The sequence below is a fragment of the Phaethon aethereus genome, assembly GCF_964289735.1.
Source record: "Phaethon aethereus genome assembly, chromosome: 16".
Taxonomy (NCBI): Eukaryota; Metazoa; Chordata; class Aves; order Phaethontiformes; family Phaethontidae; genus Phaethon; species Phaethon aethereus.
The window spans coordinates 1,646,206-1,718,294 of NC_138592.1; the positions used below are offsets into that span (position 1 = coordinate 1,646,206).

At 48.0% G+C, this 72,089-nt stretch overlaps 1 protein-coding gene across 1 annotated transcript; it reads right to left on the minus strand.

Annotated features, from left to right (window-relative positions):
- Window positions 1-2,870: 2,870 nt before the first annotated feature.
- On the minus strand, window positions 2,871-40,011 carry ZBTB46 (zinc finger and BTB domain containing 46; the record flags this gene model as incomplete). The annotated part of the gene is made up of 4 exons (XM_082007443.1): window positions 39,060-40,011; window positions 22,034-22,315; window positions 7,866-8,041; window positions 2,871-3,257 (listed from the first exon to the last, which is right to left on the minus strand). Exons 1-4 carry the CDS (start codon window positions 39,994-39,996, stop codon window positions 2,871-2,873), a joined length of 1,782 nt encoding a protein of 593 aa, XP_081863569.1. The 5' UTR covers window positions 39,997-40,011.
- Window positions 40,012-72,089: the final 32,078 nt, after the last annotated feature.

Sequence of the window (72,089 nt, forward strand, 5' to 3'; positions counted from 1 at the left end):
TGTTAGTAATATAGAAGCATGTGCTGGATTATAAGGGTAATGCCGTAGAAGTTCACTTTTACGTGGATTTTCTGGGTTTCCTCTCCTTTTTTTTGATTTATTTTTTGCATCCTTGGCTCAAAGAGCTTCGAAGTGGCACTTCCGAAAGCCACCTGGCTCGCTGCCCACCCTTAAAAAAAAAAAAAGGGAAAAAAAAGAAAAAAAAAAACCCCAATCTTTCCAAAGGAATCGCACAGTAAAGCTAAGCACCCCGTAACGCCGATTACAAAAAAATCGAGTCACCGGAGGGCGAGGGCAGGGAGAGCGAGGAGGAGGGCTCGCACCAACACCTCCCGCTCCTCCCGGGAAGGTACGGCAGCGGACGCGCGCGCCGCCACGGGCGGGCGAGACGGAATGTCACAGAAACCGGGGGGTTTTGAACGGGTTTGGGGTTTCAATTTTTTTGTTTTTTAAATAGATTTTTACATACAAAAGGCAAAGCTACGGCTCTCTTTTAAGTACTGTATGTATTTGTCTACACGTAACGGGTGAGGCTGCAAGTCCGGGACCTCAGACACCCCTGACCCCCCTCCATATTTACAGGATTAATGACAATAAATACAGAGCCCGCACGCCGAGAGGCCAAGGTCAGGGTGAGGGACGGGCGACCTCGCCCCGGGACCCCCAAACCGCTCCGTCTGCTGGGGAAAAGTACACGACGGTCCAATCGTAAAACACTTTTAAAGTTTAAGTCTTTTTAAACACAGCAGGAGGGCTTCAGGAGCAGCTAAAACAAGAAATCAGATCTTTACAGTTTAAGACAAGTGTTTCTGCATGACCCCGTTCTTTAAGTATTTAAGGAGGGGGCTCATCCGCTCCCGCTGGCCAAAAGCCACGAGTCCCACTCGACATCGCCGCCCCAAGGACCTCGTGGAGCCGCAGGCAGGATTTTAGGAAAGGCCACGGGTCCGCGAAGCCCCGACGTGCGGCCACGCCGCCAGCCCAGCGGCCTGGGAGCCGCGGGAGGCTCCCGGTGGCGTCAAGCGGGGCGATGACGGCGACCGTCTGCAAGGAGCTGAAGAGCAGAGAAAGGAGTCGAACGCCACAAACCCAGGATGCGACCGAAATCGGGGGACGAACGAAGAACCGGCTACGGCAGGTGCCGGGATCAAGGCTCCCACCGCGCTCCACCCAAGCCTGGCACCGAGTGGCTTAAATCCCTCAAGATTATTTGCTTTACTGGGGTTTATTGTACACTCTACTTTTAATTTCCTTTGCTGGGTGGAACCACGCTTTTCGTTAGGGACCACCAGACCTGCAAGAACGCTCTCCACCCCGCAGGGATGGCCCGTCCCGCCACGGCGGGGAAAATAGCACCTTTAGTCGTTTGGCCTTCTGGTAACGGCTTGTCTTTCGTGGCAGGTTGCAAGATACCGTTGTCACAGACATTGTATAAAATTGCTCCATGGCAAGGGAAGAGTGAGGTCTTCAGCTTTTTTTTTCTTTATTTTATTATTTAAAAAAAGCACCAGAAGCAAAGAGGTGAAGGGTAAGACAAGCTGCTTCTCGGGAACAAGACACTTCCAACGCTCTTTGTTGCTGTTGTCAATTTTGGCGTAGCTGGAAGAAGGCAACGGTGGCCGATATGAACAAGGAGAATCCAACTACCCGGAGCAGCCCCACAGCATCTGTTAGGAGACGCTGGGAGAGAAACCTGCTTCTTATTTAAGAAAAAAAAAAAAAAAAAGGTTGATTTGAAGATTTACATGGAACCAGTGCAGCTAACGCTGAAGGTTTCCGCCGTGAATTAGGTAGGTCTTATGCCTACCAGTGATGAATGAAAAGCTGTAGACTGGCAAGGAAGAACAACCAGGTGAAATCCTGGCCCCACCAAAGTCTACGGGATGGGAGCTGCAAGATTTCCACCCAGCTGGGATCTCCTCACCTTGGCTTCCCACGTTTCCCAGTTCATCCTGCACTTTGCTAAATGTCTCCTTTTTGCTACGGTTTGCATATATTCACGAAAAAGGCAGCTGAGCAAAGGGAAAAAAGTGAAGATATTTGCGGAGAAGGATGACAGGTAGAGAATTACCTGTGTCCTTCATGGCAAAGGTGCTTCTGGAAGCACCAACACGCGTTTCAGAGGTCGCGCATAACCAAGGCTGGAAGACGGGATGTGGGTAAGACGCTCGTGAGGTCCAAGAAATGTCATGATCTTTCTTTCTTTCTTTGATGGCAATTCTTTTGGGAGCTAAGAATCTAAGAAAAGAATGCGTAAGGCTGCAATCTGACTCGCCTTTTGATCTATTTGGCTCCATAAAAAATAATAAAAGCTCTCTTTAAAAACTTTGCACAAGTCCGGTATCATCAAGGGAAGCCCTCCAACACATACACCAATTTGCTTTCACAACGTTAGCTGGTAATTCCGCTGCTGCTGGGATTTTAGCGCACAGACAAGGTGTTTAAAAAAAACCCCAAAACCAAAACAACCACCAAAAAAACCCCTGCTTCGGACACAAAAGTCCTCCCGGTGTTCGGTTTGGGGCGGGAAGGGTGCGAGGACTCACGCTTCACCCAGCCTCCCCATCGCGCAGCGCTCGCGCCTGCAGGAACTCTACCTCACGCGCGTGCAACCCGGCCGGCGCGGCCGCGGCCGGGGTTGGTCATGGAGGGAGAAGGGGGAAGGCGAAGTCAGTCGTGTCGCTGGAAGCGACGTTGCTAAGACAGTATCTGAGTGGAACAGAGAAGGACTTGTTTAGAAAACACAAGAGTTATTTTGCACACATGGACGACAACAAGGCTACTTAGTTTTTCCAACACACTCCTTCCTCCCCCACCCTCCCTCCCCCTACAAACAACAGAGCGAAACAGGAACAAACAAAAAAAAATCCCTAAGAAATCCAGGTAAAATCCTTGTCGTTCTCCCCAGAGTTGTCCTGCTCCTGCGGAGAGTCGACATCTTTGTCATCATCTAAAATCACATCATCCTGTGACATTCCCACGTCATCCTTCCACTTGATGTCGTCGTCGTCTCCCATCTCCTCATCTCCTTCCACTTTGATGTCATCGGGGTCTTCCATGTACTGGCCTTCCCCGGGGTAGCACTCGTCTGGAGACCCTTCTCCCCCGTTGTGGTCCAGGTGACCGGCTATGCCTCGGCCGGAGCAATCGGCACAAACTCCGTGGCGGCGAGAGCCGTGCTTAATCCCCACGCTGGCCGCAGACATGAACACGCGGTTGCACACTTTGCAGACGTATTTTTTATCTTTGCTGTGGACCTGGAAAAGGAGGACGATCAGAAAAGTTAATGCCAACGGAGACGGATCGGGAGCTGCAGGGAAAGACACGCTCCCCCGTCCTCTGCGAAGGCAAAGCCACCGCAGCCCGCGAGCGCGGCCCGGGACCGCCACGGGCTTTCATCGTGAACGCGGACCCCCCGCCATTAATTCAACCCTGCAATCGTGTCACACAATGGAAAATCCTCCTGAGACAGCCTTTCGATGACCGAACTAGTAGTTCTGAGAGCAACTTTCATCACTTTGGGTTTTTTCCTCCCCTTTTCTTTTTGCACCCCAGAAAACCAACAGTTGCATCACACCATCCCCCCGAGGAAAATCTTAAAAAGGAAAAAAAACCACCAGCCCCAAAGCCCCAGTTCTCCCAGAGCGGAACGACCCACCGTCAAACCGGCGTTAACGTCGCGTTAATTTAACGGTCTCCCTCCTCATCCCACTGCTGCCAAGAACCAAAGAGCAGAAGCACTGCGAACGCATCCTGCATCTCTCAAAAAAACGCAGCTGACTGCACTTCTAACCTTATTTCTGACTACTTTGGTGCCTGAAAAATGGTTTGGCACAAATGTTTTGTTCTGGGAATCACGCTGCAGTCTCTGTCCGCGAATAACGGGCACACGAGCTACCACCCTACAGAATAAGCGGTACGTGGGAAAATGCTCAGCAGGATACCAGCAACCACTTCCAAGATTCAAACTTCACTACGCAAGGAGCAAAATTACATCCTTTGAGAAGCACAAAAAGACCTCATCAAAGGTGAAGTCTGGCGCTGGCTACCTTTGCCACGGGTGGGAGGTAAGGAGCTTGCGCAAAGCGTTCACCTGCTCCTCTCCCACGGGAAGCGGCCAACCAGCGCAGCGCGACCTCCTGAATTCCACCACGAGGAGCCTCGTCGGGTACTTTCATTTATATAGATATAATAACAATAATAAAAATATTAAAATACACATCTATTTTATTGATATATAGCGCAGTTCAGTTGGAAGGGACCTACAGCAATCATCTAGTCCAACCACCCGACTACTTCAGGGATGACCAATATATATTTTCTTTTTTTATACATATATATATTCCTTTTTTTTTTTTTAATATATTAACACCACAGCGGGACGGCCCAGGAGCTCGTCCCGGCCAGCGCCCTGTCGCTTTGGGGAGTGGAGGAGGATCCACTTGCACTACCCCGGTCAGTGAGCCGGGGTGGCCCCGAGCAAGCCGTTCCCCGCAGACCACCGGCCACCAGCGCCTCTGGGCACGTATCACCAGCGCCTAGTCCTTTTCGGCACTCATTTGTCTTTTCGTGCTCACAACGGCCCGTAGGAAAGGTTTTGTTGGTTAAACATGCCCCGTGCGGAGAAGTCCTTCCTTTTGTTTTAAACGAGCCGCCTTCTTCAAGAAAAATCATTGTGGGGTTTTTGGGGTTTTTTTTGTTTGTTTGTTTGTTTGGGGGGGTTTTTGTGTGTTTTTTTTTTTTTAAACTACACGCAAGGGTTTTTTGAAAGCAGTTGGACAGGGCTGGTCGAAGCCACTTAACAGGCTCAATCGGTGTCGCTCGCTTTTCACTGTTGGCAGAACGGTTTTCAGGAATGAGGAGCTGAATGCGATTACAGAAGGTGGTCAAGGGCGCAGAATAAGGGCTGAAAGAGCCGTAAGAAAAAGTATAAAACAGGTACCAAAATGATGCATGATTGAACTGTCTCTTAGAAAACGGATCGTCCGCCTCCTTTCACTGACAGTTTCGTCAGCGTATTCAAAGTGAACTGTATTACCGGACGCAGCTGAGCAGAAATTAATCCTATTTCCTTATTGCCAAATTAGTAAGTATTAAACACAAACAGCGTTTGGCCCTCAGGATTTGCAAGTGTCATTAGAAAGACCATACTCTAACTGCCTAAATACCAATATTCCAAAGGAGAGGGGGCAAAATGTGCTGACAACACCCTAAATTTCCCCCCCCGCACTCCCCCAAAAAAAGTAAAAAAGGGGAAAGCTCTCAGAAATAAGACGATGGAGGCATCCCGCTGGCACAAGGAGGTGTTCCCCGCTGCAAAAGCTGTTAGCAGAGCTTGAAATCCGTGTGCTTGCAGCAGGACTAAGCTCACTGCTTGGATCTGCCCCCCGGACAGCAGCACCCCAACACCCCAGGGAGGCAGCGAAGGGCCGCGCCGGGGCGCGGGCAGTCCCCGGGCAGTCCCCGGGCACCCCTCCCGCGGCCGCAGCGGTAGCAGACGGCGGGGTTTTGACCACCGTAGCAACCCATCACGCCAGCCCCTCGGCCATCCCGGGGCAAGGGGCCGGGGCGAAGCACCCGCCCGGCGCGGGCGCCGCCGATCGGCAAGCCGTGCCACGCCGCCGGCGTCCGCCGCGAGCGGACAACCGGCTTCCAGCCGTGAGCGGGCAGCAGCTCTTCCCAGGAAAAGGCACAGGCTTTTGCAATAGCGGCGGGGATGCAGCAAGCCGGGCAGGCGGTGCAATGCCTGCCGTAACCACCCCAGTCACAAATAAAATAAAAAAAAAATTAAAAAAAGACAAAGCTACTGTGCGGAAATAGAAGCTCAGTCCTCAAAACAAAATTGCTCTTTCCCATCTACATTTATCCTGCCAGTTTTAAGCAGTTTGCAGTCACTCGCGATGCTGCCACAGGCCAGGTACGAAAGTTCAGTATATACAGAATCATACGGAGACGAGTCACGTCAGACTAGAACCAAGAAGCCTTTGGTAAAGCTTTTTTTTAAGCCGCAAACTGTGAGGGCATCACAGGGGTAGCGCTTCCTCCTGGACACAGCCTGTTCGCTGCAGCGGGGTGAGAAAGCTCGGCTCAGAAACCTCTGCCACCACACAGAAGTATCACTTGAGATGCAAAGATTTCGGAAAGAAAAAACTTGGTTTTACTTTAATGTTCCGATTCAGAGAAAACAAGCGTTTCTATTCAAGTTTTATATAAAAGACCATCAAAACATGCTTTTTAATTTGAGTTAAACAAAAACAGTCCCTTTGGTTCCTCCTCAGCTGAGGAACCAAGAGAAACGCGGGTTTTGGTGTGTTAAACCTACTTCCTTTTCCTACACATTATTTTTATAGCACATTATTTTTATTTGATGCTCAACAGCACTCACCTTTACAGATTTACCCGAGAGTTGATAATTAAGCCCCAAAACATCACAGGCACCGGAAACGAGACAAGCAAAGCGTAGAAATCCAGCAGCTAACCTTGCCACAAGCATTTCCGACAGCCTGCACCGTAAACGCCGATCCCGGCGGCGTTTGCATATAAGAAAATACCCGTTTGTAGCTTCATTTCAAAAGAAGCTTCAGATAAATAATGAAACTGGAATTTTTCTGAGGCTTTACAACAGTACCAAAAAAACCCCAAGCCAACCCCAAATCCCTGTCCTTTTTTCTTTAGTGCATCCATTCCAAGGTGGCTCAGAGTCAGTTTATGGCTCTTTGGAAAGGAAAACAAATGGGTATTGTCAGGGTTGCTCTTTTTTTTCAGGAATTGGCACTAAAGATTTGTAATCCAGCTGGTATTTTCTAAACTAGCTTAATTCCCGACATAAAGTCACACAGAGTCAGACAGACATCCATCCTCTCACGTGCGTGTTCACAAACAGCTGATTTCATCTCCCCGGGTGTGTAACAGAACTTGAACCTGAGACTCAACACAACCAACTCAAGTCACCTGGAATGATTTCAGCAGCAAAAAAAAAAAAAAAAAAAAAAGAACTAAAATTAATTTGCAGATCACCTCAATGCCACTCCTGGAGGGTTTAGCACGTTCTCCTGCCTTCCTCGCGGTACGTAAATATCTGCGGATTCCCGTTCGTGTGGGAAGTTGCAGAGCAAGGAAAGGAACTGGAAGGTTTGTTAGACTGGACCCAAGCTGCATCGCTGCTGCTGAACGGCCTTTGCAGGAAGGGCTGCACGGGGGTGCGCATGCTGGCAGGACTGGGATGAGGAATTAAAGCTCTTTGTGGCTTTTTGAGGCTGACAACCAGGAAAACATTAATTACTCTAAGCACACCTCCTCCGGTAAGGTATTCTTCACCTTCAAGTTTTAATAGATAATATGATATATAGACAACATAAACACGGAAAAAGTTATTTAAATGACCTCAACAAATCAATTCTTAGTCACTGAAACTGTCAACACTCTTGTGATTTTTTTTTTTTTTTTTAATATCTCACTGTATTAGGACCCCACAGCTACTGTCCCCAGTATTTAAAAAAAATTCAAGTTTTCTCTACAAGCTTAGAGGGGCAATAGACATTGCTGGCAGATAATAATAATAATAATAATAATAATAATAATAATAATAATAATAATAATAATAATAATAATAATAGCAGCAGCAGCTGGAGGTTAAGCTCTGGATAAAGGTCTTTTCCAACCTTAGTGATTCCGTGACTCTGTGATTCTGTAACAGGCAGCAAAACAGGGGAAAGTTTGAAAGGTGGGGGGAAAAAGATGCTGAGGAAGCTTCCAGAGGGGAAAACAAAACACAAACCTAAATCAGACGAAGCTCCTGTTATCTTTACCCCGAACAACTGGGCCGTTTCCACCCGACACCCGCGCTAGCTGCCGGGCACTCTTACCAAGGTGTGCCGCTTCATGTGCTCCCGGCGGGTGAACTTCTTCCCACAGATCTCACAGGGATAAGGTCTTTCTCCCGTGTGGGATCGCATGTGCCTCTTCAGGATGCACTGATGCATGGCTGAAAAGCTGCAGTACGGGCACTTGAATTTCTTCCTGATGACTGTGAACTCGTTGACTGTAAGAGAGCAAGGAACACAGGCAGGTTACTTTCGGGTTGTCTCAAAACGGTCAGTCTTCTCGTCTGCTGCTTCGCTGTTAAGTTAGTTCACTGCAGAATCACGCTCTCGCCTCTCAGCCATCTACACTTTTTTTAACCCCTACACTGTATTATTGCACTTGTACCATTAAAGCGAAGAACTTCAAGTACATGCATCAGAGAAGCTTCTGAAGAAGCCAGTACACAAACATTTAGCGAGCGCGTAACACACGTTGCCCAACGCTTGAATATGAGGGTTGACAACCTGCTGTAGTTCTGACTTAATATAATGAAAATATCCGAAGCATGTAGCATTCTAACGCCGTCCTTCGTGGAAGAAGCCGCGCAAGACCACAGACGTAAGACCCCGACAGCGCCACGCGCTTCAGCTCTGCCTACGGGGCGATGCGAGAACGTCGTCACACACTCCAGGGGTGTTTCCATGAAGGGGCAGAGACCAAGGAAGACCCAGAAGAAAGACGACAGTCACAACACACACGCGCCACGTCCTCCAACTCTCAACCAGTGTTACCGTTGCAGCACAGATACAGAAATCCAAACGGATGCATAATGTCGAGTTACAGCACGACCTTACAAGACAACTGTATATAGCCCTTGATGGGCTTTTTCTTTGCCTCCCCCCCGGTATTTTGCTGAACTAGAAAAGAGATGAGCTCTTTGAAGTCATTCTGACACGGTTGATTCTTTTCTTCTTGTGATCTCCTTAGAAGCACGCTGAAAGCGGACCCGGGGGACGCGCGCAGTATCGGCAGCCCACGGGTCTAATTTGCCAGAAGGCGGCACACGGCAGCTGCCTTGGTATTTCCTCCTCCGAACGCAGCGAAAGCGCAACGTGCAAAATACAGCCGGTGAAAACGGAGCATTTGCCATTCCCTGCGGACGGACAGCCTCCCGCTCTAAGTTCGGAAGCGGCAGTCCACGTGGATAGGATCTTAAATCTCCACCTTCCAATAATTCTATTGCTTTCCGTTAGTATGTTAATTTTCACCTACTTTTCTCCTAGTTACTGTAATTTCTCGAAGCAATATATTGTTTACATAACAAGGGAAAAAAAGAACGCAAGTTGTAGTTAATCACCTTAAGTACTATCGTTGATGTAAATGGCTCTTGGTAAATGAAAACAGCCTGTGCGGGAGAGCTAAGGGAGTAAGGGAAACGCCAGACCTACTACCCGGCTCCTAATATTCTGCAATATTATTAGCTGCTTATTGCGACGTTGTCTCCTACAAATGCCCCGCACGCTCTCAGTGTACCACAGACCCTGCCCTGGGAGTGACAGCGTACACTGAAGAACAGCTACCCAAAAATGGCCTTTTTTTTTTCAAGAAAGTCAGCTGGTCCCAGAACTCAGTGGTGTTTAATGCCCAATCTGTGGGCTGCTTTTTTTCCTTGTTTTTAAAATTTACTTTGTCTCGTATTTGCAATGCTGATAACACAACGTGAAAAGTAACTACCTTTGTCACTCGTGTAAACAACATCCTGATGCTGTTAAGAGACATATTTAAACAGGGCACCACCAGCCTTCATAACCACAACAAACATTTCAACACAAGCTCATCTCAGGACACTTTTTTAGGAAGTTTTTATCGTTCTAGTGCAGACTAAAAGCATGGATCAGGATTGCCGCAATAGGAATGTTGTCTTCATGTTTGTTTTGACTATTTGGAATTAAACACATCCTCCACACAGGTAACTTTGGGGAAAAATCAATACTCCCTTTTATTAGCAGTTTGAATTGGATCTAATAGCCTTGTATTCTTTCTCGTGCTCCTAACTTGCTGTTTTGGGCTGCTCAGTAACTGCAGCCGTCCATCCCACAGGTGTATTTTTTTTGATGGTTTGCTGGCGGTTTTTCAGTACATTTGTAAAGCTGTCAGGAGAATTGTCTAGCTTAAGGAAAAAGTGAAAAAAAAAACCAAACCAAAAAAAGGCACCTACTCACCTGGGCCACGGCTGCAATATTGGCGACAGGGCAAGCGAACACTACGGGTCTCTCACTCACCCGGCAGTAAAGACTAGGGACTGCGACGGGCGGAATTTTGAAGGGCTGGTCGCAAGAGGCTGCGCACGCTGGCACTGCCCTGGGGACCTCTGGGCGCAGCTCCTGCGGCACGGCACGATGCCCAGAGCCCTGGGCGCAGCTCCTGCGGCACGGCACGATGCCCAGAGCCCTGGGCAAGCTCTCGTTGGTAACCGAAGAGCCCAGCCCTTCGCCTACCCCATGCCTGCTTCTCTTTTACAATAATATATATTTTTAAACGACTAGAATATGAAAACTCCTTCTCTTTCATATTGCAGGAAAAGTATTTTTTGCTTTATTTGCTCCTTTGGATTTGACATCCCCTTGTCTATACAGCCAGAGGCAAGGAGCCCACTTTCTTCTACAGGAAGTATAGATTTTGTGATACAAAGCTACTTATAAGAAATGCGTTTCCGGTTCGATCTCATAACCGCTCGAGCATTAGCGATAGGCTGCAGAAACACTCGTGTTCCGCAGGATCGCTATAAACCTATTACTGTGGAGTCTAGACAAGGTAAGCGAGCTATAAGCTGATCAAGGGAAGTCAAGAGGGGACACGCAGCCCTCCTTCCTCCAGTCCACGCCACGGCCAGCGCTACTCGACAAGACAGACACGCTACACGCGTAGACCACGGCTCGCACAGCTCAGCAGGTCAGGTTTATCCACCTCGCTTTGGAAAAAAATGACATGGAAACGCTCAGAGCAACCATATCCCAAGATTACAAAGCAAAAGGGCTTTAAGAGCAGAGAATACCACACCCCCCCGTATCTCCTACATCGCCGGATTGTACCCGATCCCATCGCTTCCCGACTGACCGGATGCCTCCTCTCACTTGCTGGCCGTACCCATCCCTTCGCTTCGTGGCTGCACTCCCGCAGAAGCTGAAAAGGCAACGCCAAACCTTCGGTGGGCAACCTGCACCCCGGGCACGCCGCTTTCACACACAAATAGCCAAGTGTTTCTGACACATAAATGTACTTTCAGCAACGTATTCGTAACACTTTCTGATTTCAAGATCCCTCACGCTTACTTTGGCCTCTATTCAGCTTAAATCGCTGGAGAGTAACATTTTCAGCTTCTAGTACGCTACTATTTAAAAATAGTCAGAAAGCACTTTTTGCAGCTATAGTTTTATTGAGAGCTATTTTTTCAACAAATAGCCATATATTTAGTTTTTCTATCTACAAAAGTAAACATCTGAAAAATAACAACATTGTTAGAAAAATAACCGTATCGCAGAGTTAACATTTTCACAGTACTCTTAAATATATGCACCCACAAGCACATATATTTAATGAACAACATACCGACTTTGGTATAGGTATAAACTTCTGTCTAAATGACAATATTTTATAGAGCTTACATATAGCAGCATTAAGGTCCTAAGAAATAATCTTTAAGACCACCATCAAGACCCTTAAGAGTAGTGCCATCGATGACCAGCTACTGGACACAACTATAGGAAGAACAGCACCAAGAAAGGAAGAACGTAACACAAACAGTGCCAGAGTAAAAATCTACGTACTTAACTTCACTGAAGTATTTACAGAAGATGTGCGTTTTTAGAACCAACACAATCACGTTTGGGGAAAAAAGCTTTTGGTGTTGTTATCTCCAAGTAACTTTACTTACTCCCCTGAGGCTGTTAAATGAAACGGGCTCCTCCGTCCCTGACGCGAGAGAAGGAAAAGCACTAGTGATACACCACCGGACAGAGCCAGCATTAACTCTGTAAACCGATGGGTAGCTGTTAATCACTGAAATGCTACACCCATTTGGTTCTTACAAAGAATTCCAAACTTTGTAAGAATTCTTATCCCCTTAATCCTCATTCTATTTAAGGTTATGAATAGCAAGGTGCTATTTAACTGTCAAACTTACACTTCCCATCATCTGCCCATGCCATTTTCTAACACAAAAATCGGGCTTTTACAAAGTTTTCTACACAAACTCTGTAAGCCTCTGCTATGCTATACTCCATGGTTCTAACATTTAAAAAAAAAAACAAACAACAACCCTACTCCTGATCCTGAAGGGAACCACTGGAAACCCTCAGCACTGAAGTCAGGAAGCACTCTGATGTACAGGCCAAGTAAAATACTACTTAAACCTCTATTATAGAGAATGAGTTGACCTGACTATAGAAAAGTAGTTCCATATTGAATTAAATTCTCAAGTATGAGAAAAATGAACAAACATGAAACGTCATTAAACTTATCATGGGAACAGAGCCTTTTAAAATTTGCTGAGGTTACTTTTGCTGGCATCTTACGTTTCCGATTCAGACAAATCTTACCATGCTGCTCCCAAATTTCCAGATAAAACTCATTTTAGCCACAACTTTCTCTTCTGGCTCAGCTTTCTCCTTCCTCGCTTGCTGGTTATTTAAGAGCAAAATAAATTACGAGGTAATTAAACCGATATCTGCAACAAGGGAAGCTGACAGACTATAAACTACACACATTTGCAGGCAGCCGTGACCCACAATGCCAAAGACATCAGTGGGAACAAGAGCGGGGAAAAAAATAAATTAAAAAGTGTGGTGTACTACAGTAATTATGTAGGAATGTACTCTCAACTCTGACTTGCACCCCACTCAAACGGAGAGTAAGAACTAAGCCAAGCCGGGAAACTCTGGCTTCCCAACCCTCGGAAAGCCAGCGCTGACGCGCACGGAGCCGTCCGTCTCCCCGAAGCTCCAACTCGGGCAGAGCAGCGCTGCACCAGAATGTACCTGTTCCCTCTCTGCGAGAGCAAAGGCAGCAGGAACCGGGTTGTCTCTCCCAGTCCAGCATTCCACAGGAAACAGCTCTGCAAGAAACTCTCCACCGGAGACCTCCCGGCTGCTCAAGTCCGCTTTGTGCACGACCAAGTATTTCTCATTTTTGCCTCCCTGAGGTGCAACATCATCACGAAAAAGAACTTCCCTGAAGAACTCTAAAGATCGTTTGTAGAAGTTGCCTTCGTCTCCTCCGCTGTCTCGCTTGCACACTGAGGAAAGCAACCCTGCAACGCTAAAGCTCAAGCTGCTGACAAGCTGTGTGTTGTACACAGAGCAGCTGGGAAGCACTACACTTAATTATGCTACTTTCATTTCACAGTTACTATAATCTGGTTTTGCATGTAAATATATAGTGAGACACACAAAAATACTTAATCTTTTAAAAAAATAATTTCATGTATTAAAATAGGAATTACAGTAAGACTTCCACCCTCCAGTAACAACCATTGCAGATTTTGTATGCACACCGTAAGTTACAAGTAGATCTGTGTAAAGCCTCCTCTCTTCTCTTCAACAACATACATTCAGTCTGGCTAACTTAATTACACCCTATAAAACAAACAAATCAGAAAATTTTCCAGAATCCCTGAAAACCACAGCCATGCTCCAGTATATTTTTTTGAAAGTCCAAAAAGTACTCCAACATAAGGCAATAAAATACACGAGCCCTGCGACAACTTTCAAGCCCAAATAATACACCCTGTTGCACATGTGGACAAGCAGCATGTTTTTCTCCTTTCAATGACACAGAAAACCAGACTTTATACACGGTTTACAGGGCCAAGAAACCCAGTGCTTTCACAGCGCCTAATCTCAAGCTGAAACACCCTGAAACGCCCGAATTGTCTCATGGATGGAGCACTCACTAGACCACAACTCAGAAGACCGAATTCTACTATTAATTCTATTCCTAACACACTCACGCTGAGGTATGTTCTTTTCCCAGGGAATGTGAGGAAAACATGACCATCTCTTTTATAAAGCACTTTGAGATCTACTCATAAAAAAAAGTTTAAGGCAGTATAAGCACACAGTATGATCACACCAATAAAACAGCCAAAGTGCCCATCATATGGGCTGGCAAAAGTTATCTTCGCACAAAACTTGCACGGTGGCTGCAGCTACGCGACGTCTGGAACCAGCATGTTATCAGCCTGATCAGCTTTGGGGAGTTACTCTATTGTACGACGCCTGTGGTACGTTTATTTGCCGCAGGAGAACAACGGAACAATCTGCTTTTCCTAGTTTAAGCGTCTCCTACACGCAACAGTCGCTACGCATCCTCAGGATCCTCGTTTCGTCCTACGCTGTCCAAAAGCTCCAACCCGCCCAGCCGGGCAGAGCCCAGGTAACACGCTTTCACGTGGTTAGCGAGGTTCTTCTGGGTACCAAAGCCCTTGCCACAGAAGAGACACACAAAAGCACGCTCGCTCGAGTGCACGGATGTAAGATGCCGGTTTAAGTCTGTCTTGTCTCGAAACAGCTTGGCACAGTGAGGACACTGCATCTTCTTACAGTTGAAGTGGATGGTCTTTTCGTGCCGATCCATGTTGGATTTCAGGGTGAAGCTCGCGGGGCATTTGGAGCACTGGAAGCGGGCGAGCTGGCCGGGAGGCACGCTGTCAGCAAGGCCAGGCCGGGAGCAGTCAACCATGTCTAACGGGAGAAGCATGGAGAAAGCATGCTGGTGGACGTGCTCCTTCAGCTCCTCAGCACGCCGGAAGACCCTCCTGCAGAAACCGCAGGTCGGCCTCTGGGCTAGTGCTGAATCCAGGAACAGGCCATCGGTGGGTACGTCCGCGTCTTCAGATCTCGAGAACCTCCTATCTACAAGGGAAACACACATACACGCGCACAAATCAGTGTCTTCTGGTATAAAACAACGGTAGTTTAAACAAAAAATATTTTTTTTTTCCTCTCTACTTACCTGAATCGGAGTTATCAAACTGCCAAAGTGCTAAAAATCCATCACAAGTGGCCTGCAAATGAGAAGCAGACTTCAGTCAAGGCAAGCATTTATGGGCACGCGCCTCGGCAGCTAGCGCTCGGACTCCCCTCCACCAGCGCCCGCGCCCCTTCTTCGCGGGAGGCTCATCGTTTGACCCCGCGGCCCCCTGCGCCTTCACAAAGCTTTCGCTGCCGAAGCGGCGAACTTAGCTGGGCCGAGCTTTGCAAGGCTTGGTGTTCAAAGGCACTAACCACACGCTTATTAAGTCCCGGGTGACGGCTCCTTTTGCGGTCTCACTAAGCGCCTGCAGCCCCCGCTCTGGCCCAGGGGCCAGGAACGCTGGACATAAAACGTCCAGCAGATACAAGCGGGCTGGAGAATTCTCCCTTAGCTCTACACAGCTGCTGCTTCTTTCCACACAGAAAAGCCCAGAGAAAACAAACACCTTCTGCGTAGTTCCCTTTACGCAATGCTCTCTGGCATCGCTGATTCAAATCAGAAATAAAAGCTGACTTTATTTTTTTTTTTAATTTTTTTTAAATTATTTTTATTTTCCATAAAGCATTTGCAATCAGCCGGCGTGCGGCAGATGGCAACCCTCTATGGGGCAGAGGCGTGATGCAGCCTGGGCAGGTCTGCTGGAGACCGGGGAAGCGGCTGCCAGCCGTTCTTACCAGCTCACTTCCCTCTAAGGTGACTGCGAAGGAAAAAAAAAAAACACCAAACCTGTGTTTCCACCCATTTGTTTAACGGCACTAACACCTCGTACAAAAATACAAAAAAACCCAGAAATCTCTAGCTTTCTGTGGTGCTTATGTTAAACTCCTGACTCCTGTAATGCAGAAAGCCAGCCTGCTTCCATCCGTATTTAGATTGTTCGAAGAAATCCAAATGCAAAACACCAGAAGTGGGTAATGGGTAGCTGGGCACCCGGCTATCTTTATGCCGTTATTAATATTCTTGCGTGCAATGTTTTGCAAAGGCACTTACAATAAAAAAAGACACGTATACTTTAAAAAATACAGTTTTTGAAATCAAGTTCTCCTGAGGTAAGGCGGGAGGGATAAAATTAGGACAGCACCAGCCCTGACCTCAACAGATCTCTAGTTTTGAAATAGCCTTATTTAAAAAAAGATGGAAAAGTAAAAAAAAAAGGAAAAAAGCTAACAGATCAAAGTATAAGGTATTGCGGTCTTTCAAAGGACTCCTAACTGGGGAGAATTTGATTAAACAGATACCTTGGCATTTAAATCTCTCTGCGTTTTTGCCCACGACCTTACCTGGGCTGAGAAAGGCACCTCTCCTTTTATCACGGCTTCTGGTGACATTCCACCAGAAGAGCAGACCTCGGGGGGGCTCTGAGTGGCAAGGTGTGATGAAGGCAGCGGGGGAGATGGTGCTTCCACTTTGCCATCACATTCGCCCCTTGAACGGTTCAAGTTGGTGCCAGGCCCTGGGGAACACAGGAAACGAGTCTCACCCACGTGAACCAGCACCAGCTGGCGGTTTTAAAAAAGGCCTCGCAAAGGCAGCGCGCTGGCACTCGCAGCTTATCTTCTGTCCACGGGAGGGAACGCAGCAGAACAGGCATGCCAGGCTTTTGGGGGGTTTTGTTTGTTTGTTTTAAAACCAGCCTCCCCACCCAAAACGCCTCGTCTGCGCGCGACGTATGCGGTGGAGTTCTATCGCGGGGCACGGCCGCCCGAGAGTCCGTCGGGAGGAAGCAGCGCAGCGCGGCAGAAATGCCGCGGTTCTGAAAGACGCCTCTTGGAGAAGGACGGTTTCAAACACAAACGTTTCAACCTTTAAGAAACACACACACGAACCTCATTCTCCTGCTAACTTTATGAAAATTTACGTCAAAGCTTCAGACCTCAAGATGCGACCGTGGTCTTTTATTTAATGTAGTACTGTCAGTCCTTGATCTCAAAGTGCTTTACAAAAGATGGGAAGGAATATTCCTTTCATTCTACAGCTAGCAAGCATGGAAGTTCAAATATTTGTACAAAACTTCATGCAATTATACCCGAGAGTCGCTCCATTCTAAGAGCCTACCACAGTTAAAAAGGAAAACATTATTTATTTGGCCAAGGCAGAATCGCACCCTCCTACCTACGCCGGAGCGACAGCCAAATGGTAAACAATATTCCAGAAACGGCACCGATATTCAATGACAAATCTAGGTACCAATAAAGATTAGCGTAATCAATTACAAGCTCCTAAACGAACTTTAACACACGCCTTGGCGGAGTATTGGAATGACACGTTGAGCAGGTCATTATATTTGAAAAGCAAGCTGGTGAAATCAGAAGCAAATACGGCATAAAAGTAAACAAATTCGTATTTTAAGCACTCTATGCCCTAAAGGCTTTTTATTTCTAACACAAAAGAGTCTGACCGAAACCTTTACACGTATGAAAACCACAGCTACAAATAACAAGTCAAAGTTTATACGCTGTCCGAACACAATACGCTGCGATCAGGTCGCAACAGAGCACTCGAGTGAAACCACACCGATGTTTCTAAACGCGGACAATCCCAAACCTAACTTTTTATCAGCTACCAAAGGAAATTCTGCTCTTGTGCCACAAGCTGGATGTCTGATCGCAGACTGCAATCTCGCACAGCGTAGTTAACCCTATTCAGGTGTGATAATACTTCAGGTTTTCATGCCGGTGGTGCTCATCTATCGCTGCTATCATTTAAAGACAGGGCAACAAAATGCTAAAACCCTGTAAATTCAAAGTAAGAAAAAACAGAGGTGGAGGGGAGAAAGTGAATTCCTGCCCAGTCACCCACACGTTCCTTTTTTTCCTGAACATCCCAAGCTGATTCAAACTGCCCTGCTTACGTTGAAGTTACACACTGTGACCATGGACAACTCGGAGGCACCTCCGGGTTGCGCTTCCTTAAACAAACGGTATTTTAGTGTACAGTAAAGATAAGCCAGTGGGGTCTGACTTGATTAATTCTTTATTAGCACCTTAAGAGAATTACACAGGTTCCTAAGAAACTATGCACTTCTTAAAGCAAAAGCTAAGGCTAACGAACAAGCAATGAAATAGAGTAAGGAGAAACAATAAACTCAATCATCCAGCATGAGCCACGAAGATGTACAACACAACAAAGTACAAAGATTATTTTTAAAACAATAAATAATATTTATTTGGTTTCAACAACTGCAAGTAACACAAGAAGAGAAACCCACATAAATGACCCATACTTTGTACACGAGAACGCAAACAGTGCCCGAATTTACGTTTTGTCCCGTTCTGACTGGTACCGTGAGAAACCTTTTTCTCTCCTAAATTCGTACTGAAGTATTTTAATTTCTAAATCAGAAATCAAAAGCGCTTTGCGTCAGCTTTGCTTACGGAAGACGATGCACTGGTTTAGCAGTATGTATATGAATATAGTATTCTCTGACAGATGGACAGTCAATTATTATGGAAAACAGAAAGGCAAAGGTTATTATATCTCATGTAAAATTGCATCCATTCCCCCTTAAATCTTGATTTACCACGTACAAAAATTCCGCGCCAAACTGAATACCTTGAACTCCCTCTTGGGAAAGTTGACCACTGCATAAAATGTATTCCTTTAACAGCCAGTGCAAGTAGAAATTATTGGCTCAAATGAACTACTAACTAAAAATAACGTATTAGCTGGTTTGCCCAAAAGAAAAGGGCTCTGTGTACCACGTAATCACTTGGACAGCAAGCTTCATTGGAATTGCTTCTATAAACAGTTTCAATTGCAACAGAGTAAACAGGAAAAGCCAAACTTAGACATATAAAAAAGTATGCAACGTACTATTCTGAAAATGTGGCAGAGTCACCCTTGAAGGTAGTCATCACCCCAAAATCTGAAAGGTTTCTGACTTTATTTTGAAAATGAGAAAATAAGGATGTAAATTAATCAACCGATTTTCTCATGAATATTAAAATTCTCATTCTCTTGATTATACTTGGCAAAACCAGCCAAAAACATTCAACTAAAGCCTTTGAGACTTTTGTAGATGTGGTGTAACCGTACAGAACAATGCTACCAAAGTTCAGCATCATAAACGAAATAAGACACACATTATTAAACCAAGGAGCTCAGCAGAACAGCACTACTGAAGTTGGAAATCAAAGACAAACCACGAAAACATGTAAAGATGAGGAAAACTGAACCTCTTACAACGTCTTATCTGAAAGACCTCCCCAACAACACGCTGTGCAGGTTCAATAACTCATGGCACCCAAGTGTTGTGGGGACACCCAACACGATCTCAGTGTCATCCATGAATAACTGACATGTACTTCCTTCTGCAAAACCTGCATGTTCTTTAGGTTTCTGACAAGCATATGGACAACGTCAATCTTGATCCTATACCATGAACGTCATGAATTCTCAGAGCCCTTCAGCTGCAGGTTATCTGGCAACTGTCTTACCCAGATGGCAAGATACTTAAATTTCCCCTTCTGATTTTAAATTAGTTTGAACTGGTTAACTTTAGAAATGCCATACTTATGTTTGACTACACCATAGTGATGCAACATCCCCCCCCCAATCACGGGCTTCATTTTCCATCCGAGTATTAAGTAATTTCACACCTCATACGATCATTACAATATACAATTAATTAGGAAAAAAGAACACGGGGTAAAATGAAAACCTTGGGGTATCCTCTATTAACTTTTACAGCAGTATGAACTACGCAGAAATAGGAATGAAAACTTGTAATGCACGCAGCAACTTGGAGTGCAATATCCCCTTTAGAAATGGCTCATCAGAATTTTAAACGTGTAATATAAGTCTTTGGATCTGCCCACCTCCATAAAGTCTTTTCCTCCAGAAAATAAACATGAACACTGCTCCTTGAGTCAGTTACTTACTGTAGTGCTTCATAAGAGAATACGAAGACAATCCAGTGATAGCAGTTCAAGTTAAAAACACACTTCACGTTTTTTAAACTCAAGAGAGATTGATCACTTAAAATTCTTGAAATTACTGTGTTTCCTTTTCAAATCAGACAGATGAAAACTGTGCTGGTTTTGGTTTAAAAAAAAAAAAAAAAATCTTTTTCACTGTGCTCCTGCTTACTCCCGCCTTTTTTTTTCCCCTCCTAATATAACCCGGGACTTAAAATGACTCAACATCCTCAAATTGTGTTTGAAGAAAAATGTGAAAAACACCTACAAAGCTAGCACCAACCTAGACTGTGCTTTTAGATCCCCAGAATCTTACCACTTGCTTGCCTGCTGTTTTACACACTGAAAATTCCCATGAAACTTGATGTCCTGTTTGTATTCAGTAATGACCACTTAAAAGCAAGAGAGTCTTACATCAGGACATCTTTGTCAAGTGATTAAAATAAATCAATACTTGTGAATCTGAGTAAGATGAAAGAAAAATACATCCCTTAACTCCCTGCTTCTGTAAAAATCCTCTTACCGAGTCACAGCCACATCCATTTACTGGTGTGAGAGCTACAGACCGAGCAAGCAGTCATCTTTTTGTCTTATGCAATTCACTTTGCTTCCATAAAGATGAGATAATTGAAGCTTAGATGAATGAAATGCAAGTAATAGTGAGAGGACTGGAAAATAGGGACCAGGCTGGAAGGACCTTCTGAGACATCACACCCCTCAAATGAGCTATCATTTACCCCTTTTTCTAATCGTATCAAGCTTTATTTCAAACCCAGTTGGTCTTCTGCCTACACCACGCCTGCTCCCAAACTCAATCTCTAATTTCTAGCCCAAATTTATGACTGCCTTATACTCATTTGTCTTTACGCCAACTGGTCCTTCAGCTTTTAAGCAAAATCGAAAATCCTCCAACCAAGAGAAGGATGATGGATCGAGGGCAGCCCTGTCATTATTCCGGCTTATCACGACAGAAGAGGAAACCACTGATTTCACCTGTCACGAGTCACAGATCCGAACACGCGGTGCATACATCCCCCTCGCAGTGCATCGATCCACGCTCCCACCCGTCCCGGTGCCAGCTGAGGGCACTCTTCTCACTGCACACAAACTGCTGCATGGGATCTCTGCTATTTCATTGCAACGAAGGGATTTTCAAACCAGGAGCCTAGTTTGAACCACCTAAATCTGATTTAATTGGAGATCATTCAGTAAGCTACTACTGTGGAAGTAACAAGAACACTGCATTAGCAACTCTCCCCCAAACATTAAAGCTGCAGAATAAGGTACAAAAAAATTTTTTCCCTCTAAATTTAGAAATATTAAAAAAAAAAATTCTACTGTTCAGATGTGAAAAGCAAAAAGAGATACTGACATTATGTTGTACAGTTTTTTCCCTTTGTCGTACAACCCAAGTGACCATTGAAAGTTATCTATTCTTTTTGACATCAAGGAAACTAAAAGTAAATATCTGAAGTGAACTTTTCATTCTATTTAACTGGTCCATCTTCTCAGTATAGATTAAAATAAACCTTTTCTGCTGGAAACTAACACGTAGTACTCAGAAAGCCACCGCTTCCTCCATTTTATGTCACAAATTATATCCCCATCTTCCAAGAGTATTATTAAAATAGAGCATTCGTAATTTTTCTTTCTTTGTGCACTGGAGAATCAAACTGGTTTACGATTGCAATGAAGAAAATACAAAACTATGCTGAAAAACAAGCTGTTCACAGATAATGGTACATATCCGCTGTCTCCAACGGATCAACAGTAGAAAAACATCCGTTTCCATGAGTGAGTGTAACAAATCAATAGCTGCTCATTACTCAGAGAGAGGTCTAAAAGTAAACAGCAAGAGGTAAAGGTCCTGCGATCTACAAAATCACAACTGTTTCCACAGACACAGGAGCAACAGTCTTTCAACACCAGGCAATTTTGGATTCAAAACCTTTGCAGCTACTTCTTTTACCGTAAGGACTCAAACATCTTGTATTTTGTTTGTAAGTACCGCTTTGCAAAGAAGTAAAAGGGAAATCTGAGCATGAGCACTACATACACATACATCAAATACTTCCTTCCAGGGCTTCAGCAGTTACCATTGAAGTTGGATCAATATCAGACACAGGTTTCCAAATTTTGTGGAACGTGGGATAGAGCAGGACTTAAAACTGGATATAAACGTTATCGGTAGTAATAAAGCGGGACAGTGACCTGTATTTTCTTCTCACTAAATATTTCACTTAAAGCACCAGTAAACAAAAAATAGAAAAACACAAACTTACGAGAGAGAGAATGCGTGCCTTTGGGTAAGTACTCAAACAGCAGAGAACTATCCTCTCCCAGCATGTCGGCTTTCAGAGACAGCAAACTGTTCTTACTCATGAGAGCCGCGCGCAGGTTGGCGACGGTGGCAGCCTGGAGCGCGTCCTCCTTCTCCGGGGTCAGGGGCTGGGAGATGTAGCTGGCCTCCCCCCCGAGGAGGGCTTCGTCGACGCTCCCGTAGGGGTCCGCTCGGTCCGCTCTGCTGTCAGAGCTGCTGGGCTCCGTTACGCTCACGTCGGCACCTGCGCGATGAAAGATGCCGTCAGATTCCCGAGACGAGGCACACCGACCGCGCAGGCCCGTCTCACCGCGGGCCCAAGCGACTGCCAAGCGGGAACTGCTCACCGCCTCTTCGGGCCTTACTGCCACCCTTCACGTGCCTCGACCCCCCTTTCCGAAAGGCCGAGGAGGAACCGGGCCGTTCGGAGGCTCGCTGGAAAGCACACCCGCCCGCAGCCGGGGGATCTCTGCCCCTCCAGCCTGTGCCCAGCTGCACCCTGCACCCATCAGCTGGCCTTAACTCCAGCACCGCGCACCGCAGGCCGGGCAGAGGGAGAGAGATGGGCTCAACAACCTCCCCCACAACGAGTAACCAGGTAACGCTGTTATGTATTTGTTTATCTTCAACTAAGATTTCGGGGTAGTCTGCTACTACTGAAATTACTTTCAAACATTTAAGTGCTGTTTTTTCCACAGTTTTACTCCAGCAGTCTCAATTTTCATTCATTCATTTCTTCCCCAGGTTTTGAAAAGTCCGGTAATAAACAGCCTATAATAGCGGACTGCTAGTTACTATAAACTCCTTGGGGTCATTTATTTGAAAAATACACATTTATCAGTGGTTCCCAGCACATATCACAGGGTAGGTTTTATACAGAAGTGATACAGTTGAAAAAAAAAAAAAACAAAAAACAAAGACACAGATCAGCCACCTTACAACAGGTAGCTACTAAGAAACTACATAAAACCGTAACAGACTATTAACAAAAACATCAATTAGCAAACGCAAACAAAAATGAAAAAGCTACAATAAGGTTAATTCCTCCCTGCCAAAGTATACGTTTATTTTTGGGAAGGTCGAGTTAAAGAGTCTCACTTGTTAAATAATTCGTGTATTTTTATGTAAAGGAAAGTCACTCTCAGACTTCTCTCCACGCTTCACAAGAAACAAAACAGTATCTGCAGACAGGGCTGTTACCCCATTTATGAAGTGCTTCCAACAACCTGCCATTGCCTACTGCAGCTCTGCAGCAGCAGAACAGAGCTGGCACCCCCAAACCCCAGCCGAGCACCCGGCAAACACGGCTAAAGCCTCCCAACAACCGGGTGCCTTTGTAGTATCAGATACTACAGGCAGAGGGAGAAAACACAAATCCAAAGAGAAGGCATTGACAGCGAGTGGTCAGACGGAGAAAGAAGCCGTTTTGCAGATCCCGAACACGTCACTGCCTCCGAAACACATTTAAACTTACTTAATGCAAGAGGCAACTCTTACAGTTCAAAATAGCGGTACGGCGTGTACAAAATTAACACTCAGCCGCTTTCACGGATTCGTCTTTTGCGCTTCTCGGGGCAAGGAATTCGGGTGTTGTCTGTGTAGAGCACAGCACTGCACTTGCTCCGTCCAGAAGGCTGAACAGCGGCAGAGCTCGCGAGGAGGGACGAGGAGCAGAGTGGCACACTCGCACGTGCTCGAGCGTCCAACGACTGCAAACCAGGGCAAGCCCTCAATCTGCAGAGCCTTATTAAAAAATGCTAATGAGGACGCTGGGACAGGGCCCACCTCCCGTAACCTGGAAAACTGTTCCAGGAAAATCATCATTTTTATCTCCATTTTACAGGTGGTAACTACCAGAGAAAGAGGCGGTGACTTGCTCACGATGTGCAGGCTGCGGAGCCGGGATCACAGACTACCACAGCCAGGATCAGGCAGTGAACCTCCCAGTCCCGGCCCAGGGCACATCAGGTTCCTCAACACGTTCAGATTGGCTTTACTAAGCGGTACGGTACTGCCAGTGCCTCTGGCTGTCAAGTTTTTCCACTTCCTTTAAAAAAACAAGAAGCCTCAAAGCAAACACTAAGGAAAAACCAGTCATTAGCAGAGTACTCCCCCACCCCGGAGACGTAAGTACCACCCAAGGCTGGGGACTACAAACGCAGCAGCGGCGGCAACCTCGTGAGCTATCAGAGATGCTCTCTCTTTAAACCAAATCATTTTTCCTCCTCCATCTGTGTTTTGCTTCCATGACCTCCTATGATCAGGTTTATTAAATCTTAGCCAAACAGAATTCGATTGATCTGAATTTTTACAGGTTTTGTCATCCCTCTGTTACTGAGCACGCGGTTAACAGGTATATGCACATTTTTCTACACGATAATGAAGTCTGTTTTAAAACCAAACGTTTTCCCGCAAAGGGAAATTACCAGAGTTTAAAAAACAGCAGCTGTTACAAAAGGTGGCGAAGAAGGTAAATTCCAGCCCATTAAACTGGCAACATAACCAGCAGCTTTATCAAATCAAAGCAACGATAATGCTGCTATTCCTCTGCTCCTCACCGCCCACACGGCAAATCACCGCGAGTATCGGGGGCCAGAAAGGGTGTTTGTCAACCAAAGGGTGCTGCCAAGTAACTGGGCAGGCAGTAAACCACCTTGCCTTTTCCCCGCTCCTCCTTCACAGGCAGTTACAGATGCTGATTGACAGTTGCCAGAATCCGTTGCTGCCTGCTGCACATAAACAGTAATTGCTAAAACGCACGCAGATTAATTGTAACCACAACAAGACATTAAATGTTCCTCAAAAGCCAAGATTAGAGACAGACAGTGAAATAGAGGCTTTAGAGCTTCCAGTATTTATAGCTGATGTAACCTAATCAAATACACATTACGGCAAAATAAATACCCACTTAGTCACATAAGTACTAAAATACCCTCAGTACAGCAAAACCCAAAATGCACAAAGTTCCTCTTCACGGCGCCTCCAAAACCACTTCCCTCTTTTCTCTAGAATACAGCTTCTTTTAACAGGATTTAGCCAAAGAATTACATGAATCAAAAGTATCTGTCACTGCCGAGTAATCCAAACTGTTTACTACAGCGCTTCGAGAGTATGTAAACCAGGCTTTAGTAAATGAGCTTCTATTTTGCAATTATTCAAGGCAAGGGGTCACGCGGCAGCCCGAGAGCTCCCTCCAACTCCTCCCGATCTCATTTTTTCACACGGTGGAGACAGCCCCTGCGACTGCACGGATTGCCGGCACCGCGCGCCGGAAATCCCCATCGGGGCAGCGAGCTAAACACGGGATTAACGCCGCTCTGAAAAATTGAGCTCGTTGGTCTCTTTAGCAAATCATTATTTTGCAGTTATTCTGTGATACCAGCCTACTTTCCAAAACACAGACGCTTTAGAAAAGCCTTAGTAGTTTGTTGACTACTTGGATGAATTTTTTTTATTATTATTATTTTTATTTTCAAATAAAACACAGGGAATATTTTTACAGTTTTGGCAACAGTATTTCCACGCATCCCTGAAAACTCCGAAAGCAACACTTAACTGGTACCTTGGTCTTATTTACAGGTGAAAGGCTAAAGTAAAAAGGAATACAAGAAGCCCCATTACAAGCACCTTCTCACAGACGCCGCACGTCCCGGCTGAGCACGGCAGGACACAACGCGCTCCGCTCCCAAGCACGCCAGCGCGGCGCCAGCGGCGCGACGTCCCGAACGCGTACGGGGGCGGCTGCCGCGCGGGCACTGCCACCGGGGCAGGGCAAGGCTGAACCGTATGCCGGCTTTGCGAGGGAAGCACAGCCCCAGGAAACTCGCTCGCTTTGCTACACCATCCGAAGCCCAAATCCAGACGAGAAATCCCATTTATCAGCAGGCATACCGCTACCACCGTAAAAAAAAAAAAATTTACCTTGAAGTCATATAAACTGAGCTCCTGTCACAAACCCAGGTATGAGAAAACCAAGTTGTACTAGTCAAAACAACCCAGAAGCACTACAGACATCTGCCGGCCCCTTGGGAAGGGCTATGGCAGAAATAAAGGTGATGCAACTTCCTAGAAGTTCCCAAATGAGATGCTAACGTAAGAAATTGTTTTCCAAGATGTAAGAGAAAACTGACGGCAAAAAGCATTAAAACTAGGCAAACAGCTGAAAAAATACATGTGCTATTTCAGAAAGACCAAGGAAAAGCTTCTCCATTTTAAAGAATCTGTTCGAGTAGCTTCACTAATTACTTTAATACACAAAATGTTTTTATTTCTTCTCACTGTTTCAGATAAACCTGCTTACAGCTTCAACTCAGCTGTTACTAACCTCCCTCCTCAGTGTCTGCTTCTCTCACACCACTTATTTCTTGTTTGTATTGTGTTTTTACCTCCCCAGTAACCCCCCAGCAGTGTTTTCTGTTGCTACCCCTATTCCCAATGCTATTACTCTCGTTCATAATATTTGTTGGGGTTTTTTTCCCAATCATTTTTTCATCTGTCAACTTCTATTCCTGCTCTCTCATGTACAGAGCTGAATATCTTCTAGAAATCTGTAGCTGGAGGACTAAACCCATTAGAAGAGAGAAAGGTGGTCATAAAAGCCACGCAAGATTACATCTGCTACTGGAGAATGCAAAGCAGAAACAAGCTCTTCCCCAAGAACTGAAGGTGACGTTTTGCCAGGTCGCTACTCCTCGATATTGCTCTTTTCATTACAGTCTTGAGGTAAAAGGGGATCCAAGAAGTCTGTCATCTTCTCTTCAAAGTCCCTTTCTGTTTGGCAGAAATACAAAGCAGTAACGTTTCTCCCTCGGTCTTCGGAGTTTCCAGGATGATGAGGTCGCATGACACGCATCATCAAGCGACTGCCTACCTAATCAAAGCGACCCAGCTGCCAGCAAGGCGGGGGAATTCAGCCAGCAACCAGCGCAGTCCTTGAGCAGAGCGCAGCAGTGTTCAGCTTATCCTTTACAGCCAAAGCTTTAAGCCGGTTTCCGTAAGTTTTCTCTATCCCTCAGGCAAATTCCAGGAAGCTTTCAGGAGCGCTTCCGACCCCTCCTCCCCTGCCCTCGAATCCAGCCACTTCTTCACACAGCACAAGCCGTTCCTCCGGGCACACCTTTCTGAACGGGAGGTTGCCACCGCTCAGCCCCTGGAGTAAACTCATCGGATCTTTACAAGCCCCCCCAACGTCCAAACACGACGGCGATTCAAGCCACCTCCTAGCACAAAAAGCATCCTTACCCCTCCTGCGTAGCTCAGCTGATCGCACAGCTCCAGGACTCGTTTTGGCAGAACTTAAGCCCGTAGGCACTGCAGCAGAACGAACACCATCCTCCTGCTGGCTTCTCCGGCATCCTTTCAACCCAACATCAGTAAGACCATCGACTAACCCCAGCCACAGGCTCCAGCTGCCTGCATTTTGTGGACACTTGCCAAAGCAAGGGCTGACAGCAAGATCCCACAACTATCTGGAGCTAATTAAAGAAACACTGGATAATCTTATATCCTACTTTTATTTATAAAGCACACTTGAGAGTCATAAACAGCAGAATCCCCAGCTAAGTCCACCAAACACTTTCCCTCCTACAGGCAAACGTGAAGCAGGGCTGGCAAGTCATACTGCTCATTTTCTTTTTAACACACGGAAGAATAAAGCACATAAAAACCACTGCAAAGTTGATAGGGGGAGAGAATAATCCTCCCTTTACATAAATTAGGGTGGAAAGGTGAAGGGAAGGAATGACAAACTTTCGGGTACCTGAGTCCTGCTGTCAGAAACAGAAGGGCAAGCGTCAAGGAAAGTACGGTCTGAAGACAACAGCAACTGAAGTGACATCTTAAGTGGTGTCACCAACAGACAGCGAGCGAGTAGCTGTCCCGACCTGTGACAGCATTACTGCAGAATTACCTGGATCCACTGCTAAGAATCGTAGAATAAATTAGGTCGAAAGTGACTTCAGGGCTACTTTTAGAGTTAGATCCCATTGCTCAGGGGCCTGTACAGCCAAGTTCTGAATATCCACAGGGAGAGAGATCCCACAACTTCTCTGGGCCCTTCCTCGATCATTTGACCGCTCTGAAGAATTTCTTCCTTTTACCCCATGACAATTTTCCTTCCTGTAACTTGTGTCCATTACCTCTCAACCTTTCTCCATACACATCTGAGAAGGGTCTGGCTCTGGACAATCCCACCACCCCTCTTCTCCAAGGTTAAACCAAGCTGTCTCAGCTTCTCCTGGTACCCATCACTCTGATGGCCTCAACTGGGCTTGCTTAAGCTTGTCAAAGTCTTTCCTGTCCTGGAGATCCCCAAACTGGACCTTGTGCTCCAAACGTGGTCTCACTTCCCTTGACGTGGTAGGTATGTTCTTTGTAAGGCAACCCAGCACGCAGCCAGCTTTGCTGCTGCGAGGGCACGCAGACTCCTCTTCAGCTCGTTACTCACCAGGACACGTTTCCTGCAAAGCTGCTTCCTCACTCCGTGGCTGCCAACCCGTACTGGTGCATGGGGTTATTCTGTCCCACACACGGGACTTCACATTTGTCTTTGTTGAATTCATGCTGTGCCTGGCACTGCTGCCTTCCAGCAAATCATTCTTCCCAGCCTGGTGTCATCTAACAACTTGCTGAGGGTTCACGCCATCCCACCGCCCATGTAGGTAATGGACAAAGTCAACAGCATCGGCCCTGGAAGCTACCTGTGATGGATGCAGCAAGCATCGCGCTTTCTGGGGCAGTTGTTTAGGATCTCCTGCACACAGCTGGATAACGTTTAGTGTGGTGGCAAATGCCTTTGTTTGTTTGTTTACAACATGACAAGCAGAAAGGGCAGAGGGGGCAAAGGAAGAGCTCCCATCATCAGCAACTTCTCCCACCCCAAATGCTCATTCCTGCATCCTCCCCTGCTACTGCCTCGGTTGTACCAAGACTACGTCTGTAGTTGTGAGGTGAACTTGAGACAGGAACTAATATGTTAAAAATAAAACCGGTTTATTAAAAACAGTTATTTTTAAACACAGATCAGTTCCCCAATCCAGTTCACTACATGGTTGCACAGACATTTTCACCGGAACAACTGCAGCAGAGCGTGGGGTTGCAATTAAGTACCAAGGGAAAGTGGGAGCCACTTAAATGAAGTTTTTCTTTCAAGGACGCTGCCAAATTATGACCTTAGCCGAACTCTTCTGGAAAGACTTAATTTTCTGAGGTTCTTCCACCTATTTGTGTCAAGTATCTATACAGATCTGCATGGCAGTAGACTTCATCTAAAATTCCCAAGATGATGCTTCTTGTATAAATTTAGGAAGATTTGGCTTGATCTCCTTAAAAAAGACGTAATTAATTTTTAAACTCACAGGGAAAAAAAAAAAAGCAGCTTTCATTTCCTAGTGTTTTTTCTTGGGAATAAAGGAAAAAAAAAAAAAAAAGGAGCACCTAGCCTGGCAGAAAAATTAGTCTTTTACCAGCTGCTAAAAATATCCCTGAAGTTTGTATTTCAGATATCCCCTCCTTTCTAACAGAAATCTTTCAAAAGTGTTTCACAACCTACTATTTGTTAAGCAAAACCCAGCGCTCTCACATAGTGTAATATTTACATAGAGAAGTGACACCATGAACTATATTGGTTTTGATTAGCGCTATTTTACAAACATAATAGTATACTTGTGGATATAATAAATGTGCGCAGCATTCAAAATAAACTCCAATCTCCTAACTCAGGAAACTATCAGGCAAGCACAGATATTCAACCGCAACGTACATGATCATTAAAAACTGCCTTTATGTTAAAAGACGTGAAATATCTTAAGTGAATCCTTATGGAACCAAAAATGTGGTCTCCTTCGGACTGCGCTTTCTGACCACTCTTCTTCCAGGTTTGAGACCCACTGCAGCTTCTCAACCACGATGCAAAGCAAGGTGACCTGGAACACTGTCCTGCACTGTCGGGATTTGAGTTGCAAAAACTGCAAAGTTACAAAACTGTATTTACAAACTACAAAACTGCAGATTTCCAGTGCTGTTACTGGTTCTGGAGGGCTTGGGGATGTCCACGCCAGCTGAAAGGCAGCATTCATCATATAGGCTTGAATGCAATTTTCAAGCCTACAGCCATAGGATGATCACCATATATGTCTTGCCAACAGAAACATTCTCCTCAATACCTCTAGAACAGTATTTCTGAAATAAAACAGGCTTGAGCTACACAAGTACAACATGGTTTTATACTGATATTTCTGCAGTGGTATTCTAAAAGCACAAGTATATCTCTGTCTCTGTTTTCCTCAAAACAGTAATCAGTGTACAAATATCAACTGGAAAATTCCCTCCACTCCTCCTAAAAAAAAAAATTAAAAAAAACCCAAACATTTTTATCTCTTTCCTGTAATATTTGTTTTCCCAACATTCAATCAAATTCTGCAAATACTTTTCTGTGGGCTGTGTGATCAAAAGGAGCTCCTGGCCCCAAACCCAGCTGCTTGTTGCTGCTCTCCCACCGCCTATTAGGGACCTCAACTGAACTGTGTGTAGGGCTACGGAGTACACCTGGTCAATGAACTGATTTTCCCCCAAAACGAGATACAACAAAACACCCAAATCCAAGGAAGAGAGAAATGCTTAAATTGGATGAGTTAATTGGTTTTGAAACTATTCTAAAATGGAATAATAAAGCAGTCCTTGCAGGAGCAGGAATGACTGGGCAGTGCAGGAATACCTTAAGCCACACTCTCGTTTCCCCAAAACACGCAGAGAATTGTACAGTAACTTCAAACACATCATTGCTTTAAAAATACTAAGGTTAACTGCACGCTCAGCCTCTCTGTTCTAAGTCTCATAACTCACACAGTAAAAGCACTGATATTATTCTCTGCTGCTCCTCAGCACAGAGACAGTCTCTTGCTGCACATCTGCACACGAAGACACAAGTGTGAAGGGACAGAAATACAACATTCCAGTGTCGCATTAAACGAATGCTAGCACTCATGATATGACAAGATGCTGAGTTACAACCTTTGAAAATCCCCGACAACAAACATTTACCTTTTGAAACAACTTCCTGTAAGAAATGTAAAAAAAAAAAAAAATCTGAGACCAACAGAGCAAAGTTAGGTTTTGGTTTTGATTCCTAGACATTGCATCGAAAGAGTGAATTCCTGCTCTGTTGTAATACAAAAGCAACACTTCAAATAGGAAGCTGAAAGTCCTGAACAGTGATGATTGCAAGGTAGGATTAGAATTTTTTAATGTTAAAATTCTAAAATGTTCTTGATTTTTCACTTGCTATTTCAGTAAAGAAACAAAAAAGGGTAAACACATTTTTTTGGAAAAGCTGAAATCTCTGTAAAGATGAGCTTAGTGTAACCTTGGCACATGGAACAAATAAAATAGTGAGAAGGGCACTCAAGAGAGGGGAAGTGCCTCTGATCTCTGGAGTTAAAGCAGATTAACAGAATCAGGGCTGTTACCATAGGGAGGAGGAAGAGGAGGAGGAGGAGGGCGGCTTTGGAGCCTGGGGAAAATGGAATGCAGGGTGGGGAAAGGAAACAGACACTGAGCTTTGAGCTAAAGCTGGTTTAGGGTGGAACCATTTTAAAGCCAGGGTGTAGCCAGGGAATAAGTGTCCGGGTTTAAAGCGATCATTTTAGTTTCCAGGCTTGAAAATAACCTGACCTAACCCTTTAATAACAGAAACTCGGAAGAGTTACTTCTGCAGAGATTGCATCCTAATAATTTCGTTAGCCCGTAACTGTAGCGATACGGAGAGCCTCTTCACCGGGCGCTCCCCACAGTGCTCCTGCAAAATTCAGCACATGCACACAGAGGTCAGGGTTTGGGGTTTTTTTTTTTTGGTGTCTCTGTGTGTGGTTGGTTTTGCATTTTGCTGCAACTAGCAGCTACCACCGGGCAGTGAACGTCATGCACATCAACAGAGTACCAAAGACGGTCTAGAAACCTGGGCAGCTCCGTAAGCCAGAGGAATGCAGAACTTGGGCTAAGCTTATTTCAGCGCTAAGAAAGAATTCTGGGGGTGGCATTAGAGCACAAATCTGTAACCTCTCCAGGTCTGGCTGCGAGAGAGCGCCTGGCATGGCCGACAACCACTGCCTAAGGCATCGAAATACCCCCCGTAAAAACGTCATTAAAACTCCCTCCATCAAGCAAAGAAAACATTAATACCTTGCACCAGAACTACAACTTCAGGAAAAGCAGGTGGAAAAACGCAGTAATTAGTTTTCCGAGTGGCAGGCAATTCGTCATTTACTATTATCCACCCTCAAAAATGCTCCAACACCTTTTCAACAGGCTGAATGTTTTGATCCAAAACATCTGCCCTCCTTAAAAATTGATCTTTCCAAAACTGAGCATAAAAGAATGATCTAAGTAATGAACTAACAGTAGGAAACTATTAGAATTTGAGCCCGTGTTGTTTTAGGACATCAGATATTAATCTGACAACTGAAATATCAACCAGCCTAGTTTTCATTCACGGCTGTAACAAATACTTAAACACCCGCCTTAAATTTTTACGTTGCAGCCAGAATTCAGATCATGGCAGATGGATTGGAGAGTCCATCTCCTCAAAGCAAAATCCATTTAAAGGACGAGTAAATAACTGTATTCTGCCCCAGTGATTTTTTTTGGCTGCCACGCTATGTGGATCGTTTCAACACCGCATGCTTCCAACCTACTAAGACCTCCCTTAACATCTCCTTCAATACATTTTTCATCCCATAAAAATCTACAATTTACCAATACATCTGTATTTTAGACAAGATGAGTAGTAAGTGTCAAGTATGTGATCCTACAACTCATTAAAAAAAAAAACAACCACTTTTCGTGCACGTTTTGAGGAGCAGGGAAAGAAGTTCTGGACAGGCCAGAGTAGACGGGTCAGTGTGCCACTGATGGGAGACAGGCAAGGCAGAGCAGCACGTGGGAGCACTCCTGCTGGAGCAGAAGTTTTTTAATATTGGGCTGCAGAAGTTGAGTGAAGAACGACTGCACAGGAGAGAGTCTCAGTGAGGTTTATCCATCTGTAGCAGGAATAGCTGGGTACAAAAGCCTAAAAATCAATTAACTCATTGCATCTTAACGCTCAACAGGTACTCCCGGTGCAGACACGTTCTGGTTTAACCTTGCTCCCTCATCTCTTCAGTCTCTCTCTGATACAACCTTTACTACACCAAATTCAGGCTCTTTGTTCTCAGAACTTGTTCTCAGTTCTCCTTCTCTATTATCCCTCTTCCTGCTCCTTATTCTCTTCTCTCCATACCACGCTACCTCTCATTCCCTTTCTCTGTCTCCATTCCGTGTTGGAGATAATTATCCTTCACACCGAACCGCCTCCATCACTCTGAGCTCTTCTGAGCTCGTTCACACTCGCATTTTCTTTATTTCTTCATTAATATTAACCTGCAGTGCTAGCCTGCAGATCTTCCTTTTTCTTCTCTTTTAAACACCAGTTCTTCAAGACAGGTAAATTGATTGTTTACAAAGCATCATGTAAAGCCAGAAGTATTATACAGGTTTTGCGGAACAAAAAAATCTTCGAGTTCCTTGAACACCTGAATCCCGAATACAAACACCACGCTCATTTTTTTCCTCTTCTCATTATGCAAAACCTCTATTCCACTACTTGGACTAATAAGCTTGGCAAATACCACAACAGAAACAAGGGAAAATTTCACTGCTTTTTAAAAAAATAATAATAATTTTTAAAAATCAAGGAAAGATTTGAAGATTTGCATTGAAAAGGTCAGTTACAGGGAGCCTGGTAGCTTGCTGAGAAAAAGATTTTTTTGCAAGAATAAAAACATCCTATAATACGACACTCTACACATTCACCTACCTGCACTGAGACAGGTCCAGAGACCTCACCTGCACGGAACTGGTTGAGAGTTCACCTAGACCGAGCTCTTTCTTGCCTCCCTCTGAAGCCTTCTGAAACTTAAGCTCACTATATGATCCAACTGCTAGGCATCTCTGCTCGCCAACAACTCCTGCAATCATAATTTACTCTCTAGAAACCGGGACAGAAAAAGGGACAGGAAGAGGCTTATGCCACCAGCTGTCTCCAGTCTTCGTGGAGAGCCAGTAGCACAACTCCCCGCAGCAGGCACTGAAATCAGATTGTGTCATTGGAAAAAGATGAACTTGAACGCCTCTTCACCAGGGAGGAAACCTGTGTATAATTAGAGATTTTTCATGGGAAAATATTAAAGGAACTTGGAACTCTGCAGTCAGAAGATCTACTGAAGTCCTGCCCATCCTACCCATGAAGGTCACTACTCTGGGCCTAAGTCCTGAAGCTCGTCTTGTAGAATACAAGAATTTCACTACATATAACCAAAGCAAAGCAAAAAGTTCCCAAACTGTAGTGTCTTTAAAGATGATTGTTCTGTTTTGAAAATAATTAGCTTCATCTCACAGTCAATTGGCACACAAAAATTCACTTGCAGCTTTAGGGTGCAAACACTCGAAAGGTGTGTGGGAGTATTTCCTTAGAAATAAATTCCTGAATCGTAACTCCTATGCTCAAACACATTAATAAAACCATCAATAAATTCTTCAAAAGACAGCCTCCAAGTGACAGTTTTCCATTATATGAAGAGGCAAGCCCAGCAACATTTTGCTAGCTTAACAGCTCTTCTAGTGAAGATAACTGTCCTCTCTGGTGAGCACATTTTAAATACCACCCAATCCTGTAGTCCAGGCACTCAGGATGTGTAATCCTGTAAAAAGTTTATCCAGCAACATTAAAAGAACAGCAACCTAAGGAAAATGAAGATCCGCAAGACTACTACTGACTTTTGTAACCATCTTTTATCAAAGATGGTATCCTAAGACTAATAAACAGCAATGTGTTTCTTTGGAAAAACTACAAAGTTCAAGAAAAAAATGTTAAAATAAAAGGCAGACCTGTTATTTTGGCAAGTCTGTGGAGGAAATTCTTCTTGGCTCAGTTATGAAGAAAGTTATTATTTATAAAAGCCCATCCTTTAGTTTACTTTGGAGAATAGCTGTTCCAAGTTAATGTGGCTTGGTGAGTAAAACATATATATGAATGTTTCATACACGGAATGAGACTGACATCCTGAACAACCCAAACAGGATGAGAAAGATAAAACCTAATGTGTTTTATGCTAAACAGAGAATCCAAATTAATAAATTGAAACTAGCATGAAAAGACGGTCCTCATCAAGCTTTGACTGATACCACCCTGGGGAAACCGAGAGCTTAATCACATTCTCAATCTAGCATCTCACCTTAATTTGGATTCTTTCGCAAATCTTATTTGATCATTCTTTCTTGGAGGAAGAAGGTATACTCTTCATGGTAGATACTAAAACTCTCTTGCTTCGGTGGCTATTTCCATGATGTTATATTACCATTAATAAGACTACTCCAGACACTCCCTCTTATTTTAATCCATAGGGTAATCAAATCCAAAGACTCTCAGTAGCACCCCACCAACATCATGGAAGAGAATCAATCAATTTGGAAAGAATTTTCTTGTCCTTTCAATTGAAAAAAAAAAAAAAAATCTGTCTTTTTGAGGCCCCACTGCATCACACTTAAGTACAGCCTACTGTATTTGGGGAACTTTAGTACACCCTGCCTGTATTATTAAGAACTAGTTTCTCCCTGAAAGAAGCACCACTAGGAAGTATAGCCGAGCCGTTAGGCATTTCGGAAGCAAAGCTGCAGTGACTGCAACGAGTTTCTTTGCAACATAACATAAATTAAGTAATTCTGTATAACATGGGAGTAGCGGAGTATGTTTGATCTGTGAAGTATGCTGCCTCAAATAATCACTGAATTAAAAGGGTGATGCAATGATTACTTGCAAGATCCACCTTCCAAAACGCTGCTTGCATCTTGCTGAAATGCAATGCTGCTTGCAAGTGAGACCAAACGACTATCTTGCACAACTTCAGGAGGAAGACACTAACGCTGAGCTTTTAAGATGGACTCTCTCTCCTAAATCAGCTTTTGCATTGCCAGAAGGTCTGTGTTAGTCCTCCAGTATAGAGGCGTTTGCAAATGGTACCCAAATTATCCCACAATGAGGGCTTTCAGACTTCACAAGCAGCATCTCAAAATAACCGAATAGATCAGAAAAGTGAACGAGCCTCAAAGAACAAAGAGTTCTAGATAACTTTTTTTCCGCTTAGCTACTTATGAAAGAACATTCAACACCCATTTCCTCAGCAAAAGAGTACCTTTTCATCTTAGCCGTGAACAATAGAGACAGGGACACTTCTAAATAAATGAAGTAAAAAAAGAGCCCTAGTTTTTGGGCTGTTTTAAAGAATGAAGCCTGACGTTATCTAAATCAAAGACAACTTCAAGCTGAAATGTAAGCACATCCCAAATACTCATTACACAGTGCAGACACTTGCCATTATCTGTTTTCACACAAAAGAATAATTTTTTCTTCATGCATAAGAGCTAAGTTTGCAACACCCCATGACTACTTCTGAATTCCAGCAGGAAAGCTCTGAACTTGGGGTACCAATAACCAACCTAAGCAGAACCCTGTAGCTTGGCAACTTGGGAGATGGAACAGTTCGCAAGAGGGTTGCTTCCACCTGCTGGAGATGGGAAATATTAATGTGAGGCCAAAAGACCCTGCTGCTTGTAGGGACCAAGATGGTGATGGTTTGGCATAGCACGGATGCTTTCACTTCATGCTGAAAGAGAAACCACCTCACCCAAGTGACCAACTCTGGTTTCACCCAAACCTCTGTGGACATAAGCGCATGAGAGGCTTGCTGCTGACGAGGTGTCCAAGTGTTAACTGAAACTGAATGCACACAGATCTCAGGTCTTCTGAATTCATACCCAGAAAGTCCCCTGAAAGACAAGAAAATTCAACCTAAAACGCACGCAGGGCTCCTCCTGCGCGGTTCCCCTAAGCATGTAGAGACGCACCCATCCCATGAGCTCAGGCCCCACAGCACAGAAACGTCCCTTTTTAGCCGGGCAGAAAGGAGAATTCCACCCCTGCTCACCTCTCCAGATGGCCAACACGAGGAAGCCATGAGCAGCTCAGCCTCCAACCACCTGCCTCACTCAGCGCGGTTACCCTTACCATGGCTCTCGGAGCAGCCGCCAGCCCAGCTGGCCACCACCAACCTGCGTAGCCCTTGTGCCTGCTCGGTTCTGGCATTCTTCTCATTTTGGATGCTGAGAAGCGTTGCTATTCAGTTTTTCCTTTTGCTTTACCGGCAGCAGTGGAATATTAAAACTACTCCCCCAAACACCACCATTCAGCTTCCCCTTTCCCGTCATTAGAAACACCTCTTCTGTTGGAAACCGCATTTAAGACAAGATTTGGAAGAAATAATTTGATTTTGCCCCCTGATGCGCTGCCTCAGCACTGCGCTGAGTCAACACCCGAAGCCACCTTCCTCTCTCCTGCAAACAGTTGTAAAGAAAAAGGCCACTTTATTTAATTCCTTCACAATTAGGAATTAAATAATCTAAACTTCATTCAGCTTCCAGTAATACAATTTCTTGTATTTTGCACGGTTTTCAGTAATTTAAAGATATTCACTCTCTAACCAGTTTGCTAAGACAGTCAGAGTTGCAGTTCTGTTTCTGCAGTCACTCCAAGATGTGTGGTTTACTCCATGTACCTGTCCAAACCCCACACACCTCACAGACAGTAACAAGCGATCGAGTTGTTTTTATGGGATGTTGTGAAAAGTGAAAAATATTGGCATGTGAATAGCACACCAGGTAACCCATGCTCAATCTTCATTCAAAACAAGCCTAAAATACATGCGTTATAAAAACAGGGTTTGTCATAAATCACTGTTATCCTAAGTCATCTCGCATTTTTCTTCTGACATTGTTTAGATTTTATCATCAGCCAATTAGATTAATTACATGCAAGCTTGCTGCAGCAGATAACTGTAAAACATAATAAATCTAAAGACGTTTGTAGAGAGTTACCCGTTCAACGAAAACCTCATTTAAACTTCAGTATGTAAGCAACCTAAACATCCTTTTTCAGCCCATAAAGACTCTTCAGACTTTCACTACTGTTTATATTGCTTTTTTCATCTGAATTTGGCAACATAAGGGTATATAATCTCACACACCCTTCTGCTGGCTGACTTGGATTCTGGTATGCAATGAAACACAGGCTAACTCACAGCACAGACCAAGTTCTTTCAGTCAGCTTGAGGGTCCTTAAAGTCCTTAGGAAAAAAACACCCAAACTCCTCTATCAGTAGCATTCCTGGATCTAATAATTGCCAGCAATTAATGAGTGAAATGGGACAGTTATCTTGAGAAAGAAAAGTAACTACTGAAGATCAAAAGTCGTCAAGAAAACGTTTTTCTCCCTGGCTATACACTTTAAAAGCAGCCACTCAGACCACAAGTAGTCACACATCAAAATACATTTCAAGCCTTGGTAATAGCTCAAAAAAACAACACGTAATATTCTTAAAAAGCTACCAAACACCTATCTTGCCATTACCAGCAACAAGTTATGGTGGTTTTCTTACACATGAGAAGGTGACACCTGAATATCAGGAAGTACTGAGGGTAGTATCGTTAAGGTTAAATTACACCTGTGTGTGGTGCAATCACGTCATCAGTATACTGTGCAAGGAAAATTCTTCAACCTTGACATCAGTTTGCACGCCTGCTAAAACAAATGCCAACCTTCTCTCTCTTTAATTCCAACAATTATTATGGTGTTTTGGGGGTGATTTAGGCTATTCTAAGTTCCAGGCCAAAACAAAACTACCAACTTCTTTCACAGGAGAACCAGCTGCAATGCTGTGACACTGAGGTTCCTGACTGAACCATACAGTGCTTGGTTCTTTTCAACTGCTGGCAACACCGGTTTCCACATTTTTCAGTTTCTGGCAAGCTGATATGATCTTATCAGTCTCTGAAATATACCACAAACAGATTTAATTAACTCAACGTTTTTAATTTCAGCCACGAAAATCAGAAGAATGACTTACTTGGGTCTCGACTGCTGTACGGCCATCCTGAGGCAGGTAAAAAAGACGGCATTGGAGAGCTCGCCCTGCTGTCATCCTCTACTTGCTGCGTAATATGCCGCACCGTTTCTTTATTTTTTCTGTTCTTCCTGCGCCCAGAGGGTTGCCAGCCATCCCCTACTCCTTGTTCTGAGAACACGTTCTGTATTGCACTATCCTTGGCAGAATGTAGTTCACTCCCTCCATAATGTGATGGTGAAACCTGTTCCTCTTTGATACGTAAAGACCCATAGCCCATGTCACTAGACCAAAGAGACTGGGATGAAATGTCTTCGTGGCTGTCTGTTTTTGGTTCTTGATCCTCTTTTCCGTAACTACTCCCTCCTTCGTGGCAGCTGGCAATAGCCGAATCTCCAGAAGAGTTTGCTGGACTTGTTCGCCGAGCTAACCAGGGAGATATACTCCTGCCAGCCACGACTGCGGAAATCAAAGCATCCGTACTACTGCTGGAAGGGGCTCCAAGTTCGTAATCACCAAGGTCATCCGAGGCATCAGACTTTATGCTTATGTCAAGAGCTGCTTTTATGAAATTGTGACAGGCTTGTACAATATCTGTCATTTGCAGATAGCTAGCAGCTGACATCACCTCAATGACGTTTCTGCTGGTCAGTGCTAAGTGTGCAGAATACATGAAGTCAATGATTGCTTTAAAGCCTTGTGCAGTTACAATGTCTAAGTGGGTGACTGTGGCCTGGTCGGAGGTTTTTTGTACCTGGCAGTACAGCGTTTTGAAGTAGCGACTACTCCCAAGCAGAACGTTTTTGTGAGCCTTAAATATCTTCCCCTCCACTATAATGCAAACATCACAGAGGATGCCGTGTTGCCTCTGCTCGTTTAGCTCACGCAGCAGATGACGGTAGTGGGAAGCAATCTCCATATCTTCCTTTCGGTTATTCATTTGGAAATCTTTGTGTTTCCTCTTCCACAAGTCCTGTATGGGGAAGGAAATGACAGTATTACAAAATCCAGGACAAGCTTACAGACATGTTTCTCAAAGACTGAGGAAAAACCCCAAGTTGTACCAAATTAAGTAACAGGTTCATCTTGAAGGAATGCCACAAAATACAACTACTGCCTAGAAAGACTGCATGTTCATCACACAATGCAGCTTACTTTTACCAGACTTCAAATAACTTACATTAAAAGGGACTAGATTTGAAGCTCAATCCTCCAGTGGCTCATAACATCCCAGAGAAACATTTCTTTAAATTACTAAAGACTTGTAAGAAAATCTGTCTTAAGTTACTTCGGTAAAACTGCTGTCAAGTTTTTACTGTCTGGGTTCAGTAAAGTTTGGTTTTGAAAGAGGTACTACACTTGAAACCACGCCGATGGCGACAAACTATTGAAGAGCACTCTGTAACACAATTTCCTCAAGGGAATAAGCATTATGTGTAGCACACTGAATAGCTGAAATCCTCAAACAGCAAAAGCCAATTGAAACCAGCTATTTCCCTTGCTATATTGCCGTTGAGGGGCCATAAATACCATTTTCAAGTCAGAAGAGCAACAGGCCACAGATCACAGAATTTTAAGTCCCCACACAAACTAAATTGGCAATGGATCAGAACTACAAAAATTAATGTTATTTGAAGCTTAACTACTTATAAGCACAAGATTTTTAACTTTGCAATAAAGCATGTTATTTCCTTGGCTTTACCTCTTAGAGTTTACCCCAAACCCACCCTAAGATACAGGGTAGAGAAATTCTAATAGTCACCTAAACATTCATGTTTAGAAAGGATGCTTATGACCAAAATAACAAAGCATCCATCAAGCTGAGAATTCACAGGACTTTCAATCATCTTTCATAAAATTTGACAGTATTATTTAAAAAAAAAAAAAAAAAAAAAAAAAAGGCCTGGTTAGTGCAGTTACTACCTTTGCAACTCCATACTCGCCTTTGCTGCCACGGCTTTTAGAAATTCCTTGGCATTAATTTCCGCCATTTTATCTAGCTTACACCACTTATTCGGAACTTACTATCAAGATTTGTATACCGCACAACAGTGGTTTAATGGTCCAACTAATTAAGAGCGATGAGCTGCCACACAACGTGAAGGATATCTACTCCTTTCTCTCAAAAACTTAAATTTGTTGCCATATAAGAAGCTCCAACTGTAACATTGATATGTGGGTCCACCTGTCAACATACAACTGTAAAACTGGTATCTGCTGGCAAGACCAAATTCCACGTGTAACTATGGGCAGGCACACACATCAGAAGCCTGGATTTAGGCTACTGCCGGTTGCTGATAAAACCGAAATCCCTGTACTTCCACGGTCGTACAGCCTTGAAGCGCGCGTGGTTAAATGTATGCGCTGTCAGTAAGGAGGCTGATACGAGCTCAAAGCAACTTTCTAACATAGATCGAGTTCAACCACAAATTCACTCCCATCTGTTCGGTCAGCTCACAGCAGCGGGCAGTCCTAGGGCATCCACGATTAAAAAAGTTTCCCGACACACCCGGTGGGTTTCACAGATCTGTATTCCGCAGCACAGAAGACCTCTGCCCCCCTCCCCTAGTCTGTGCTGTTACCATCGTCTACAGGAGCAGAATAGCTGCAGTTTAGCCAACACCATTGGCTGGAAAACAACCTCTCAGCCCACAGAACATACGTGACGCAGGACCTCTCTTCTAGAGAGCCACCTGATGATTCAGAAGTTCGGTTACGCAAGATTGCCTGCACGAGCTTCTCCAGTTCCGCAAGAACGGAGCCATCTCTTCGGCAACGTCAGAAACGCGAATTTGCAAGACCAGATGGTCCCCAACCATGAGAAGCGTTTGCTTCCCTCAGGAGAGGAAGGACCATCTTCCTGCAGCACAAACAGGTTGCCCTGGTGTTCATCTCTCTCAAATCCATACAGCTTTTCTACAGAATCAAGCACAAAACACCCAGAGAAGCTAATCTTTTTTTTTTTATTTGAACTGGAAGAGGTCAATAATAGTGTAGCTCTATGCTATCTGAACGACACTACCTATTTACCACTGAAATCTGCCCAGAGACCTCAAATCAAATTCTCACGCAGAAGCCATCTCCATCTCAAATGAAATAAAACAATAAAAATCAAACCAAGAATCAGAGTCAGGGAGAAAGGGGAAAAAAAAAAAAAAAAAAAAAAAATCTTTTTTCAGGTGTTTGGCCTGAAATGGTTGTGATGGAACCAGCCAGCAGAGCAGCTCTCTAACGCAGGCTCGGAAGGTGGCTGCCACCACCTCCCAACATCTTTCTTTGAGAGAACCACCTCTTAAGGCAGAATGACAGTTCAGTTTTGTCTTTATTCCAGAAACCACTACTGCATCTACTTTTAGGAGTTGAAGAGTCAGCTCAGTCCCCTCAGGAAATATGAACTGCCACATAGGATAAAGCGAGTTGTCCATCACCAATCCCGTCTTCAACAGCTGCCATATCCACGATTCAGAGGAAGACACAAGAAAACCTCACAGCATACAATTACAAAGCGATCGGAAGGTTTCAGATATGGCATTTCTTGTGCTGTTCCTTCAGAGGTATCAAAATCCATATTCCAAGACATCAGCTCCCTGGAATTGATTGGGGCGGGGTAGGGGAAATCTCCTGCCAGGGTAATTTTCTCTTTCTCAATTTAATACAGATTAGCATGAGGAGTATTTGTCAGCGTCTTCACCTGCTTTTGTGAATTTATGCAACAACAACTTTTCTTCTTGAATGTTTTTCCCCCGCAAATTACACCAGTTCCATGAGATTTTATTTCTTTACTATTTCATACATTCATTCAGCTTAGTTCAGTCGGTTGGGTTGCCCCTCACTGTTGGTAACAGTCTGTCTTAGATACACCTTGTCCTTTAAGTTGCCTAGGGCAGAAACCCAGATTAAAATATTTGTCTCTTGCTACCTTTGGTTTAGACTGGACCAGTCTGAGGTTCAGGCATTGGCTAATCTGGTGCTTCTTATGGATGAAGCACTTGCTAACCTCTTTAGGAAATAGCTTTTCACTGACTTTTTTTTCAATCAAGGGATTTTTACTAAAAACACACACACAAAAAATCAGTGCAAGATTCCTTACTGGTCTCCCTCCCACCCACCAAGCTCTTGACAGAAGACATCCTCCAGGCAAGCCATGGATGAACAAAAGCGTGTCGTTACAGTAAGATCATACGGTCCTCGTGTCTTACTTGCCCACATTTCCAAGGACACTGGGGACAAGAGCAGAGGGTGAGTAGGTACCTTTTGGACAAGAACGCAAAACCACCTGACATTCTAAAATGTGATGACTTTAAGAAAACAAGTAAAAATAATGAGAACAGACATGCCTCTACGCAAAGGGAAGACAACGTGTCCTTGTTCCAAAGTATTTTAAGTATAAAGAGAGAGAAAGATGAATGGGGAAGACGCCCATCAAAGAGCAGCGTCCTTTCCACTGACAGGTGGGCACATTATGGCACGTTTGGGTATGCAAGCAATGATGCGGATACTCCCCTCTTCAGTCTGATCAATACAGTTTAACAACCAGCAATTATTATTGTAGATGTCTTGATCTTCCTCTGTCTAAAGGTCTGCTACCTTAAACATATTGTTCCACGTTCAACATTTGTCACAGCATTGTACCTTTTTAATGGGAGGTCTTTGGGGGAGAAAATTAAATATGCCTCAAATTCAGAGGAATTAATTAGTTTTCTGTCTACCCATGTCAAACCAGAACATCCGTTTAATGTCAAGGATCACTAGGGAATTAATCCAAGTTAAATTTAAGGCAATTCGCTACTAGTTAAAAATTCAGGAAGCTTCAAAACCCTGTGCTCCTATGTTCCAATTTTCCATGCTGTTTTCTGGCTTGTTGTCGGTTCCCCCCCCCTTCCTGGTAACGATATTTATCTGCACTTAAAAGATGTTGTAGAAAGATTTCTTCAGAAAAGCAGTACCCTTCAAACTTCTAGTGGAAACATGGTAAAGATGGAATAAACTGGAGATTTTTTAGACACAGACCTCGAAGATCAGTGATGTATTTTTTGTTTTATCTCAGGTCTTTTTAGTACACTGAAGGATTTCAAAGTCAAGCACCTACTAAAATCCTTTAGGCCTAATCCTTTAGGCCAGCACATGGCCACAACACATCTTTCCAAGGAGCCAATGAACCATGAAGGCTCATCTGTATATTTTCCACAAAACAAACTGTAGCAGATCACGCTTTCTTCATAAGACAATTTGCAGACAGTACAGTAATTCAAGTCCGTTACTTTTCCAAAAATAACTAAAAAAAATTGGCCCTGAACAAAGAACACTTCCATATAACAGCAAAAAGAACAAAACATGAGCAGATTTAATAATCACTTCCATGAAAACTTCTGTCAAGATACAGGCCAGCTTTTTATTTTTCATGTTGTCAAAAACCTGGTCTTAAAAAGTAAGCATTAATAATTTCTCTAAACTTTAACCCTAGCTAGAATGAACCTAGTTCTACAAATATAGCATCTATGAAAACTGTTTATTTTGCACTATCAGTACAGTGTTTTGAACATGAAAATATCACCTGATAACATAATGAATGTCTAAATAAACAGTTTTCACCTACTATTGGCAAGGTTTTAAAAAGCGTTAACCAGTAACACCTACAAAGCCAACCTCTCGGCATACGTACCCATAATAAGCCTCCTGAGCAAAATCTTAACACCAGTAAAATCAGGGGTAGAAATTTGCTGCATCTAAAACTCAGTGCATTATTTGAATTTTAACAAAAAGCCACAGACAAGAAATGGAGTACACACATGAAAGTCTCTACAGTACAGTCCCCTGGGAAATAGTGGGGACAAAAATAAACTCAGAAGGAAAACAGGAAAGAAAAGAAAAAGAAAAAAAAAAAAGGACTGGAGGGGTTTTTTGGGTTTTTGTTGTTGGTAGGGATTTTTGTTTGTTTGTTTGTTTACTTTTTGCTCTCTCAGAATATAAGCCAACCAAGAATTTAAACTACATGACATTTAGTCTATTACAATTTTCTAAACATGTTTCCACGCTTAATACTAAGGACACAAGTTACAGAGTACCAATATACTCACTACTGCACTCCTCCACCAGCCACTCTAGGCTCCCTAGAGAAAACATGCCAACTGGAATTTCACCAAAAATGTGTTGTTTCCTCCCCCCTCTCCCTTCAGAGAAAAGTAAAAACAGATTAAGGAGGAACTCAAATTCACTCCAATGGTTTATTATACAAAAAACCAGCAAACACACCCCACTTCTCTGCTTCCCCCGTGTCCTGTCCATGTCTCCACTCCCAAGACATTCCAACATTTTTCAAATTCTTCTGCAAAGAAGCTCTGTAAGGTGAGACTGGGCTTGAAACGCCTCTTTGCAGCACAGGACACAGTGTGTATACGAGTCTCACTTTTATCCAACTGAAGACAACAGAAATGCATAGGATTCCTCCTATCCATGTGCCTTGTGCTGAAAAGAATGGAGAACAAAACACCCCAACATAACCTTAGCAACTGAAAAAGACGGTACCTATACTTATTCTCCTAAACGAGAGAAAAAGCAGACAACTTGGGATATTAAAGGATGATAACTCCCTGCAAAGACACTGCTCACGAGCTTTACAAGTACAAATGTCCAGAAGCACAGCGTTTGCTCATAAGCGTGTTTGAGGAAGAACAGCACACAATTCTAGAAGAATTTTAATTTCTTGATTCTGGATACCCCAAAATTATATTCGTATGTTCAGCTTTATTCGAAGTAGATGCAAGTAACAGCTTATGAAAATGAACAGTTGCCAAATACCCTATTCTGATTCGAAACCCATCATTCATTGTTTAAGTTGGTCATTCCAACCACAGCTCTGAATTCAAAGAGAAACAGGCAGATATTTGTAAACAGACCAAACCAGACCCTTGGGCCAAAGAGGTTACTCACAGCTCACAGTTTCATGAAAACAACAGTGTACCACTTTTCCCTTATGACTGGGGATGAGAAAGTTTAATTACAGCCCAACAGTGCACATTCAGCCTTAGGAGTCACAGGAAGAAAATAAAAGTTTTGCCGTGTAGTTTGAGAAATATTATAGAATTACAGAAAAGGCAAGAATTTGGGAGGCAAATGATTTTCTGTGAACTTAAAGAAAAATACTAGTTCTGTTTTTATTATCAAATTTGAGAGGCTCAATTCTCTATGACTGTGGGGCAAAAATACCCCTCAAGCCTCTACCAGTATTCAATTGACATCTGCCTGATGAGGACTGACTAAAATTTCTCCAATTTCAAGCCAATGCCACCCCATCCTCAACAGCATTAAAACAGCATCTCTGTTGCAGTTACAATCCAGAAAGTCCATGAGTAAAGTTCAAGCAGCAGCAGCAGGGCACGTTTTACACCTCAGCAGCTGTAACACACCAGCAAAGAAATCCCTTGCTCCAACTGCTAGTTCTCAGGGCTGGCAAAGAGATTTCAACTCCCCCTCTGTCCAGGATAGATTTAGTCAGGAAATACAATGCATTTAAGACCGTATCATCAGTTTACAATTGCTTCTACCATTAAAATACATAGATCCAAATGCAAGTAGGAATTAAAAGAAGGCAAATTTCAGAAAAAATAACAAGGACGTGCAAAACGCTACACACTCCTAGTCATCCCTATCATCAAAGCTTTGTTTCTGCAATCCAAACATGAACCACACGCAAAATCTAACTCCGATAAGCAAAACATAAAAATAACAGGGAACCATCATCAAGCTCACTCTCCACTCCAAAACTTTAAACCAGAGACTTGGCTTTGGCCTTTGACCTGCCAAACCACCTGCCTGAAGTTATGGGGCAGCTGTAGTGCGCAGAAGCTGGACACTACGAAGTACAACCAAAAGACAGGATTTCCGAAGGTATCTTAGAAAAATCCATTTATTAACCTTCATTAGCTCTGACAGCGCATGAAGAATTTTGAGGGAAAACCAGGTCTGAAAATGAAAGCTAAGGGAAAGCTGTTAGCCTCCACATTTTGGAAGGAGGGCAATTAGAAATTAGAATTAGAAATTTAGAAAATAAAGTTAAAAAGATGAGAGAAAAAAACAAAACAAAAAAGACCAGAGATGCACATTTTGCTATAGAGTTCTTAAAGTAATAAGCAGTGAAGAGATCTTTAGTGATGTAGTTAGAGAAAGCATGCAAACTTTAATATTAAAAAAAAACAAACAAACCCCAAGACAATTAATTCTTACCAGTAACAAACTGGGTTCCAGGTCTAGCGTTTCTCCTACAACAGCCGAGGACATCAACAGCCCTAGGGCAGCACAGGTAGCGCACTGTTCCACAACCTCCCGCTAGCACTGGTGTGAACTCTTGTAGGAGAAAGACAGGACTATGATAAAAAACAAAACCAGAAGTCGTCATTACCATTAAACTATGGGGTTACTGAAAACAGTGATACAGCTTGAAGTCCTTTCCCTCCGAACTCACAGTTATAACACCCCTATTTATGACTTAACTAACCCCAAAAACATAAACTCAAAGTGTATCAATACTTTGCGGGTTAACTAAAGCCTGTTTACCTTTTTGCAATAATATAAGCAAGAGTTCCTTCTTAAAGTATGGGAAAAAAAAGGTCTAATTTTAGATACTAAAACTTCAAACAGATCCTTGGAACAACAGTGTTTCCTGTTTGGTAGCTTTTCAAAACATTCTCACTTTAATGACTTTTTAAAGACACATTTGTGGCCTGAAGGGCACTAATTCACCTCATCTGACCTATAAAACACTGAGGTTAAAAAGCTACCGATACAACTCCTGAAGAAAAAAAATCAAGTGTGCAATGGAATATTCAAGAGAATTTCCTCTTGAAATGTTTAAGGGTGAGTTTCTACTGGCTGATGCCACTCGAGGTTAAGAGACTAAACGATGCCAAGACTTTGAAAATTCTGTGTAAAATATAGATACTTAGGTATAGTAAGGCACATTTCCAGACAGACTTCTCAGATAAAATGTTAACGCTTATGATTACAATGGATGAAGAATAGGAATAGTTCGTCTACACGAACGTTTTTTTGTTTGTGAGGACACATCCACTATAACGATCATCCTGTACACCTTTTTTTCCCTAAAAAAAAAGACTTGATTTTCTTCAGAACAACATATCCACTACACTTGCAACACTTCAACTAGAACTTTGGACTATATGCTACTCAAAACTTCATACCATTTATATACTGTTAGTCATTACAGCAAAGTACTTGCCATATATTTCTGATCTCTGTGTCTCAGACACCTTCAATACACAGATGAGCTCTCTTAATGAAAATAAGCTATAAATCAACACTGTGATTCCAAGACCGACCTTCTGTAGTAACAGATTGTGGAAGAAAACATCAGAAGATAAAAAGTAAGAAAGCTTTTCCAACACAAACTCATGTCATTATAAACAGCGAAATAACATATCTAATAAACAAATGAAGTAATAAGGAAGATCCAAGCATTCTTATGGCAACAAGCAGAACTTATGAAAATCGTGAAAACAAGTATGACCCAACTGAAGCAAATACCACTGACTTTGTTCTCAATTTCTATTGCAGACTGCCAAGTCTTGCCTTTCTCCAATTCTCCCGCTTCTCCATAGAAATTGTTTTGGCTAGGTCTTTTTAGTCCCGTTATTCAGACAGCTAAAAAAATAAAATGGAGGAGTGATGGAGCCAGACCAAGACAGACACATGGGAAATTACTTTGTTAGCGAAGTGTAAAAGTAAAACATATTTTCACTTAGACTTAGGACTGTTACTGTTAAGACTCTCATTTACACCTCTGTCCCAGAGCCACAAAATGAGCCAGAATAGTCTGGTAGGAATGGTAAAGCTGAGACCTGTGCTATTTTGCACTGCTCTGAGTTTTTTTCGTCTTGCTTTGAGCTCTGCACCTGTTTTCCTCCTCCAATCGAACAGAAGAGACCCGAGCGACCGTGATTAATGGAGGCAGCCCTGCCACAGGGTGGGAGCAGAAGAATAGCCAGAGGTATTTCTTCAACCTTTGCAGGTGGGTAAGATTTCTAAGCCAGCCTTTATTATCGATGTTAAGTCAAATTTTATGAAGAAGTGTTAAGTCCTCATGGCAATGTTATCTCCAGCTACTCTTTTCCTTACCGCATCACAAGAATATCTTCAAATGCTGAGAACTTACCAATATTTGAAAGTGTTTCCTGTTAGCAAAAATAAACGTCACAAAGTTTCACAGCTGGATAGTGCATGTTTTAATGAGTAGAGGAGAATGGCCTCTGGTAACAAGCTCCGAAAGGTTCATCAAATGTCCTGTATTTGGGAATGGAAAGAATAGGAGGCAAAAATTAAAATCTGAACTTCAACTTAATACAAAAACCTTCAGTGTCACATAATCACAAGCAACAGTTAAAACAACTGCACATTTACAACATTTCCAATGAGAAATATTCTGATATATTTCTATAATTAAGCATATAGGAAAAATTATTTAGCCCTTAAGTTAGAGAAGGAGTTTAACATACAAGTTTTAAGACTATTAACAACTTTTGACTATGCTTCCAGACAGAAGCGCTTTGAAGAAGTCACTGTAAAAACCAGTACTTTATAGGAGGATTTCAAACAATTTTAACACTATCGTTTGTTCTAGTTAACATCATGAAGTTTCAGTTAACGTTTCTGCAACACCTGCCACCCACACACTTTAAATGGGGCTACTATTAATCTAACCTCATGGTGACAGTGATTCCCTCCAAACAAAACTATTCGCCTGAGGTTACAGAAAAATTATGTGCCCACATTATACAAAAGCAAGATATTTAAGTCCTATTCCCACTCAACCCGACTGAATCGCAGCCTTCAAAAGCCAGTGTCACCCTCAAGTTAAAGAGCAGCATGCACGGAAGTAGTAAGTAAAGCAGTTTGTTCCTCTTACAAAATTTAACCATTCTGAAAAAAAGAAAACCCACAAAGACACAGAAAAAGATGCAAATTCCCAACAGCAGGTAAAGGTTTTCTTTTCGATGCCTGTAGAAGCTACACAGCCTGAAATGCAGTATTCCAACTGGCAACAACCTGCTAATACAACAGGATGCATCTTTCCAGCAGGGCACTAGGCGCACGCTCCTGGCTCAAAACGCTCACTTGCGGTAATGCTTCCACTGCGCTTCGCGTTTCCTCTGCATTCCCCTTACTCATTTCCCCGTAACTTCCAGCTCTGCCCGTGTGCCTGTCTCTCCATCCTCTCTCCATCATGGCCCAGAAACAGCTGCCTGTATCACTCCCCCATTTTTGATCTCTGTTCTCTCTCAGCTGCTTGCACCAAATGAAGAACAGAACCAACACTACCCATGCCACGGACCTTGCGGAACGCAGCAAGAACGTGGAAGAGCTAGCCAGCACTTAAAAAGCAAGTACCTTCCCAGGTACCAGACTTGAGAAGCCTGGTGATATAAAAAAGTAAGAATTTAGCTACAAATATATCTGCTACTCAAGCAGTGAAGATTAAAAAGCAACCTGAAAAAAATCCAGATGCCTGTGGCTAGTGTGACACTTACCTGTCCAAGTGCCATCAACTCCTACAAGATCTTAAGCTTCCACTTAAAAGAAAAAAAGTCACAAAAGTAATCCAAGCAAAAAGATGTTGCCCATGTGCATCTATTAGACAAAAAACAACACAAAAGGCACCTTAAAAAAAAAAAAAGGAGATTAATGAACTGCAAGCGTATCACACTGGGAATTGCCCTGAAGAATGGTTCCCCCAGAACTTTCTTGTTGGTTTTTGGCTTTTTAACTAGGGGATCTTTGCTAAAGTTTCCAAACTCCGTACGTAAAAAGGGAGCAAGCCAAAGAAGGAGGAAGAATCATGAGGTAATTTTTATAGAGAAGTATAGCAGTGGGAAGAACCGAGGGAAAGAGCACCTAAGAGACACAAAAGACACGTAAGGAATCAGGAATAATCTAAGAGTAAAAAAATCAAGCAGTGCAAAACTAAACATATGAGATGCTCTGTGAACAATCTAATTTTGTTTCTGTAATTCGTGGCTCAAGCACTTAGTGCCTAGGATAAGTATCCCTTTCTACTTTTTAGTATAAATCTTATAATCCAGATTTGATCAACTATTATATAAAAAAAAAAAAAGTGGATTGAAGCCAAGAAGGACACAGTGGTAATAAGAAGTCAGTCAATAAGCTAGTTTTATATTTAGCCACCACCTCATTCTCCAGTACTATAGCAGCGGGACTTTTAGGAGTACTGCATCCTACTTCGTTTATCAGTACTTAAATTAGTTGGTGTCGGGTTTGGGTATTTTAAGCACCTAATGGCTAATACAGACCATCAATTCTTCTGTTTCAGAACATGATTTGAGCACTAGTCAGAAAGGTATTTCCTCCAACGGTCTATTAGCGCAAAAGGTGTAAATTTTGTTTAACCCTTTGCTCAAAGAGAGTGAGCTAACAGCCCGAAATATCAACCCCTTCTGCAGAGCTCTTCACCACAAGATGAGAAATACCAGGAAGCTAACTCGCTTGGATGGAATAAGCAGCTTGTTCAATGCGTGAGGAGGAAATAATTAGGAAAGATAACTAGGTATTCAAGTATACACAGGTATAAACATATTCCTTAACACGTAAAACCCTACTCACTTTTCTAAGCAGGCTTCTTAAGCAGTGGAGTTCCTGGCACACACGCTGACTTTCTTGTTACTGAGTTTATTTTAATCCATACACAAGCTAGTAGCTGTGTTTGTAGAATATTTCTGACGCCTTGTTGCCTCCCTCCACGACAGACTCCAACTCCCTTTTACTATAAAGCGAACGCTAGGCAACTTCCAACATTCGTTGTTCTTCCCGAGCCCATACACAAGCCAAGTGAGTAACAGGACAGAAGGGATCACCACTGTACGGGCTGCAATAAAAACGAGCCAGACCCCCAAAAAGCAAGGCAAAAAGGCAAGTTTCAGCTCTAACTCGGCACCTACCTGTTACGTTTCAGCAAAGCTGCTGCCCCTCTCGGTAGCTGTGTTGTTCCAACGCGCACGTGCATCCTTACCTGCGTGCCACGGAACACCGCAGAGCGGAACACATTTCCATCTAATTAGAATTACTGTCAAGGATCTCATCCTGCCTGCGAAGCACTCTGTAGCTATTCAAAACCAACATTTCACCAGCAGTCAGAACGCAAACTGGTGTTTCTTAAATATATGGGTATGGCAGAAAGTTAAAGCAACTGTTCAGAAAATAACTGCACCACAGCTAACTTGGTAAGGGACAGAAAACCCCACCCACGAGCCTCTCAACTCCACCGCATCTCGCAGGAAATTCAGCGAGGACTTCACGCTTGTTTGCGTTTATGAAGAGTTAAGTGTTTTTAGCTTGACTATGATTTTTCATCAGCGTAACAAAAGATGTTTTAGAAGAGCTGAGTAAACCCCGGCACCCCCGTTTCACAGAAGGGGAGACTGATAAAAAGCAGTTACGGCACCGGCACGTTCAACCAGCAGCTACAGCACGGGAACTGAAGCCCAAGCTGCTGTCCCTCCAAACTGGGCATCCCCGTGCACCCACATACACCGAGGCAGCACAAACCAGAAAGCTGCCGAGCCGATTAGGGAAGTTGAGATTCTTTCCTCCTGCATCTCCAGTGAAGGAAGTCCCGCAACAAGCGGCAGACGCTTTTATTCCTCATCCTGCCTGACGGACTCAAGATCTAGAGGGAATCGAGAAAAGCAGCTACTGAAGGTTGTATTTAAGGGGGCTGTAACACAAACGTGCCTCCTGGTGGAACAAAAACACCTCGAGAAGGGGGGGAAAAAAGTGCCGTTTTGAAGCAACAAATTTTAACACTGGAGTCCTGACTGTCATCGTACTTGACGAAAATGTCATAAAAGCGCTCTCGGAGATGCTCAGGCAAGGAGCAGGATGGCAGCACTTCACGCGGACCAAATACCTCCCTCTATCTCACAGACGCGGTAGGTCCTTGTACGCTCGCCTAACGTGACCCCTGCTATCTACAGACAGCCCCACCGCACGCTTGCTTCCACTAGTAATACGTTTTAAGTTTCAAATATCACACACATAAAACGCAGGTAAGCTAGGCACTTAAAAATATTCAAGCCAGCCGTAAGCCAGAAGCAAAATATACACACGGCATTAATCCTTTCGTGCCAAAGCGTCCGAATTTTCTAGGGTAATGCTCGCAGCCAGGAACGGACACGAACCACTGGCTCCCGGGAATTGTAACGGACATGTGGGATAACCATTACAGCTGCAGGTAGCTCTTCAAAGACTTAAACTAAGCCCTCTCTTTCCCTTTTTGTTTGCCCATTAAACTAAGCACACAGGAGCAAGGAAAACCCCTGCGAATGCTTTTTACCAATTTAGGGGGAGTCTAGAGAGTGCTCTGGAGCAGCCAGTGAAACCGGCGAGAACATGAAGGGAAAAACATCCTGGGAAAGGTTGAGGTGTTTGTGAAATAAGGCTGCTCTGAAAGCAAGCAACAGCAGTTTGGATTGGGTGTCAGCCTGCTGCGGGAGGACAGGAAACTTTGCTTAGAAACTTCAAAAACATGTATCTAAAAACAAAAACAAAACAAAACAAAAAATCCACACAAGTGGATAGCAAAGACAAAAAGAATATGCTCAACCTCACAGCAACACAAGGCATCACCGGGGGAAAAGCAGGCATATTAACAGCAAATAACACATCTTTCAAACATGAGGCATTTTTCCTTTCGACACAGGACTGCTGGGGGAGGCGGGGGGGCTGCTAAACTGGTTTTCCTCTAAGCACTTCCAGTTATTAAAGAAAAAAAAGAAAAAAAATCCTCTTGCGAAGAACATATCCACTGTTGTACAACTGTCCCAGAAAACAAAGACCATGGGGAGAAAGTGGCCCATTTTCTTCAGCCTCCAAGAACCCCGTGTACAGGTCATGTTTTCAAAGGCTCAACCCTACACACTCTAGAATGAAGCAGCATTTGAAGTACATGAATAAACGTCTAACGGTAGAATTATCAGAACACCCCATTTTTTTGGTACCACACTAAAACGGACTCAGTTACACCAAAGCTCACGTACAGTCTCTGAAAACAACTGCAAAAGAAGTTTAGCTGTGAGTGAGTTTCCCCCTCCTGGACAGGCTGCATCAAAAACAAAACCCTCCTCTTCTATTTCGGTCACAGCGTACCAAACTGCGTAATATTTTTCAGGAACGTATGTTTGGGAGCTCCCCTAAATCGTGTTTTCTAGCTCTCCCTCCAGCTCATGGGGCAGGCTCCCCTACCCATTTCTTGTCAGTTCCCAAAAAACACCTTAAAGCGATAATTCCTCACCACCACATGTTGAAAATATTGTGACTAATAATACACTCCACCCATTTTTTCCATCACTAAGGATTTCAAAATATAAAACTTGACAAACAGTGAGAGAAGCTAGACGGAATTTAGAAGGGGAAAGTCAAATTTTATTTCCAATTAAAAGATGCTATAAAAACATAAATGTCAAAGCAAGGTATTGATAAAAGTGAAAGAGCTACCCCGTCACAGCAAGCTTCTTCCTCAAAAATCACATTTTTCTCACTCTTCTTGGATAAGGCAGCTTTTCCTTTTAACCCTCACGGGGGGGGGAAAGAAAAAAGAAAAAATACTCCTCCTTTTTGAGAAAATACATTTAATGCATTGGAAGCAGAGCTGCTCTATGTACACAGAGAATCCACACTTGTAATAAATACTTGATCGAGTTCAAGAACTGAGACCTAGATCTGTATTACAGTGACTAAATGCTAAAAATTATACCAGCGATGCAATTAAAATGCATGCAAGAACTTTGGTACAGGTGTCTACAATACCACTGTTTGCAAAACACATCTCCTAATTAGCATGGCTTTAAACAATGCTGATAATAATCCGGTCCTGTAAAGCTTGCCAAATGAATCATTGAGATTGCAAAATAAAAAGCATGAGGAATTCATTAAAGAGCTGTTAAACTCTCCTTTGTTTATCCTTCCCCTGTCAGGTGTAAAAATAAATAAATATCGGTTCATATCTCTGGATTTCTTCCGAACGCTCAGCTTCACAATAACGCACCGGTGAAGAACCTCCTCAGGAGGTACCAACATTTCCCCCCCCCCCCTCCGTTTCAAAAGAGAAATCCTCCCACTATTACAGTCCTGAAAATCTGCTCCATTCTCTATTTGTCATCTGGGATTGAGTTATCAGACACTACTTGTATTACTTTGGGAACTGACATGTCTATTTAGAGAGACACAAAGGCAATCCAGCAGCACAACCCCTTCTTTCACCAGCACCTTTACCGCACCTCTCCTTCTCCCCTCGGCCAAATTTCACAAACACTTCCTTGTGGGGAGCGGGGGAGGACACCTCACTAGTTTTCCAGCATGACAGAAAACATTTCCACCCACTTTTGCACTTGTTACAGCCTTATGAAAAATCACCTACATCCCCCCAAAAAGGAACAGCATTATTTTTTTCAAGGGTTTTTGTTTGTTTGTTGGGTTTTAGTGTTTGGGTTTTTTTTTTAAAAAAAAAAAAAAAGAGGGTCACTTCCCCCATTTCAGCCTGCAATTAAAATGGAGGCAAGGCCAGGCGATCTATGTCTGGCTTTAGGGGGAGACAATAACCCAAAACAGGCCTGGCTTTTAAAAAAAAAAAAAAAAAAAAAAAAGGAGAGGGAGAAAAAGAGAGAGAGACAAGCAGAGAGAGAAATACAACATGCTTCACCAGTATTATTACCTCATCCCTTTTTCCAAGCAGTTTTGAACCACACTCCTGACAAACTCTTGGTCCAACTTGCACGGATGCTGGTTTTTAGGGGGGCGGAAAGGGTTTTAGTGCTGGAGCCGGGATTGAGGCTGGCTCGTCGCAAGTGGAGCTGCTGCTAAAATGCCCCCTTGTCTCTTCTCCTCTCCCTTGAGCTGGGTGTTGACGCAGCAGAAATTACCAGCTGGAAAATTCCCCTTTTGGAGGTTACGGGGAGGGGGGGGGCGGGCGGAGGAGCGCGGGGAGGGCAGGGCCGGGGGAGGGGGGTTAAACCCTGCCACTTACCAAGTTAAGCCATCCACCCACACCAAATAAGACACCGCGTCCCAAAGAAGGCTCCGTGCCCCCTCCACGGGCAGCGAGCGAGCGGCCCCCGCTCCCCCCGCGGCGGGCGGCGGGCTCTGCCCGCGGCGGCGGCGGCGGGGGCCGGGGTGGGGAGGGGGCGCCGGGCACGGCGGTAATAAAGGAGGCGGCGGGGCTGCAGCGGCCAGGAGGGGGGCTCCCCGCCGCCCCCGGGGCGCTGCCCGCCTCGTCTCGCCTCGGGGCGGCCGCGGGGATGGGGGCGGCCCGCCGCTGCCGCCTCGGGGGGGCGGGCGGCCATGGCGACCCCCCGCTCGCCTCAGGGGGCGGGGGGGCGGCGCGCTTACCTGGGCCCCATGGAGGAGAGCGGGGTCTCGGAGCGGCCGGAGCTCTGGCTCCGTCGGTCACTCCGTGCCTCTCCTCCCGGGTGGGGAGGGGAAGGGGAAGGGGGGAGGAGGGCGGAGGAGGGGGGGGAGAAGCCGGCGGAGGGGGGGGGAAGCGGGGGGGGGGCGCCCGGGCGCGCTCCCGCCGCTCCCTCGGGCGCGCGGGGCGCGGGCCCGTGGCGGGCGGGCGGGGGGGGGGGGGGCTGTGCCGCGCGGCGCGTGCCGGCGCTTTCCCCGCCCCCTCTCCCCCGCCGGCGGCCGATGATTGGGTGGCGACGGGCACGGGCCTCCATAAGCCCCGCCTCTTTTCCCCGCCCCCTTGCGCCGGGGGAGCGGGGGCGCCGGCGGCGGCTCTGCCGCTGCCGGACACCGGAAGTGAGGGAGGGCGGGGGCGCGCGCCCGGGCTCGCCTGCGCGGGGCACGACGGGACGGCGAGGTGACAGGGCTGAGGCGGGGGCCGGGGGCTGTTCCTCCACTCCCGGTCCCGGTCCTGCAGCTGCTCTGGGCCGGTCGCCGCCCCGGGCTCGTCTGGGGCGCCTCGGGCGTCTCCTGCCTCCCCTTGCTGCGGCGGCAGGTGCGACTGGCCGCAGGAGGGGGCGCGCCGCTGCGGCCGGCTCTCTCCCCTGGTGGGGCGCATCCCCTCCGGCCCACCGCGGCCTCCCCGGGAGCCACGCCCGGGCCAGGGCGAGGAGCAGCCGGGATGAAGCACGGGAGGGTTGCACATCACGGAAGCCTGCACTCCCGGTGGGGCTGGGCCGCTGCCCGGGCCGTGCTGCAGCCTCCGGCGGAAAAAAAAAAAAAGAAAATAAAACCCACAAAAAATCACTTTTCTGCTCTCTCTTGAGAAATAAGCTGTATTTCACACAGCCCCCTGGGGAAAAAAAATAATCTGCAGCCCTGCAGACTTCAGAGCCCCCTGACTTCAGTGGCCAGCGGGGCGCTGGCCCGGCTTAATGGCTGGAGAGTGTGGCTGGAGGTCTGGAGAATGAGGTTCTGCCGCTGCGAAACGGAGATCGTCGTTACTCGTCGGCGTAGGGTGCCGTCAGATCCGGGGATGAAAAAACTCTACTGCAACAAAGGGCAGGGTTTTGCCCTTTTGACTGTCGTGCTGAAGGATCTGACAGAAACTGCCCTATATTTCAAAGGACAGAGCTTAACAGGACAGGATAGGTCTGGAGCACGGAGGAAGTCAATGCCGGTCGTATGATAGCTGCGGCGAGCAAGGGAATTGTTCTTGGTATCTGTGCAGTTGCTGGATTGTGAAAGCAGGAGCTGGTCCAGCAGGTCAACTGTTTTCAAACTGTTAATCAACATTTGTGTACTGTGATTGTGCCCAAAATTGGGGAAATACACATCGGAGTAACTTGGGTTGGCCGTTTGTTTGCAGAGTTAACTGGCTTAGGGGTGTAATCACAGTAATTGCCCAGATAATTGCATGCCTAAGGTTTAAAAATTTCCTCCGTGGTTTCCTCTCCCTCATCCTATAGATTTTCTTCACCTCTGGCTTTCAAGCAGGCAGACCTACTGTTGAAACCTCAGCGTTGACTTTTATGCCTACTCCCTACTCAAATCCATTTCTACAAGGTGTTTTTAATCTCTAGGATACCCCCTCACAAAAAGTGTGTTTTCCACTTTTTAATCTCTGATTTAAATAAACAGATGTTCCGTAATGTGTTTTCCTCCCTCACATTTCCTCCTACCTACCCTAAATACCTTTGATTTTGAAAAGACTATGAATAAACCTGATCAATGAAAATGAAATGTCTTTTAACCCCAGCATGTTTTTAATTACCTCCTTATATTGCGACAGAGCCCAAGCAGCACCTTCCTAGAAAGAGTTCCATTAAAATGCAAATGAAGACTTTGCAGAAGTTGCCCGTTAACGCAATGAAGGACACAATTTCTTAGACTTAAGCAACACAAAGTCGTCGCCAGGCGGGGTTTCCCGCTGCCACATGCTCTTTCTGCACGCGCAACCCTGTGTGTTCACCTCATCGTACGTGTATTTTCCAGCCTCCGTCACCTGTGGGTGAGGAGCACCGGCACTAAGCAGCCAAAATCCCTTTTCCATCCTAAACGCTCAAGCCGGTTTTCATGTGAAGCTATCCCCCCTCTGCACCTGCAGGTGTTAAATCCTCCTGTGCCTTAAGTCTTTCTCTTTTTTTAGGCTCCATGCTGAAATGTGAAGGTTGTAGGGGCTGACTGACAATGGAGCTATATCTTTGAGCAAATATAAATCTATATTGTGCCTGGCTGCAGCTCTAAGCACTCCCGCCTTTCCTCGCTCCTCCGGATTTGAGACCGACCTCCCTCTGTTATCCCAATGCTCTCCGGGTTCGGCATGGACGTTCCCGTCCTCTCCTCCTACCCAGGGTTTCTTCCTCAGGTCTTTGTTGGAAGAAAGTATTTATTTATGTAGTATTTATTTGTGTGTCAGGCTGGGCTGACTCCCCCAGAGCAGCAGCAGCTGCAGCCTGGGCACTGCCCTGGGGAACGCTCTCCGAGAGGGGGAGGGTGGTGGCAGGCCGAGTTTCCCAAAGCTGTTCCGCACAAAGGATTTCAGGAGACTTGAAAAGGTTTCATATTCTTTTGCCAGTCGCACTCCTCCCCCCCTCTCCTTTAATTACAAGTTTGTATTGTATTTTAGGTAAATACTGCAATTGCTCAGCCTGTCCCTAGAAGAGAGGTGGTTTCTCCTCATAAAGGAGGAAAGAATGCGCGTGGAAAAAAGAAGAGAATAGGAAAAAATATGAGCTGGAGGAAAAATCAGGGTAGTTCGTGTGATTTTTGGTGTGCAAAGCACCATAAACAAGATGCAAAGGAGAGGTTAAAAGCGTAACGATGCACCTCTTCGGAGAAACGTCAGGGATTACAGACCGCGTGCTTCCAGCCCGAGTCGACGTCCTTTGCGCGCCACCGCATCACAGATTTCCTCAAGGCAGCGGCCGCCGGAGGTGAGGACTTTAATCGCACCGCTGATCGTTTTCAGCTGCTGGGGAAACAGGTGAAAGTCATATTCCTGCAGCACAAGAGCGCTCGGAATCGCCCCGCCACGTTCCCTTTGCTTGCTTCACGCAGAGCGCGCGAGCGCTCGAACGCAGCCCCCGCCGCCGGCACGGGCTGAAGCCACACGCCAACGCGTAGCGGCTAATCACCGTCACCGGCTGCGCGAATTAAGCGCGCACGGACTTGCACGCCTGTCGTTGAATTCTGCTCGGCGTCCCTGCACCTCCACGCTCGCTCGCTCGACAATCTCCAAGGCCCTGCCGGTGCCAACAGGGCAGCCCCCCGCCGTCCCCGGCGCCGGGGCGAGGCGGGACCGGAGCGGGGAGCACCGACGGAGGAAGGCTGCCTGGGCTGCTGCGCTCATACCGCGTCCCGTTTGCAAACTCATCCCTAATTCTGAAGCGTTCTCGTTCCAGCTCCTCTCTTCAGCGCTGCTCTACCTTGTGCTTATCTCAGTTGTAGGAGGTTTTGCATTTGATAAATTAGAATGATTTCTTGTGTGTCCTTGTGTTGTGTTTAGTTTGGAAGCACGTTGAGAAAACCCACGTGGCCTAACTACTCTGTTTTTTCCCGCTACCAAAGTTTCATGTTCTGAAATAGAGGTGCGAAAAAAATCCCGAGCGAGCTCCGGTCTGTACGCTCTGCTCGCAGCGACCCCCCGTTTGCTTCCACGTTCTGCACGCGGTAGACGTGGCTCTCCACCACCGAAGCCGGTTCCTCCCTAGCTGCCGCAGGAAGAAAGCCGTTTTGCAGGGCTCCGCTCCTACCCCTCACGGCACCTCTGCACCCCTGAAAATCCTGGGGCCGTCAGCTTTGCCAGCCACGCCAGAGCAGCTCACTGGCGTCGGAGGAAAGGGTTAAGGGACCCACATTCCTGTCCCTGGTGCTCCGATCAAAGGTCAGGCGGTTCTTTAGGTGAAGGAAGGGAGGGAGGTGGTGTGCAGCCCTGACCAGGTCATTTGAGGAGTAAACCACATCTGAGGAGAGCTAATGAAGCGGTATTTGTCTCTCTCACAGGCACATACTCCCGGTCTGTGCCGGGCAAGTTAGAATTCCTTCTCTAGTGGGAGTGGAGATGTCGATTGTATTTTTTCCATGATGTGTATTGAGGCATTTGCTAGGTTGTGGGAGTAAACACTTGGGGGAATTCTCCATGAGCTAGCAAGGGCAAGTCAGAAGCCTACTAAATATGGTGAATGAAGATTACAAGAAAACCCTGGAGAATAAAACTCCCTCTTTCCACCCCATCTCCCACCACCACCACCCCCGCATATTTTTTCTCGTTATTGTGCACTGCCGTTTCGCTGCTTGCTGGGTAAATCCATTGCCATTCGTGTGACTAAACACATTGCGCTGCTTTAGTTTTTATTTTCTGTCCAGAAGGGCAGCGCTGGGGTGGTCCTTCATGTCCTCCCGACTAACCGAGACGCGCCGCACCGTCCTGCTAGAGAAAGCAGAGACACCAGATATTCAACGGGGGGGAACAGCAGGAAATGCTCTCAGGTCTGTAAATACTTGAGGGGGTGAGAGATGATGTTCATGTACAAAATATTTGACCAGCCGCATCCCACTGACCTCCTTTGGTGCTGCTCTTGAGAGGGATTGGCCGGAGTCAGAAACAGTTGATCTTTAATGCTCCAAAAATACATTCCCTTTCAAAGCCTCTCAAGCGGAGGAGCGCCCAGGCTGCCAAACGCGGTCCCCGCTCCCAGTTCCTCGTGGCCTGGGTGAGCTCAGCTCCGGGGTGTTGGGCGAGGTCCACCCAAGGCTGGAGATGATGGTGGGGATGAAAGGGGCCGGGCTGTGCCCGGGGGGTGCGGGAGTGGGTGTAGAGCTCTGTCCCCAGACCTCCTCCCGGCTGCCCCGGCCCCACCGTCCCGGGCTTGCTGCCCCGGCTCTCGCCTGCGCTGCTGCCCTGGGGCGGCCCAGCAGCCGCCAAACTGGTTCTGCAGAGCCCCGTGGGAGCCCAGAGCCAACCTGGGGCCCCTTCGATTCCCACCCAGGAGCCACTGCTGGTTTCGGTGCTGGTCCAGGCTCAAGCAGATCGCTTTGTCCTACGCCAGCATCGCCCTCCTCCTGCCGTGCAGGACCTCTGCTTTCCCTTTTGTGAGCTTGGGCTCTCCTCAGGGTTGCTTTCTACTGTATTTTATACCGTCGTGCCCTGGCACTTCATCCCTCTAGCAGCTTTCCTCCTCTCCCGGGTGTGGGTCCGGAGCAGCTCACGGCTGTGTTTTGGCATCTTGCACCAGATCTTCTCCTCTGGCAGCTCTTGGCTGACGTTCACCTCTGTGTGTCTGGGGAGAGCAGTGCCTGGGCCGTGCTTTCTCCCGGACCCACAGCGCAGCGTCGACGCGTTTAGAATAAATTTTGATCCTTCCTCCTCCAGTCTCGCCGTCCTTCACACCTGCAACCTTTCCCGGCCACTCCCCAGGGGCTCACACCAGCCTCTTCAGAAACGGGCAAACCCATTTCTCTTTTCAGGAGACACAAACAGGGACATTCCCGTAGCGCCGGCATCCTTCCAAGTCTGATTTGGAGCTCTCTTAAGCTCGAGCCTTTTTGCTACAGCACCTCACACTACTTGGCGTTTAAGAGAGATTTAGCTGAAATATATCCCTCCGTTCACAAAGATTTTGTTTTCTTCAGGACCCAGAGAAGTCGCAGGGCTGCGAGCCCTTCGGTTCCCGCAATCCGTAGAAACAGTGTGTGTTGGGAGCCACGCTTGAAAAAGTCAGAAGCAGCAGTTAAAATATATATAACTACTGAAGTCTGGGAAGTGTGGTTTGGGGTTCGTCAGGCAATTGGTAGTCTGCCTAACGATTCAGGCCACATTCGAGGTTTAGCTAGCTTAAATTCGGTAAGTCGAGTTTCGCTCTCGTTTATGTGGAGCTGGGGCTGACACTCCAGCGGGCACAGTCCGAACCTTTCTGGGTGAATTAACCCCACCTCCGTTCCCCTCTCGGCTCAGGAGGGATGGAGAGCTCGTCTTGGTTTTGCTCCGTCTCTGATCTTGCCGTTTGGTTTTACTTCCAGTGTCCCGAATTTGCTCAGACAGCCCAAATTTTGGGGTCCCGTGCAGGGCAGTGCCTGGAGCTGAGCTCTGGGGGTAGTGGTAGATCTCTCCGATTACTTCCCCTTCTAAGAGAATAACAAGAAAAATGAAAAGCACCCTGGCAAAACATTCACAGAGTGCTCTTAAAGTAAGTAAGAAGCATCTTGTGCAATATCTGAATTTATATTAAATTGCTTGTCATAAGGAGCGATGAGACTGTCAATAAATTACTTTGTATTCGAAGCTATTCAAAGGCAGTTCGTAGGATTTGGCATCACCGAGGCATTCCGTGCACAGCCGTGCCGACGCCGCCCGGCCCCTACAGACTTGGCGGGCTGCATCTTCCCGCTGCGATGCCATCCTTCCCAACGGGAAAGAGGCTCATTTAAGTGCAAAAACCGCTCTTCTTGGTGTCAACAGCACACGCGTAGGTGACGGGTGTCCACAGTGGGCACCGCACGGTGGTCTCCGCTCTTTCCCCCTGGGTTTCTCCCTGCTCATCCCAGCCTTCCCCCTCTTTCCCGGAGCAGCCTGACTGGCTGATGCGACCTGCAGCCGAAATCCCGGTGCTGCCCGACCCCGGGGAGAGCTGGGCCACGTTCCCAGCCCTCGGTTCCCGCAGGATTTCCTATCTGGGCTGAGCCGGGGCTGGCAGGGAGGGGTCCCGCCAGGCGCCCGCCGCCCCCAGCCCTCGCCCTGCCGCAGGAAGCTCTGCCGGGGGCGCGGGGTGGGGTGGGGAGGAAAATGGGGAGTCACGGGGGGAGCCGCCAGATAGGGCTGGGCTGGCAGCGCCGGGCGGATGCAGGTCCAGGCCGGGGCGTGGGTCTGCACCCCGGTCCCTTCCCTCGTGCTGCCCAGCCGGAGCCGATACGGCAGCCCGGGGTGGAATTGCAGCCAGGGAGGTGCAGCCCCCGAGCAGGGCCCGGGCTGGCTGCGGCAGCACAGGGCGAGCGGGCGGCGGAGAATCCCTCCCCGAGCCAGCGCCCTCGGGAAGGCGTTTCCTCTTCTCCTGGCTCCCTGGGACAGCCGGGCAGGCAGGGCACCGGCATCACCCCGGGGCCGATGAAATCCGGGGGGATATCGGTCCAGAGGGGTGCGGGGGTCCCCCAGGGCCGGACTCTGCTGCCAAGGCATCGGCCGTGGTGAATTCAGCCTCCCCCCTGCTCGCCTTCGTCCCCCGCCTGTGCTCAGCCCCGTGCAGGAGCCCTCTCGCTCGGCCGTCACGTCTGACCCGATTTCAACCATCGGACGGGCAAACAGTCCCTGTCCGGGCGAGCCCGGGAGCCCAGCGCAGCCGGAGCTGGGCCGGCGCGGCCGGCACGTGCACCCGGGTTCGGGGATACTCCCGGGCAGAGGGGGAAGTGCCGCTGCCCCGAAGCCTGGGGAGAGGTGCAGGGACGCGAGTGACTTCATTATTTTCTTTGCCCCCGGATTTAGTAGTTCCAAACCCCTCCAAAAATTTCCCCACTCTCTTCTCAGCTTTCCTAAACCCAACCCACTCGCTGTTATCGCTCCTCCGGGAGCCTGTTCCCAGTAACGCGTTATCTGCTCCCAGCGTCGCCGCACAAACCCCGAGCTTCGACTCCCGCCCTCGGCTGCCGGACCCGCCGGCACCCGTAGTGCCTCTCCTCCGCACGCCCCGCTCAGAGCCCGCTCCATCCTTGCTTTTCCCGGAGCACGCCGCGCCGGAGCTGCCGGCGGAACCTCCCCGGGCGCCTGCAGCCGCCGCCTTGCACCGCGCTCCTCCGTCTCCGGCCGCTGACGGTTTTTTGGGGCGAGGGGAGCGGAGCTGCCCCGGCGGACGTGGGCTCCCGGCCCCCGCAGGGTTGTGCAACCCCCCCGGTAGGGTGGGAAGCCCCTGGCCCGGAGCCCCCCGCAGCCCGGGGGCACGGGCAGGGCAGACCCGCGGGGAGCTGGGGCGGTGCAGCCGCTGCCGGACCGGGAGCCTCAGGGGGTGCAAGCACAAGCCCCAAACCCGCTCTGATTTCCCTGCCCAAGCGTGGGCTCGCGAGCAGCAGGCGCAGCGTGCGTTTGGTTTAATCTGCAGGGAAATCTTCACACCTTCCTTTGCTCTTTTCCTCGCCAGCCCCTCCGCCTGCCGGCGCGTCACCTTGGCGGGGGCAGCTGCCCATCTGGTGGCGGTTGTGGGTTTTTAAAACGTTTTTCTCCCTCTTCCTCCTGCATCCAGTGCCCGTGCAGCCCCCCCCCCCCGCTCCTCCTCTGCTCACCCTCAGGGGCACCTTGGCTTTCTCCGTGCATTTATTGCTGGTGCAGCGCGGATACAGATCAGCGGGACAAGGGAGGATGGAGAGACGCTGTGCCGGTGCCGGTGCCGGCGCCGGCTGGGATTTGACTCTCCCAGCCTCTGGCAAGGGCAGTGGCACCAGGAGAGCAGCCTCCGGCCTTGCACACGCGCGAGCAAAGCCCGCTTCTCCTCCCGGGGCTGGAGGTGCTCTGCTAAGGACAGGGTTAAGGCAGCAGAGACGTTGCCTCCTCTGCCTGCGAGGGGTTAGAAGGGGTAGAGCCGGCATCCGTGCAGACGGAGCTTGTTTATTCTCACCAGATAGTTTGATGGCTTTATCTGATCACAGGTTTTCCTGAGGAAGGAAGGGTGAGTCTGAGTCACTTGAAAATGGGGGCCCTTCATCTCTGGGTACGACTGGCGGGGCCGTGGGTAGCAGCAGAGCCCCGGGGCGAGATGAGCTCCGGGCGCTGGTGGCCCCCCAGCCCTCGCCCCGCCGCTGCCGGGCCGGGTGGGCCTTGCCGCGGGTGTTAGTAGCTGGGAATCCAACGGGAGCACCGGCGGGTGCGGGGGCGATGCTGTGGCGTGGGTGGGGGGAAGCGCCCAGGACCCGCTGCTGCGGAGGGACGGGCGAGATGGTTCGCTGTGTCCGTACTGTGCGAGGAGGGGAGCGGCCGACGGGATGCCCCCGGCGCAGAAAACACCGTCACAAGCAAATTGAAAGCGAGAGATAAAATCTAGCGGCAATTGATAAATTCAACAGAGAGACAGGTTCACGCCCTCCTAGAAGAAAAGACCGATAATTAAACTCCCTTGTTCTGCTAATGCCTTCGGCGAGGAGCAGCAGGGACCAGCCGATGCCAGCTCGCCTGCTGCTGGAGCGCCGGGGCAGGGGGGCGCGGGGGGCACCGGTGCCCGGCCCACCGGGAGATGGCGAAGGGCAGCGGCTGGAAAGAGCTCGGGCTCCTTGAAACGGGGAGCGGGGCTGGGGGCTGCCGCGAGCCGGGGCCGTCCTCCGCTCCCCCACCCCGCCCGCACACCAGCATCCTTCCCAGCTGGCTCTGTGTCCCAGAAAACAAATGGATTTGCCATAGAATGCCCTCCAAGCTCTCGCACCCGGCATTTCGGGGAAACCGGGGACTTTCGAACCTTTCCGAGCCCAGCCAGGCTCCAGAGAGGGGAGCGGGGCGGGCAACGCCGAGCTGCTGGATACACGCAGAACCGGGCCCCTGGGGTCCAGAATTAATAGGCCAGAGCAGGGGCTGTTCCCTGCATGTTTTATTTATGGGAATCAGGCCAGTGAAGTTCCCTCAGCTCACCGAAATAGTCGCATCGCCTCTGCTTTGCGCTGCCCACGGCCCTCACCTTGATAAGTGGGTCAGTGCCCGGCCCCCCCCGTGCGCCCGGGAGGATGCTCGCCCCGCTGGGGCTGGCTGGGCTACCTCCCCGCCACCCCCGAAACTTGGCCTTGACGTGCCCGAGTGCCTCTCGTGAGCGCCGGTGCTCACCCCACGGGCAGGCTGCCTGCGCTGCCTGCAGCTGCTGGCTCGGCCCGCGGCCGAGCGACCCGTGAGAAAGGACCCGCGGGAACTCCACCGAAAATCCCCCAAACACCGAGCGAGCACCGGGCACCCCCCGCTCCCCGCTTCTGAGAACGGCGCACGCCGGGGGCCGAATCCCCGGCACCGAGGTGACGTTTGCCTCTTGCGCCAAACCGAAGCCCTGGGCCACCGGCTGGCAGCGAGGCTGGAGACCCCGAAACAGGAACCAAAAGTGGGGCTCTGCTTGGCTGCTTTTTTTTTTTTAAATCTGCATGTTTTAGCTGTTTGCCGATGCCAGGTCGCAGGCACGGCCTCACCACGCTCGCTGCCGCGACGGCAGCTCTGCCGGTCCTGCTCGGCAGCGCCGTGGCGGTACCCAGTGGGGAGGGATGCTGACCCGAGGGTCAGATCCCACCGGGGAACATCCGAGTGTGCTCCCCTGGACTCTTTGGAGGAATGGCGGGTTTGATTGTGGGAGCGGGGTGGCGGGAGGGATGCTTCGCCGGGCAGCACCTTTGGGTGCTCGCGGCACAAAGGCGCGCGGCACCGGCGTCCTGCCGCACAGCAGGCGGGGTAACTGGAGAGGAAGCGGCAGCCGAGCGGCACCCATCCCCTCCCGGCTCGCGCCGTGGCTCCGCGTGGAGCCCTGCTGCCAGCGGCTCAGCGCCCTGCCCGTGGCTGGGGGCCTCATCCTGCCCCCCGCCTCCACCGCTCTCCTCCTGAGCTCAGCCCCCGCGGGAAATGCGGAGTAAAGCTCTGCGTTAGATCTGGAAATGCATTAGGTCTGCAGCAGCACCGCCGCGGCCCGGCGGTGGTATAAACCACACAATGCGTCTCGGGTGGGTGAGAGTGGGCTTCACACCGCGCGTGCGGCGCCTCCCGGCTCCCACGCTGTCCCGGATTTAACCGGGAGCGGTCCGAGGCTCGGCACAAACGTGGCGATCGCTGCGGTCGGTCCGTGCGATGGCCGGAAGCGCGTTATCAATGGCTGATCTGTCCTAATTGCGGGGCGAGGTGGCTTTCCCAGGGCTGCCGGTGAGTCAGTGGCAGAGCTGGGAGCAGCAGGGTTCCTCTCCCCACCCGCCGGCCCCGGCACAGCATCTCCCTCCCCACTTCCTTCCCCCGCCGATAATTAGCCAGGGTTGATTCTCCCGCAGCCTTCAGCTCCGCGGTTCCCGGTAATTTCTCCCGGCACAGCTTTTCCCTGGCCAAGTGCTGGGAGGGAGACGTGAGCCCCGCACCCACGGCAGCTCCCACCGCGGGAAATGACCGTGGGTGGCCCCGGGAGCGGGGAACTGGGCAGGCGTTTCCCGAAAATCCCATGGCTGGGAGCGGTCCAGGCCAAGGGGCAGAGGTGCCCTTTGCCGGTGCGGGAAATCCTCCCCGGGGGCTCCCGAAGCCCAGCTCCGGGCTCTGCCCTCCCCGGGTTCGTCAGCCCAGGGCCGCGATGGTGGGTGCAGGCGGGGTGCCCGCGCTGCCAGCCCGCGCCGGTGGGAACCAGCAGCCGGGAACGGCTGCACGCCCGCCCCACCTTTGCTTGCTCGGAATCGGGGGCAGCGCCCGGCTGGGCTGGTCCCCGGGGAGGGTGCGTGGGGACGGGGCCGTGCGGAGCCCGTCAAGGACCTTCACGCGGCGGCCGCCAGCCGAGGCCAACAGAAGGCTCCGGCCGCTCTTCCTGCGGCTCCTGCTTCCAAACCCACGTGTCCCCCCCCAGAGATCCCTGGCTGCAGCCGACAACCCGAACCGGCTGCCCAGCAGCACGGTGCCCTTGGTGGGGTGAGATGCCGGGGCGCTGCCGGGGCCCCTCTGCAGCCCCTCCGGAGCTCAGCCGCCTCCGTCCTCAAAACCTCCCCGACGTGGCACATCCAGGGCCGGGCACTGCTGCTGCCTGCGGCTCCGCCGGGCCTGGGCACGCGGAGGGCTTGTCTCCAGCCCCACCAATCCGCCCTGGCTTCGCTGCTGCCAAATTTCCGTGCAAGACACTCAGCCAAGTGCCCTGTAAAACAAAGGGCTGTCGGGGCCAGAAGGGTCCCGGCCGCTGGCAGGGAGGGGGTGAAGCACACGACGGCACGTTTTTGTTCTCATCGCCTGCACCCGCCGCCTCGGGCAGGGTGGGATGCCCAGGGCAGAGCTCGGCACCGGCTGGGGCCGGGGGGTGTTCCCACCTCGTCCCCCCCACAGCCTCGCTCCCCCCAGCCCCCTTTGGGTCCGACTCCATCGCGGTTCCACCGTGCGGGTGGAATATCGGCATCATCTTTTACGGATGCCCGGCGTGCAGTACACGGCACGAGGCTGTTTACTCTTTCCTAAAGGAAAGAAGCATCTGAAATCTTAAAACAAAAGTCTAAGAATAAATTAATTCAATTAATAAAAGGAGCCCTGTTAGAGTATGGAAATTATTTACTGAAAGGGGGAATTTGCCAATTTTCTCTCATCTTCATTTCATGGCGGACGGTGTAATTAGCCGTTCGTTATTTCCAGCCACGACATTTTTGTTTGCTAGTAGCCGAGCAGGACTCAGTTCACTTCCCCTGGCCCTCGATGTGAGGTTTTGCCATGTAACAGCTTCTTCATCACAAGGAGAGGTCTGCTGTCCTGCGAGCTGCACGCGGGGGGTTTGCTCTTGGCAGGGTACAGACCTGGCAGCGTTGCGGAGATGTGTGGCTGCACAGAAGGGATTTCTCCTTCTTTGCTCCGAGCCGGGGTTACATCCTCCCCGCTGCCTCGCCAAGGACTCGAGAGGCTTCTCCCAGAGGTACATGTCCTCCAGCACTGTCGCAGGGGCTGGACAGTGAAATCCACAACAAAAATAATGCTCGGCTCCTACACGGAGCTTTACATCTTCAAAGCCCTTTACTGGCATAAACTCATTAACGGGGAGGAATCTAATTCCCAGTCACACAGGTCCCAGGGATGCAGATCTTGGGGGCAATGGACCGGAACGTACCGTAATAAGAAATAGCTGCTGTCGGTGGCCCCGCGCGCAGGGGGGCCTGGAGGAGCCGGCGAGAGCAGATGGGGAAGGGAGGGCTGCGATGGAATCGGTGCCCAGGGCGGCGGGCAGCATCCTGGCAGCAGAGCTGCTTCCCCTCCTTGCAGCAGCCGGCAGGCCGGGGCGGGGGAGCTGGGCTCCCGTGCTCCCCGCAGCCCCCTCGGGCCCCCCAGCGCAGCGGAGAAGAGTCCGGCATCATCTCTGCGGTGCCGGTTCCCTTTGGGAGCATCCTACCCCCGCCAAGCTCTGCATCCCCGCTGGAGCATCCCCAGCTGCTCCGGCCCCGGCTGCCCACCCTGGAAGATTTGTTTAACACAAGCCAGAGCCTCTCAGGGGTATCTCACCCCATCCCCACCTCCCCAGGGTGGGACCCCCCAGGACCCCCAGCACTCCCCGCTCGGCCCATCCCACCCAGACAAGGGATGCTCGGGGATGGACTTTGGCCAGGGTGTCCCGCGGGGTGAGCCAGCTGCCCCCGGGACTCGGGGCGCGCTCCCACCCATAGCCCTGGCCTCATGCCCGCGGTTGGGCGGGGAACCACAGCTCCTATTTCTGGTTTTCTCCCTGGGAGGTGCTCCAGGAGGGAGGACGGGAACACCCTGACCTGGTCCCCGAGGTCCCCAAGGTCCCGTCTCCGGGATGGGTCGAACACACCCACGCCCAGGGGACGGCTGTGCTGGGAGCGGGGAGGGGAGGGATGTCCTGCACCTCTCCCCTTCCCCATGCCTCCTCCCTGCCCTCCCTGTCCCCGTCCCCATCCCCATCCTGGTCCCCAGCTCGAGCCGCCGCTGCTCCCACCAAGCCCCCACGGCGCGAGGCCGCGGGAGGCTGCTCGGCGTGCGGGGGCACGGAGGGCTGAGGGGGCACGGAGGGATGCGGAGGCCGCGCTCATCCGGGGTTACCTTGGAAACGGCGCCCGAGTCACACGTCCCCGTCACCACCGCGGGACCGAGCCACAGCGGTGACGAGGCCGAGCCCTGCTCGCTGGGTCGGGGTGACAGCAGGGGTGCCAGGAAGCGTGTCCCTGCATCCCGCTCGATGCCCGGAGCCGGGCAGGGGGAGAAGTGGCTGCGAAGGGGGCTGCACCCTCCCCCCAGGCCGGGGGCATCGCCCAGCCCCGTGCGGGGAGCGAAGCCCCCGCGAGGGCGGCCGGCGGCTCTCCCCGTAGCCGGATGCCTGCCTGCAGGACAGGGGCACCCCACAAAGATGCTGCTTTAAATAAATAACGAGCCGCCGGCATCTCCCGGCTCTGCTGGCAGCGCCACGCTGGGAGCCCTCCCCGGCAGCCCCCGCACGCCGAAACAGGCTGGGAACGGGGATGGCGGCTGCTGGGGGCTGGGGTAGGGGGGAGCCAGGGGAGAGGGGCTGGGGGGGTCCTGGGGATCGGTGGGTCCTTGGCAGGGTCAGCACTGGCTGCCAACCCCCTCTTCAAAGCCTCCTGTGGTGGAGCATCACAGCCTCGCAACGAAAATGTGATTTAAAGGCTGAAGGTCGGCTGGGGGAGAAGCCCTCTACGCCAGCCTGGCCGCGCTGGCATGGATGTGGGGATGCGGGCAGGGTGTGGGGGTGCAGGCAGGGCACAGGCAGGGCGCAGGCAGGGCACGGGGATGTGACCCAGCTGTTTCCCCTGCTGGAAGATGCTTCACTGCAAACCGGATTGCAGCAGAAGCCAACGCAGGCTTAGGGAGGTAGGCAGGGGTGCAGGCAGCGGAGCCTGCAGGCAGGGTTCAGGCAGAGGCCAGGCAACCCGAGCGAGCCGCTCAGGCACGAAGGAGAGAAACCGGCCAGCGAGCCAAGGAGCCTGAAAGGGCAGCCGCAGGCTTCAATTAGCCACGGAGCGCCGGCAGGATCCTGCCTTAAATAGAGCCTCTGTGCCCGGCCAGCGGGGAACCAAGCCCGCGGGCAGCGTGGCCTGGCACCCCGTGGCTGCCCGCACCCGGCCCCCGCATCGCTCGCCCGGCCGCGGCCGGGGTGTCGAGGGGTGCTGGGAATGGAGGGGCTGGGGGACGCGGGTGGGCGGGGGGCTGGCATGGCCTGGGTGGGGGTTGCCGGAGGGGGAGCGGGGCCGGACTCTGCTCCAAAAGCAGCTGAGAGGAAGGAAGGAGCAGCTAAAATAAGCAGGTGGGTGGACAGGGAGGAAATAATAGTGAGGCTGATAACGAATGGGCTGGGGAAGGGGGAAAAGAAACAAGATGTCCCCAGGAAATAGGAACCGGCCCCCGGGAAGCGGCGGGAGGTCGCGGGGCGCGGCGGGAGGTCGCGGGGCGCGCCGGCACTGAGGGCGTCCCGCGGGAGGAGGGACCGGGGCGAACCGGGGGTCCTGTGCTCCCAGGGGGGTGCGCGTGCGGGCAGGGGCAGGGCAGGGTGCTGTGCCCGGCGGCGTGGGTCAGCCTCGGCCCCCTCCCCGCTTTAGGCGGGGGTCAGCGGGAGGTGGGTGCGGGCAGAGGCACCGCGAGCATCCTCGCAGGACCGGGAGGGACCCCGCGGGTGAGACCCCCGCGTGTGAAACGCCGGCAGAGGCGGGCAGCGTGGAACTGCGGGTGGTCTGTGTGCAGGCAGCTGCCGGCTCCGCTGCGGGAACGGCCCCGCTCCGGCGTGGCGGGGGGACAGGGACCGGCGCCAGGTCGGTCACGCCCGTCACGAGCTGCCCAGCGCGCAGGGGGCGGTTTGGGCCGGACCCCAGCGAGAGCGGGCGGGGGCTGGCGGGGTGCGAGACGCTCTCCCAGGCGGGCAGGGCCCTGCCCTGCGCTGCCCT